The following is a 71,823-nucleotide window of genomic DNA, read 5'->3' as shown; positions in this document are numbered from 1 at the left end:
TAATTCCAATTTTAATCTGTTTGAAGCCCCTACTGCTTGCTGGAGGGACACTTTAGTTATGGCAGCAGATTTTTCCAATCCTGAAGAATTGCCCGCAGCATGCAAGTAGGCATTCATCAGTATCATTTTTTCAAGAGAATTCATAAGTTTTTTCAAAGAGTTTTTCCCCTATATATTCTTTTTTGTTTTAAGAGACATAATGATGAATTACCAAAAAGAGGTGCTGAAATTAGGGTTTTTTTTTTTTTTACCAACTGATTTCTGAAGCTCTGGATCTTCACCCCAATTACCTGAATGACATGGGTTGTGCAGAGGCCATCTTCATTCCATGCCATTACTATCAGGCATGCCCTGAACCCGAGTTGACAATAGGCACAGCCGCACATGCTGACAGTGGCTTTCTCACTGTGGTTCTACAAGACCAAATTGGTGGCCTTCAAGTCCTCTATGAAAATCGATGGATTGAAGTTGTCCCAACTCCCTGAGCTCTAGTCGTCAACATAGGAGATTTAGTTCAGGCAAGTCCATCTCATTATATTTGAACTAGTTTGGCTGAAAAATCAAAGGAAAAAGTTATTAATTTTAAGTTCTTTTGTCATAATTTTTAAAAATAACTATCTTTTGATATTAGTACAATATTTAAATTTAATTCAACTAAAAATTCAATTATTTAAAAAAAATTTGATGCTTATCTACTTAAAAATAATTAAATTTTAATGGCATCAATTATAATTTATCTAATTGGATATTATTAAATTAAAAATCTTATCATCTTTAAATAATATTTAAAATTGAGTTTTGAGTGCCACTCTAAATTTATAAAATTGGGCAATTGGGTTTTATAGAGTCCAAATCGAATGGTTCGTTTGGTTGAAGTTACTATCCCTTACAAAACCCATTAAAAGACATGAAAAGTTGGTTAGAACTCGAATTACAACAAAATTAGCTCATTTACTTGTTTCCTTAGCATAAGGGTGTGTAAAAACCCAGGTGGAACTGGAACCACCAGTAATCGGCTTCAAAATTACCTCATTTGGGGTTGTTAGGGACTGGAGTTTGAAGATGTCTTTGCTTATGCGTATGCTTGTGTGGTTTGAGAATATAAGCCCGCCTTTTTGTTGGATTTGCGAATGTCAGAAACCTATGTTTCATAACTAAATCGAATGTCAAACCTTATTATGAAATGAGAACTGTATATTTTATTTGTATATGTAATAGTACAAAGGAGTGTCTATTTTTGCAATACAACTAAACTATAAAAAAAGGAAAATCTATACAAATTACAATTACTAGTTGTGATTAAGGTCAACCACTTTAATTAGAGTGTCAATCACTAGCTATGATTAAGGGTCAACCATTATAGTAAAATCAATCACCATAGTTAAGATATTAATCACTATAATTTGGATGCTAATTTCTATGATTTAGAGTCAACCACCATTATAAAATCAATCATCATTATTAAAGTGTTAATCACTATGATTAATGTATCAATCACTACAATTGACGGTCAACCATTATAATAAGATTAATCACCATAATTAAGGTATCAATCACTATGATTAGGGTGTCAATTACTATCAATCATGCAATACTCAAGAATTCCGACAATTACGTTATTACCCCTCCCCCCTTTCAAACTCAATGTGATATAGTTAATATTAGTTTGAGTTTGGTGACTAATTCTTGCAAGCAATCAGGGAGATGAGATTTGTGAAGACATTTGTTGTTTGATTTGCCAAAGGTATTGAATTAAGATTGATAGTACCTTAAAAGACATGATGATGCACAACATGACAATCAAATTCTAAATATTTAGTGTGTTCATGAAAGATATCATTGTGAGAAATTTGAATAACGCTCCAATTATCACAATGAAGAATAGTGGTAGAACGGTGTTTGACACCTATATCTTCTAATAGCCAACAGAGCCAAAGTAATTCTGATGTAGCATCTGCAAGGGCATGATACTTTGATTTTGTACTAGAATAGGCTACCACAGTTTGTTTTTTACTTCGTTAAGAATTGAGAAAATCTCCCAAAAAGAAAGAATAACTAGTGGTGGATCAACGATCATTTGAATTACCTACCCAATCAACGTCTGAATACCTATACAACACAAAAGAAGAGTGAGCAAAAAAAATGGAGACCATGACAAAAAATTCCTTTGACATAATGAAGAATTCAGAGAACAGCCAAGAAGTGAGATGACCATGTTGTAGCCATAAATTGGCTAACTAAGTGAACTAAATATGCACTATCAAGGCAAGTCACTGTGTGATACACTAAACTACCAACAAGTTGTCGATACAATATAGGATCATCAAAAAGAGTGTCATCAATTGGAGCAAGTTTGACATTGAGCTCCAAAGAAGTAGATACAATTTTGCTATTAGTGATACTTTTTCGAGATAGAATATTTGAAGCATATTTGGCCTGTGAAAGATAATATCCATCAAAATTAGAAGATACGTCAAGTCCTAAGAAATAACTAAGGGAACCAAGGTCTTTCATCTCAAAGTATTAATTGAGATACTGTTGTACTTTGGAAATACAAGTTACACCATCTGCAGTGATAATCATGTCATCAACATATAATAAAAGAAGAACAATGCCTTGATTAGTATGACGAATGAACAAAGCTGAATCATAAGTACTATAGACAAAACCAAATTAGGCAATAGTGGAACTAAACTTTGCAAACCAAGCCCTTGTTGCTTTTTTCAATCCATATAAAGCTCGCTAAAGTCGACAAACCTTTCGAGGAGGATTGAAATAACTAGATAGAGGATGCATATAAATCTTTTCCTGTAGGTCTCCATTAAGAAATGCATTTTTCATATTCATTTGAAGAAGGCGCCAATGTTTAATAGTAGTAATGGCTAATATACTTCGGATAGAGGTCAAACAAGCCACAAGAATAAAAGCCTCTTCATATTCAATGCCATATTCTTGAGTATATCCTTTGACTACTAAGTGTGTCTTGTATCACTTGATAAACCCATTTGAATGAGTTTTAATTTTATAAATCCATTTACACCCAATTAGGGTTTTACTGGGGGAGATCAACCAAATCCTAAGTACAAGTTTTCTCTAAAAAATAAAGTTATTTTGTCATAGCTTGCTATAAAATAAGGTCAGTACTAGCTTTATTATGAGAGCGAGGTTCATTTAAAGTGGCAATACCAAAATAAGAATGATGGTGATTAAAGAAAATTAGAGTTTTTCTTACCCAATTAGAGTGACAAAGGGTTGAATCAAGTACAGTATCAATAACTGGAATAGTCTCTTCAGTAATAAATGTAGAAGTAGGAGTATTATTAAGCTCTTTAGAAACAGTTATATCAAAACTAGGAAATAGTTCAACAAATGAATCAATAAAGAATAAGAAAGGTGAAGTGTCAACCTAATGAAATTTTAACAAAGAGGAAAACAATATATATTCCCAAAAGGTGACATATCAAAAGATATATAATATATTAGAAATTGGATCCCAACAATAATAACCTTTGTGTTCTATGTAATAGCCAAGAAAACAACATAATTGAGTTCATGGCTCTAATTTTGTATGTTTATGAGGTTGTAATAAAACAAAACATGCACACCCAAAAGGTTTAAGAATAGAGTAATCTAGAGGCTTACCAAATAATCGCTCAAAAGGAGAAAAACTATTGAGGACATAAGTAGGAATAAGGTTAATTGCATAAACTGTAGTTAGAGTTGTTTCTCCCCAAAATTTTTCAAGACAGGAGGCAGAAAGAAGGATGGCATGAATAGAATAAAAAAGGTGACGATGTTTACGTTCAACCCTTTTGTTGATTTTTAATCATACTGGCAAAGTTAATATAGATTTGTGATATTTTAGACCTTTGTTTTAGGATATAAATCCAAGTAAAACACAAATAATCATCAATGAATAAAATAAAATATTGATAACCATTGATAGATGAAACAAGGGAAGAACCCTATATGTTAGAGTGAACAAACCTAAAAGGAACATCTAAAATAAAATTATTATTATTAAAAGACAAAGTTGGTTGTTTTGCAAGTTGACAATTTAAACAATTAAACTACTTATATTTTATAAATCCTAACAAACTACAAGATACTAAAGGTCGAAGTTTACCAATTGAAGCATGACCTAAGTGAAGATGCCATTGGTGTAGAGGAGAGATAGTTGTTGTAATAATAGACACAAGTTTTTGAGAAAGACAAAAAGAGTTAAGCTCAAATAATCTTGCCACTTTGTGACCTATCCTAATAGCTTGGCTTGTTTGTGGATCTTGTAACTAACAACTAGAAGAAGAGAAACTTATAGTGAGGCTTAATTCACATAATCTTGGATAAGATTCAAAGCTAGATTGGGAACAAACTATGTATCGGGTAAATCAATATTAGGAGCGGATGCATGCCTAATATGAGTGGTAGGCATTTTTGTTCCATTTGTAATGTGTATGGGTGGAAGAGAATAGATGGATCTCTTAGTTGTCATAATAAAAAGGTTAGAGGTCATATAATTGCAGCAAGCTGAGTCAAAAAGCCAAAAAGATTTACATGGAATGACAAAGCAAAGGAAGGAGAATTGGAAGGGACAACCTATTTGCGAAGAGTCTCAAAACCACTCATGGTGATAAAAGTAGATCCCTCAAAGGTAACATCAACAATTTTAGAAGATCTTGACTTAAAGAAATTTTTGGGTTCAGAAGATCCCTTTTTGATTTTGGTGACTGATTAGGATAATTTTCTAGAATATGTCCAATTTCATGACAATATTTGCATTCAGTGGTAGGACAACCAGAAAAAATGACCAGGTTGGTGACAATTCTTATAATATTTTGCTCTTGATTTTTGGTAAGATAGCTTGGAATGTGTAGTTGCAATGACAACATAATTTTGTGGAGATTTATCAAAGCCAAGACATGTCTCTTCAAAGATAATTTCCTAAACAGTAATATCTAGAGTTGGAAAAGGATGTCAATCCAATAGAGAAGCCTTAACTACCTCATATTTTAGGACGTAAAGCCATGAGAACCTGAATAAGCTGGAGATGATCCTTACTAATATTAGCTTAAGCCAATTGATTCCAAATAGGTTGTACTTGCACAAGAAATTCATTCATTGACTATCTTGGTTCTTATTTGAGATTATGCACAGTGGCCTACAATTGATAATAGTGAGCAAGTCTAGTAGCTCTGAATCAATTAGCTAAAAAATCTCAAATCTCTTTAGTAGTGTCAAAATTAGCAAATTGAATACGAATAGAAGGAATAGAAGTGTTACAAAACCATGTGATAATCTAGTGATTTTTGCTATCTCAATCATCAAGTCGTTTTGTAAACTTAATGTCATTTTTATCTCTCTCACATAGGTTTAATAATATTCCTAGTAATAACATGTTAGAGTTTCCACCCAATTAGAAAACTCATCACACTATGTACCCATAGGTTGTAATTTGCTCCAGTCAAAATAGTGATAATTGGCTTGGAAACATCAATTATCTCTATGTTATGGAAGATTTTGTAGAAACAAATATGATGGCTCGGCAGTCAAAATAATATGATGTTATGTAATTTGCTCCAGTCAAAATAGTGATAGCTGGCTCGGCTTGGCAGGGCAGATTTTTTTAAAAAATTTTTAAAAATTTTTTTATACAAAACGACGTCATTTTGATCCATATATATACACAAAACGATGTTGTTTTGATATGAAAAACGAGTTGAGCCGAACTCGAGCCGAGCCGAGTTCAGCTCGAGTAGAGCTCGAGCCGAACTCGAGCCGCCCCTAAATAAAGCGAGCCGAGCCCAAGCTGGCTGCGAGCTGAGCTCGGCTCGGCTCGAATCCAGCCTTACCTGCACACATAAAAGTAGAGTGAGTGAGAAAACATTCAGTAAGTATGAGACTCTACTGTAACTTTTACCTAATCCTTAAACTGCCATTGGTCTCGAACCATACTACCTATGTTATTCTAAGACGACATAAAACTTCCATTAGGATAATGGTAAGTCTTATCAATCATCTCTATGTTCATACTAAACTCTAGGGAATTTCTAAGTTACACATCTTAACTCTCAGGTCAAATTGTGTTATGCTCAATCATTAAAGAACTACTCTTTGGATTGCTATTTGATGTGATCATAACTCTGCTTGATAGAAGTAGCATCATCTGGATGTTATAACTAAAACTATGTATTAGAGTGATTGGATCAGATCGAATACAGAGATTTAACACCTTAGTCATGTGAACTATCTCTCAGTTCCATTACACTAACTATGTCTCAATTGGGTTCTCTTATGAGCAAGTACCCTACTGAGGTACACTATCTTATTACAGATAACGTCTTACTATAAATGGTGTAAAGAATGTGCACTCATGATACCCCCTTGTAACGATCCTATGATGTCTAGCATGTATGCATCTCAATTCTTAACTCAACTCGACTTACTCTCGCTTCCACTAAAGGCTTATCTTATGCCTTCTCATAAGACATGTTATTGCAAAGCGGAAGCTTTATGGGCCCTTTAAAGAATTGACATCAAACAAAAATCCACCAATATTATCGATCATATTTTTCAAGAGTGTTTAGTGAAAATTAAGTTTGTGTTTCAAGATTGACTAATTGAATTAAGTTTTTAAATGTTGTACATACAAATTACAACTTATTGTCGAAGGGTTGTTGATTAATTCCATGGACTTGTCACTTGTTGGAAGTACCCTTCCCAAACATGAAACAAGTGTGGGATTCAATTGCTACAACCTATTGTTGATAAAACAAACACTTTCCAGATGTATGATATGAACAAGAATAAAATTATGTATACATACTGCATAATTGAGTACAATGTACTATTGAATTAACAAAAAAAATTGACAAGGATGGGTAAGTATAGAAGAGCAAGTGTACAAAGATAGGTTGCATGGAAGAGCAAGTATTTTGGTAATTTGGCGACATGGCTTCTAAGTTGATGAAGGGATATAGGACACAATTTTCTGTATCTGCCAATAAATTTATATGAATTTGACATAACACTGAATAGGCCAAATGACTATTTCACCTTTGAGATGAAATTTTGTATTTTCACCTTTCAATTTTAAAAATATTAATTTTTCACCATTTTATCAAATTTTTTAATACAATTTATTAATTTATTTTATAAATTACTAAAAAAATTAAAAAAACACTTAAACTAAATAATAATTTGACTTAAATTTTTTTAAAATAATTTTTGTATCCTAATTTTATTATTTGCAATTAAAAAAATAAAAACTTTATAATTTAAATATAGAGAGGGATTTCAATGGGGTATAATTGTATATTTGGTGGAAAATTAAAATATTCAAAAATTTTATGTCTAGTGATTAAACTTTTTAGAGGGTTTTTTGAACTTTAAAAAAGTTAAAGGTGTTTTTAAATTTTTAAAACTTCAATATGTCGCTCTATTGTTCGAAAAATGATAATTATACCTTAAAAGAACTAACAAAAATACAATAAATTAGGAGTGTAAATATTGTATTGTAAACTATTTGGGTTATAGTTATACTTTAAAAAAATATGTGATGAATGTAATAATTTTTAAGTAAGATAAAAGGAAATATCCATTTGACTATAATAAGTTTATAAATATAATATTTATGTCCTTAAAATATTATTCATAACTCATTCTAGCAAGGGTGTTAATATAATAATTTAATGCTTGAAAATAAAATAACATTTTATTATAATTTTATAATAATATTTGAATAAAATAACATAAACACCATTTGATCTTATCGTTAAAATTAATTGTTGACATTGCAACATGAATAAAAAATCCGCTTTTCCAAACTTTAAGGGTGGCATCATCAAAAGTTGGGTGGGACATAGTCATTTGGCCTTCTGAAAAGTCAAACAAACCTTACAAGACTTGTCTCTATTAATAACATGCGATAAATACGGAACAATTTAAATTTCCTTTTAATTATTTATTCATTACTTGACTTTAGAAGATAACAAGATGTAACAATGTCAATATAAATCTCAGTGACGGTCCATAAACTTCACCATTATTAATTATCTTCATTCTCACCATCTTTGTTGTATGAATGAACCAGAATATGGACATGTCAAATGCCAGTAAACCATCAGATTATGAAAGAGCTGAAGAGCTTAAGAGTTTTGATGACACAAAAGCTGGAGTTAAAGGATTGGTAGACTCCGGGATTGTGAAAATTCCCAGGATATTCATTCGACCAGCGGATGAACTAGCCGAGGAGGAGTTGACCAGTCATCAACACAACTTTCAAGTACCAGTCGTAGATCTTGATGGCATCAAAGACGATAGGCTCCAGGATATTGTTGACGAGATCCGTGTTGCGTCCGAGACATGGGGATTTTTCCAAGTTGTGAATCATGGGATCCCCTTAACTGTGTTAGAAGAAATGCTTCATGGGGCACGAAGATTCCACGAACAAGACCTTGGGGTGAAGAAAGAGCTATATTCTCGTGATCCAAAGAGAGACGTCAGATTCTATAGCAATTCAGATCTTTTTCAATCTCCAACAGCTAATTGGAGGGATACTTTGGCTATTTCTACTTTAGCTTCCAAACAATTCAATCTAAGTGAAATACCAGAAGTTTGCAGGTATAGCTTCTATTTCCAAATGAATTTTAATACAACAAATTGTTAAGTACACTGTAATATTGTAAGGAAAGAATATAAAAATCATGTCCTTTCGCACCGATGTGGGACAACCAATAACCTTCCCTCATACATCAAGTCATCAGTTCAATAATTCTCATAAACACTCATCCTAAGAAGTGATGAGCTTTCGGTGGACATTCACGTCAACTGATCATTAGCATGCTCAAGGGGCAAGACTTTCCCTCACATTTAAACACTAATATTTACTCTCTTTCCCAACCAATGTGAGATAATCTAACAATCTCTCCCTCCACATCGAACCATTAGTTCGACACTTCTTACAAATAGTTATTAGAAAGAGCAACGGGTTATTTATTGAAGCTTCATATCAATTGGTGACTCCTATAAACTTTTGTATGATTGTTGTAATCAGCTCTGATACATTTGTTAACTACTATTGGGTCTCTCTCACCCCAAAAGCTAGCTCAGGGTGAAGTTTTTGCCCGTGTTTATACACTAACACCTATCCCTTTTCCTAACAGACGTGCCAACCCGCCAAGTTACAAGCTGTTAAGTTAATTTATTAATTGTTGTGCTTTTAGCCAGTAGATATAACAGATGTAAAATAAAAAATGGTATTGTTTTTCATTGAGCAAGTATGGTTGTTTTTCCTTTCAACAAGTATGAAATTGTTTTGCAGAGACAGTTCAATGGCATATATAAAAAGTGTTTCAAAGCTGGGAAACACCCTGTTTGAACTGTTATCGATGGCTTTAGCACTGAAACCTGAACATTTAAAAGAGATGGGATGCACTGAAGGATTTAGTATAGCTTGCCACTACTATGCATCGTGCCCCCAGCCAGATCTCACCTTGGGAGCCACCAAACACTCTGATCCTTCTTTCCTTACTATAATTTTGCAAGACCAAATCGGTGGTCTTCAAGTCTTCCATGAAAATCAGTGGGTTGATGTTGAACCCGTTGCTGGAGGCTTGGTGGTAAATATAGGGGACTTTCTCCAGGTTATATCGAACAACAAGTTTAAAAGTGTTGACCACAGAGTCGTCGCCAATGGATCTGTTCCAAGGATTTCTGCGGCATGCTTTTTCACTGGACATGCTACTGGAACCCCAAAGCTCTATGGACCAATTAAAGAGTTGACATCAGAAGAAAATCCACCTGTTTACAAGGACTTCCTTATTTCTGAATATTTGAGCTTATATTTTGCTAGGGCTGTTGGTGATAAGTCTGTGCTTCATCAGTTCAAGCTATGAAGACGAAGAATACTTGAATAAAGTTTGCAAATGTTGTACGAACTATTAGTAATAAGACCTTATCTGAATAAAGATTAATGTATTGAGCAGTGTTATTCTCTAGTGTTTCCAAATAGAGTTAAATATTTCAACAATTAGTGGCTTCTGCAGTTGAGAAAATTGCTTTAATTTCTTTCTGCAGCAGCCCTTTTGTTAACAACAGGAGTCCTGGGTAGTCTTTATCTTGGTACATTCCTCTTGATGCTTCCAAATGCAAATTAAGATTTGGTATCCTCCCTGCTACTATCTTCTATCAGAAAACATATTTAATTCTTTTTATCTTTTCACTAAGATACAGAAAAAAGAGTTTTGCCTGAGGCAATAGAGATGACAATATCGGCCAATCCTAAAGGGGAAAAAATTCTCCAATAGAGATAGAGAAAGGGACATGGATAGGGAGGCACATTAAAGAGATGAAAAAAATTTCTGCAATCAAAGACAAGAAAAAGACGAGGATACTATTATTTTATATTAATATATTTATTTAAAATGTTAATATATTTTTATAGTTTTAGATTATTTATATTTTTTAAATTTATTTTGGGTTTTTATTGTATATATTAAAGTAGTTAATATATAATATTTGTGACATTTGAGATAACTAGTTGATTTTAATTTCGGTTAATTTTGTTATTTAATATATTTATATTATTTTTAGAAAATATAAAAAGAAAATTTTCTTTTGTAGATACGGAGAGGAGACTTTTTCCTATGAACATGAAAAGAGAATTCTTTTTCGCATAAAGAAAATAAAAAATTTTTGTCATCCTTCTAACAGAGACAATCTGGAGATGGGCATTAGTATGCGCATGCCTGTTGCCATCCTTACGAGGCAATACATCTACATCTACTGGTTAGTTAATTATCTTCGCGTGGAAGCAACGGAGGTCCCCAGCCATGGCCTACACTGAAGGACTTACGCGCAATAAATTGCGCCTCTTCTTGTAGCTTTCCACGAGAAAACGTGCCAAAACCGTCACCATTACTCATAAGGGGTTAAGCTGTGTTTGTATTTAAAAAAGTACTTTTCACCGTTAACACCCATTTCTTAAAATTCATATTATTGAAATTTAAAAATCAGATTTTTTAAAAAATATATTAACATAAAATGTGAACATAAAAGGAATTAATTTGATAAACACTCATAAACAAAATTGAATAAAACACGATGACATAATTATCCGAAGATATTATATGAGAAGTGCGGTTGGGTTGTTAGAGTAATGTGTGTGGGAAACATATAGCAATAAAAAAAATTTTTAACCGATTCAGTTGTTTAAACCAAATATATGTTCATTATATTGTTATTACTTTTTTTTACATGGAAAAATTAAAAGGAGTGTTCTTACTTTCAATGATTAAATGAATATCAAATGTTATTAGATGAATGTTCGAGAGGATTCAAAAATGTTACTTGAGCTTTGATTTGATTGGATTGGACTGATAGGTAAATTGTATATCCTCTCTAGCTAGAATGGTTGTGAAAACGATGAGCTCCTCCGCCCCCTCCCCCCCTCTCTCATTTTGTAGCAGCGAAAATTGGCTCTACTAGTGTCATTAAGCAACTCTCCATTTGTAGAGTATAGAGTGAAGGGCATTGTTGGTAGGAATGACACATGTCTTACCAAAATTGTTTAGAAAAAATGTTATTATTATGCGTTTAATGTGATATAAATCATCGTATCATTATGATGATTATTTTTTTCCCGATAGATGTTTGAGCTTAATTGAAGAATTTTTACAATACATAACCAAGTCTTCATTGTAGTTGAGATAGATTTGCTTTGCTCGATACTCATTGATTCGAATCCGCTCATTTGTGTTTTGAGGAAAGTGGTTAGATGTTGAAAATGACACCATTCTCAAAGAGTAAACTTACTCGGACAATAATATGATGGAGGAGCAAATTCTTAAGTTCAACTTCGTTGATCCCAAAGGACAGGTGAAGTAAACAAACCCTTCATATGAAATCCCAGCCCAGATGTGAGAAGAAGTAGAAGCCAGATTAAGCGAGTAGTGCTAAATGACAAGGTTGGTTGGTCCAATTTAACCATGCTAGCTTATTTAAATCAGAATATTAATAATTATAAATTATTTATACTTTTATTTATTCATCTATTTCATAGTTAGTCATGGAATGATTGACTGGTCTTTTAAATTTAAACTACAATTTAGAAAATTCAATACATTTTTTTTTTATTTTTCATAATTGAATGAAAAAAGAAATGTCCTTCCTGGGTCAATAAGTCATCGAAATAGACATCCTCCACCTTTAACATTAAAAAATTAATGAACTACTAAACAAATAATACAAGCAAATAAATATGATAAGTTTGCATCGTTGAAAATTTTACCCACTCTAAATGAAGACAAACCCGCTTCAAGATTCCAATCTAATAATATTAAAGACCGAAAGACTATTTCCCACCCGAACATTGATGGAATGATTTTCTCATCCTTTAAGTTTAAAATATCTATTTGTTCACCGGAATCCACTTTTGTTGATGAAAACCGTGAATAGGAGAGGTTCCAACAGTCGATTGCAGTTCACCTTAGTTAGACATGTTTTATGTATTGTTTTAGGTCGAATTCTATGTCACTCAAGCCATGAGTTGTGTCATGCTAAGAATTGTCAAAGAGTAGGCTCCCATGACATGGCCATGTCCTGGGCACGCTCAATTCCTAGAAGTCGTGCCTCAGTGGGCTTTTAGTAGAGTGCTTTGAATTCGTTAACAGGTTAACTTGTCATATTATATATTAGTTTATTTTATTTTTTTATAGATTGTGTCAGCTTAACATGTGGATTGCACTCTAAGAGCCTCAATATAGTTTGCACAATCCACAAATCTAGTATAATCCAGTAGGTTGGGTCGTATTGCAGATTGATTTAACCCTTGGACATGTCTAACCTTAGTTTTCGGGCAAGTACAATTAGACCTAACAATTTGTATCATCAAATCATGTTTGTATTGTATCAATTCAAGTTCGTATTAGAGACCTTCAACTCTAACCCGATTCGAATTAAATACATATCGAAAATTTTTATTTTTACCTCAGCCATTTAATATTTGAGTTAACCCAGCCTGACCTAAATTGATAGAAAATTATCTATTATTTTTACTTTTTAAAGTGTTTTTACTATTTTAATTCATTCACCAAATTACCCTAATCTACTATTAATAAAACACATAATATAACATTTTATCTTTTTAACAAATGCTCTAAAAATTGTATACTAAGACATTTAAAATGCATCAATAATCTAACTAACTACTTAATGATAAAATAAAAATTTTAAATAAAAATAAAAAATAACATGAGTAATTATAATTATATAAAGATACAAATATATGTAATCTATAAAGATTTTAATTACTATTAATATTATCTTTTAATATTTCTATAATTTATTAATAAAACTATATGTGCACGTTTTTAGTATACAATTTAGGTACACAAATGATATGTCATCATATGATTGGAGGATTTTAGATTATAGACAAAGTAACACTCAATCACATGATGACACATTATTTGTATACTCAAATTATATATCAAAAGTGTATATACATAACATTGTTTATAATTTATCCTTAATGAACTCTATTAAAGTGACACTTCTCTAAAATATTTGAGTCAATTCATATCGTATAGGGTTATTTTCGTATAAACCTTAATATTATTTAATTTAATTTCAAGTCATCTCATATTGATCCAGAATAAATTTTGTGTTAGAAAAATTTAACTTTGACCTGATATTTTTCATATCGGGTTAACAGATAATGTTGAAAATGATCTAAGTCCAACCAGCTAGTTCATTCTAGATTTTAAATCATTGTCTGGATGAACAAATTCCAGTTACTATTAGGGGGAAGAAATGCCCGTAAAAGAAAGAAGAAAAACGGAATCTAGTTACTACTTGGGGAGGAAAAGAAATGCCAATGAGAAAAAGAAGACTAAGAAAAGGACAAATGACTTTTCTGTCTTTCCATATCACAATTTTTATTAACAAAAGTGGATGACGGATGAAAAAACGAATTTTCCGACCTGAAAGGCAGGAAAAGTTTCGTCGAAGTTTGGGTGGGCGGCCTAATAGAAAACAGCTTAGAAACACTTGTCAGAGAGGCGCGTGGAGTGGTTGTTGGTTTAACTGTAAAGTACGACATAAACTAGGAAGTAGTTAGATCATCTGCAGACAGTAAACGGCGTTAATGTTGTATTCAACAGTTTGGGGTAACTACTTTTATGAAACGTAGCTACCACTTTTTCAGATAGTTTAGTCATGTTCTTTCCTCTTCCCTCCTCGTCAATTTTCTAAACATTTATTTCTTGTTACCGATTCAACTTTCTAGTTCCAACAGCTGTTACAGATTTCTTGTTTTTCTTTTTTGGGAATTTGAAGGTAAAAGATGAAGGATTTTGCTGGGACACCGGGGACTTTGACTGGGCTATTTCTAAGGATTGCACAGTGTGTTTTTGCAGCTGGATCAATTGCTTCCATGGCTACCACTACCACTTTCGTCAATTTTACAGCTTTCTGGTATTTTCTTTTGACATTTCCCATGCTTTTTTTTTTTAATATGATAGAGTTTATGTTTCTTTTGATTATAGAAGTTATTGGAGATTCTAGCTTATTGTATTTTCTCATGAACCAGAGAGTATTTGCAATCAAACTAATATAAATAATAATTACTAAAGAAAAAGAAGCATAATTTATCCTTGTCCACCAAAAAACATGATTACTTTTAGTCTAAACAATATTATTTCAGTATCTTTTCATCTCTTATGTTACTAAGATTATTTTTCCTAAAAGAAACTTTAGGATTCTCACTCCAGAGAGAAATTTTATTAGAATTCTTATTACTAAAAAAAATCCTAGAACTACTTTTTATGGGTTAAGCTCAAATCACTTATGGGTATGGGGTGCTGCATCCTACACCCTTCATCCGGGGAGGGCGGGCCAGAACCTGTTCACTGACTAGACAGCAGGACTGCATGAGTCACCCCTTATAGAGGAAGTGCTCGCTAATTCTAACAATTTTATCCATAAAAAATGTGTTTCATTGATTGGTGGTGGCATTTATGGTTTCAAATTGGAAAGTATTAGTAAAGTAAATTGTCTGATCAGATTCCTTGCTGGCTTGTAATCAGATTCATATGTATTGTTAAGCCTGATAAATTATTCTTAAATGGTTAATTGTTGTCTTCATGATGCTTTAATAATTGCGTCAAAGTCATCATATTTTACTGAATAGTGAGCAGTAATCATTCAACTCTCTTCTTGTGCTACAGCTGTTTACTGTAATATTGGCAGTCTCTCAGTTGTAATAGAACCTTATCGTTTGTGTGGTTACAAAATCCATCTAAAATAAAATCACTAAATTGGTTGAGGCAAAAGCAGTGAATATTTTTCTAGATTATCTGGTTTCAAGTTATGTAATTTCCTTGACATTCCGAGGTTTCATCTCTGTCCAAGAAGGTCTCCACATTTACCTAGCCCTCTAATTGAATCATAATTTGTGGTGCTTGAGAGATTGACTGGTTGATGATTTAAGCATATTTCCTTGCAATTGATTTATGATGTGCAAAATAGAGGAAAGGATGTCCTGTTTAATACTTGACTTTCCTCTGATCATGGTATGAAGAAATTACTCGTTCTGCCGCTTTTATGTTTCTCTTTAGTTTGATACTCAGAAAAGTAAATAGGAAAATATGGGTTGCTTTTTCTGTGCTGTACAAGAGTAGACTGTCCTATTTAGTTGTTCTAATATATGGAGCAGTCTCAAAAGTGATTTTGATGTTGAGGCTGTGTGGCACATACATGCTGCGAATTTGAGTTGAATTTGTGATTCTGCTTCTCTATCTTCCACACTTGGAAACCTGTTGTGCTAGAATTTTTTGGGCACATACTGTTTCTATATGCATTATGTTATGTTCATAGCCGTGATCATGAACTACTGATGCAGAACTTCTCTACTGATATTAGCCTTCTAAAATACTATCAAAATTTAATGGCTCTCCTTGTTCTTCTTCCCAGGACTTTGATTATTTCTTTTTAACTGTCGTGTTGCCCTGCAACCTTAAACTTTTTTTTGTTATGGTCACCTACAGATGTCTATGCTAATCCTGTACTATTGATTTGCTTTGAAAATATTCTTACTTAGGATACCTGATTGCTAAAGATCTTGCTTTTCTGCAGCTACCTGATTGCTTCAATGGGTTTGCAAATTATCTGGAGCTTTGGGCTTGCCTTCATAGATGCATATGCCTTAATGCGAAATAAGGTCCTTCACAATCCTGTTTTGGTCAGCCTATTTGTATTAGGAGACTGGGTTAGTCCCTATTACCCTAAAATTGTTCTTAGCTATTTATGAAATCCAATATAGTTTTGTATTTATGATGGTTAAAAAGTTCCATGTGATTTGGAGTTGTAACAGGTGACAGCTACATTATCTCTTGCTGCTGCTTCTGCAGCAGGCGGCATCACAGTGCTATTTTTTCATGATTTGGGAAATTGCGATATTGCAGAGGAATGTCAAAAATATCAAATGTCAGTTGCCTTGGCCTTCCTCAGCTGGATTTCAATTGCAATATCATCTCTGATTATGCTTTGGCTATTAGCGGCAGGTTAGACCTCTCAACATACAGCTGGTCGAGATCTTGAATCTCTTTGAAACTCGTCAGTCTTACAGAAACTCTGATTTGTTCATTGTGTTAATAGAAAGAAAAAAAGAATATAGCAATACTACACTCAAAGTTATGGATTGCTTTCACTTTCTCATTCATGATATCCAATTTGTTTTGTTGTCTTCTTCTTGGTGGCTCCAAATGCGACATGAACTTTATCAAGTGAAAATGAGAGAAGCCTCCTTTCTGGGCAACTGGGTAGATAATTAGCAGATAAAGATTTGCTAACTGTGATCAAACATATCATATTGTAATCAGATTCAAAGTGTCGGAGCCCGATCTAAAATCATAATAATTTTACTTTCTGCAAAAATTCTTTTACTGACTCTAGTCCTGATTTCATTTATAACCATCTACAATCTATCACTTTATCTACTCACAGGAAAATTTACTGCCAAATTGGATTAAAGGACCAGGTATTTTATTAAATAAATGCTAGTTTGCTGCATATTTGCATTTCCTTGGTAGAAAGTTACTTGAGAAATTTAAAAAAGAAAATCAAATAACATGAGCTTCATTTTTGAGCTTGTCAATCAACTCATCAACAGAAGAAACAATGACCCCAGCCTTTCTCTTGGGAGGTTCAGTCACTTGAATAACCTCAAAATCAGACTTGATGTCCACATTCAGCTCCTGTGGAGTATATTTTGTAATGACTTTCGATTTTGCCTTCATTATGTTGGGAAGTGTTGCATACCTTGGTTGGTTTAGTCTCAAATCAGTCCTGCATAACAAGTCATTAATGTCAAAAATGCATTATGATAAAACGAACTCATTCAGACAAGTGCACTTTAAAAAGATAATTACTACAAATTCTAGCAGGCATTTTCAACGTTTCTTCCCCTCTTACGTAAGGATAAACATCAAGAACCTTATCAGTTGAACAAACTTCATAGGAAAGGAAAAAAGAATGTTATATCCATGAAAAACAGTTATGTTAAACCAACAATGAATCTCAAAATCAGCAAAGTAATGAAAAAATATAGAATTTTAATAAAAAACTGTCTAAAGTACTTCTAACAGATGTGCATGCAAAAAAAATATTATTGAACCTGCAATGATATTTGTCATTCAAATAATAGCCTCATTCAATAATTCAATGATAGTTTTATAGTCCATCTTACATTGTCCCAAAAAAAAAAAAAAGCTAAAAAGAATTTATGACAATAAGTTTACCATGCTTTAATTAGAATTCAATATTTTTCATATACTAGTCCTTGACACGCTTGAAAAAAGTTGCACTTCTCATCTAATCTTATTACCCAACTCAAAAACATCATGATGAAGGCTTGTAGACTGAACATCACAAACTACCATTTTCCTCTTTCTGGCCATTGAACTGCTTTTGAGAACTTTGAGTTAAAGCATTCAACCATAAGAATAACTAAAAGAACTGAAGGTGGTCTGTTTTTCTGAACTTGTGTTCTTCAGTAAACTGTTCTTGGTTATCTAAATAGGTTTGTTATTCAAAATGCTAATGCTATCAAGTATTAATTCTGAGTTTCCCTCCAGATTAAGTCATGTAGCAACAACATAACACATCAATACCAGATCCTCTGTAAAACTAGACTTCCTATAGATGATCCACACGCAAGCCACCTCCTCAAGGCCAAAACACATCATCGTACCAGGAAAAACCTCCCCAAAACTGAATTCTAATCATTCATGATTGTTTATCTTAACAAATACATTGGATAGAGGATCTGATTCCACAGAGATATTCATCCATTAGATAAGACAGATTTGTAGGCAAGCTAGCTACATATTCTTTCAACAGTTCCATATTGTCCAGCCAGTCTCTCTGCACAATGATTTGGGTTCTCTAACAATCCTCCTCATCTATAGAAAGACTCACACATATGAGTACAATACCAAGTGAAAGGTATGAGACTTCAATCCTACATTGGAAAGTATGGGTTTGTGGTGTAAGGTTTACATAATTTTGAACTTTCGAATCTCAATAGCTAGCGCTTGGGGTGTGGTTTTTCAAAGGTTCATATCAAAGTATTAATCATTTTTCTTAATAAGCAGCAAATAAAAACCCAGTTTCTATTTAAAAACTTTGCAAGTATGACTTTAGAAAGAATATACTACAACATGTGGGCAATACAACCAGTACCCAATTGACACTTTCAATATCGAATAGTTTACTAGGAAAAGGTTAAACCTATTATATTACCACAATGCTCTTGTCAAATATTAATATCACTTAAAATAATTATATTGCATACACTAATTTATTGATACACGCACTTCAACCAATGTTCTAAGATTTTAATAATTACTTGTTTAATTTATGCTCCCACATTATAAAAGAATTTCAAAATTATGCTCTGCGAAGGATTTCTTAAGCTAATATATACTAGTATAAATAATATATATATATATATATATATATATATATAAAATAGTCTTCAAATCAAACAGTAGGACATAATTAACATTAATAATGATATGAAAAAATCTTCTACTACCATATCATCTAGTATGAATCAAATACGAGAAATCTATTTAGAGGGTGACAACATAAAATGGACCTCTGAGAAGCACATCTGAAGCCTCAACATATAATTCCAATGAATATATAATTTAACAAGCCTTTGGTACAGCTGCCTTGTCAGTTCCCTCCAGAATAATTCTCTAGTCTCAGAAGACAGGGTTTAGAAACTTAACTATTCTAACATTTCCCTATCCTTGATAGGTTTCCAATGTTTCCAAAAACTGAATTCTAGTGAGTGTATATATGCAATTCTCATTCTTAAAACAATGGTTTTGAGAGGAAACTAAAAAGGAAGATTTTTGGAAACAGCATGCTCAAGGAATCTCAAATGTTTTGAATATTAGAAGTCACAAATTGCACAATACTTACGTGATTATTGCAGGTAAGTCTAACGATAGTGTCTCAAGACCACCATCTACTTCTCTATCTACAGTTGCTTCTTGTTTCTCCTTGTCCAAAACAACCTACTAAATAGCAGCAGTAAATCATAGGATAAAATATCTTAAGTATCAAATAAACATCAGTTAGAGAGAAAGCCTACTAAAGTTGACCTAACAAATGAAGAAACCAATAACCAATACAATCTCAAAAATCTTAAACTCAAATGTACATTCAAGTACTTCTTTAAGCATCTCAATCAATATTAACACAGCAGAAGGATTGAACACTGGTATAATCCTGTAGTTGCAGTTTGAACATGGCAATATTCTTTAATAACAATAAGGTAAATTTTCTAAACCAAGCATACATACTCATCAACCAACCAAAGGCAACAGCAGTACCGAACCAAAATTATATTCAAGAAATATACAACTGCTATTAAGTTCCAACAATGTTTAGGCTATCCTGAACGTATTAAATTTCTTTACCAAAAATAATAATAATAATAAATATAGTGTTTTGACAATTGGACCAACCTTAGAAGCAAAGGTAGCTTGTGGCCAGCTGAGCAACCCTGCAACCATTTGCCCCGTTTGATTGCAATCATCATCAATTGCCTACACAACAATCTGTATAATAAGAAAACCCATCTTACAAATGCATTTCTTTGATCAGCAAGATCCAAACCATAACAAATTTAAGGAAACACAAACCTGCTTTCCCAGAATAAGCAAACCGGGCTTCTCAACCTCTACAAGACTCTTCAAGATCTTGGCGACGGTCAATGGATACAGCACAGAGATGGTCTCAACATGAATCCCTCTATCAGCTCCCATAGCTAGACCCGTCCGCAGAGTATCCACGCACTGTGAGGGGCCCATACTGACCGCGACAACCTCGGAGGCTAACCCTGATTCCTTGATCCTGAGAGCTTCCTCCAACGCTATCTCGCAAAATGGGTTCATTGACATCTTGACGTTACTGGTCTCAACTCCGGTCTGCATTGCAAACCCAACCCAGATTAAAAAAATAAATTTTTGAATAAATTATCTAAGTTATTGAGAAATACCTTATCGGGTTTCACCCTAATCTTCACGGCGTAGTCGACAACTCGTTTTATAGCCACCATTATCTTCATTTTTGACGCTTAATTATGATATCCGGCTCTCTGCTTGCTTCTGTTAGACTCAGATGACAAACGAATGGAGTTTGGTTTTGGTAAGGGACTGGAACTGGAAGCTTGTTTTGGATTATTATTAGATAAATACAAAATTACGTATTTACCCTTATTCAAATGGTTAAACTACAAATATTGCCCAAATTGCAATTTCTTTAAAAAATAAATAAATGATTGGGTACTTTGGACTTTTCAACTTTCCAAAAACCTGACTTTCTCCTTTTTCTTTCTTTTCGTGAGTCATCGTCTCCTTCAGTACCACACGCTGCATTTCGAATCATTTACTAGCTATTGCGAACGACGTCGTCTGGTGAGTGGTGGTTCAAACCTTCGGCTTCCTTGTCCTCAAGGGAGAAATGGGGAAAGCGCCACCCCATCTCCTCCGCGAACTCCCAGGTTGCTGCTGGAGTGAAGCCCTGCTGTTGCAGCAAAACTTGAGCAGCTGCTGCATTCTGTCGCTTCACCATACGTCTGTTAAGAATAGCTTGTGGAACTTGATCAGTAATGGTAATCATCAGTGGCAAGGTGCTTGAAGCTTCAACAGCGTCGTTAACTGTTGAAGGAATTGCTTATCAGTAGTTCCAACAGAGGCCCAGCCATATGTTAGTTTGCCACTTCCATCTCCTGGGATGTGAGAGATCTTGGAGAGACTATTCATTTCTAACCTCAGCGCTGTCCTTGTAAATTGGCTAGAGATGCCAAGACATCAACATGCCTTGCAGTGGGGCATGGCCCGGGAGCTAGAGTAGGTGCTCACGCACCGTATACAAGGCTGGTTGGACCAACGGGTGGGCTAACATAAAAGATACAAGCAACGCACATTTTATACAGACCCTGTCATTCTGATGTGCAAAATTGTTTGGTTAATGGAAACTAAAAAAAGTAACCACACAAATTGTTCTTTGAACTGAACTTAATCATTTTTTAGATAAAGATTGTTAATAAGGCATTGCATGGTCAACAAAGGTGATTATGCAGATGACAGAGCTATTTCGACCAAGTTACATTGAATCCTCAATAAATTCATCACATATTGAACTTGATTTACTGCATCAACAGTGAGATATTAAAAAAAGTTTAATTAAAAAAATCTAATTGAATATATTAATAACCAGATTTTGAGACTAAAAAGGACCTAATGGATGAGCTAGCTAACATAATCTCATTTCTTGCTTTTTTTTTTGTGGGTTTCGTATCCCATAACACATGATAGACAAGTACTTAAAAAATTTACCCTGCAACTTAAATTACCAGAACTCTAAGGAATCTCCTAAGCATATGTAGCTGTTGAATGGGCAGGCTGCTCTTGTTGGTACTAGAAGATTCTTAGACAACTCATCGATGGCATTGATAAGAAGGATGAAGTAATTATATATTCAATCAAAAATTACCAAGGATCATGGTAAAATATGAAAATATTAAAAAGTTGTTGCTAGTTTCAAGCAATTAAACAAGATTGAAGTTCTTTATGAATCAAAGATTACTGCAAACTAAATTTGCGAATAGATGAAATAAAAATAAATACCTTAGAGAGAATTCTTCAACCATATCAATTTCAGAGCCTTTACCTAATTGTGATATTTGGGATGTGAGAGATCTTGCTCCTTCCATCTCCTGTCCCATAACTTGCACTCAGAAAAGGGGACAAAGAGATTTCTAAATGCTGTAGTGTTGGCACTTGAGAATGTAATTGGGCAGCGCCTTTAATTTAGTACAGCCATCCATTGACAAGAAATGAAGACAAGGCATGATTGTAACATCTTCATCTTTATAATTTGTAGTGTCAAAATGCCACTCTCTCCATCCCTTTAGCCAGGCAAAGCAAAGGAAATTCAATTTGGGAAAGGCGATAATCGATGACGATGATGATGCAACGCCATTTTCTATTCCCAAAAATTCATTACCCACTCTCTTCAAACGATCCATCCCCGTCAACATAAGTGATTCAAGGGACGGTAATTTTCCCAAAGGTGGCAAATACTCACATTCATAGAACCTATGAAGCTTCAACTCCCTTAATTTGGATAATGAGACCTTCCAATCAAAAGGCATACTTCTTCCTCTATAGTATATTATTTCTAGTTTCAATAAATTAGAAGGAACTTGTAAGGTTCCAAGAATCAGTTCATATGTTCTCTCTTCTTTTAGCCAACTAAATGTTAATCTCAGATCAAGTAGATTTTTCATACTCCCTAAACGTGCAAGTTTAAGTGCATTAATATCTCTCACATTTCCCAATTGTAACTCTAAAAACGGTTGATTCAGTTTCAAGTTCTTCAAACTGTCAAGACTAGTGCAAGCTTTGTTATGGTAACCATTATCGACAATAATAAATTTGTTTAATGTCCTTAGACAACTTAATCTTACTACCCCTTTTGGAATGTACCTTAATGATTTTGTGCTAGCAATTAACAGATGCCTCAAATTTACCTACTTTCCTATTCCTTGGGGTAGCTTTCTGAGATTCCAACAACCAGTGACATCCAAGGTTTGTAAATTGTATAAATCACACAATACCTCAGGCAATTCTTAATTAAAACTTTCTAACTTAAAGTGTCTCAAATGTATCAAATATTTTATTTCTTTTAAATTAGGTTTTTTCGCTGTTAAATTCAAAACTAATGATCTAAGACATGTCAACTTCTTAAACAATGATGTGTTTAATGTTAAAGCAGTCCAACCACCCTTAACAACAAGGCTACGCAGTTTAAGATTAATAATATATAGAGGAATTGAGGGCAATTTTATATTTACATTTCGAATACTTCTAGTACAAATCTCAAATTGAGGGATTGTAGGACTCTCAAATTCTATATAAGAATACTCATTCTTTGCAAGAGATTGAACACAATCATACACTATATCATGCATCTTGCATCGGAGAATACTATCATCATATTCACTTTTTTCAAAATCTTGAAAGAACAAACGTATTACCAATTTTTTAAAACACTCTTCACCACTTAATTCCATTTTTTCATATCCTAGATAACCTTGAGTCATCCATCATTTGATCAATGCGTCCTTCTCTATTATATAGTCTTTTGGAAATAAGGCACAGTGTGAAATGCATTTTTTAAGCTTAGAGGACAAATCATAATAGCTCAAGTGTATAGGGGGGAAGAGCTCAGCTTCTATCTCTTCTAATTCCCATAAATCACTATCTAGAACAAGTTGCCATTCTTCAACGTGTGCTTTTAAGCTCAAAAGACTTCCTAAAGTCTTTAGAGCAAGAGGCAAACCTTTGCACTTATCTATTATCTTTCTACCAATATCTATAAAATTTTCACACTCTTCCTTGATCTTTCCAAAGAAAGCAATTTGAGTAAATAACAATCATGATTATCAGATAACTTTCCTAAAGTGATAATGTTCATGGTTCCCATTATTTTTGCAGTGCTCTTTTTACGTGTAGTCACAATAATTCTACTACCTTTAGAACCACATTTAAGAGAATCCTTTAATTGTTCTCAATTGTTGGGAGTTCAGTACACACATCATCTAAGACAAGAAGAAATTTTTTCCCCTCTAAAAACTCACGTATTTTTTTAGTATAGTTTCTGATTCACCTAGGTTTGGTGCATTATCTGTGAGAGATTCAATAATTGTTTTGGCAATCTTGCTCTCATTAAAAGAAATAGACACACACACCCATATTTTATTATCGAAATGAGTGTTCACTTTATCATCATTAAAAGTTATTCGAGTAAGAGTTGTTTTACTAATTCCTCTCATTCCTACTGTAGAAACAATAGGAAGGACTGTAACTTCACAACTCTCATTCAATAATAATTTTCTCAAGGTATTCTTATAATCATTTCTTCCATGAACCTATAATAAATCAATAAAAGAAGTAGTAATTTTGTGTTCTGGTGGCCTAGTATTGCTCATGGTCAAGCTAAAATTGAAACTATTATTTTCTATGGCAATTACACCAAGCGTTTCATTCAGATTTTATATACTGAAAGCAATTTCATGATGCAAGGAAACTTTTTTGCAACAAAAGTAATCAGACAAGATGCATGAGCATACTTTTTCCAAAGCTTGGAAGCATTTTCAGCTTTCTTCATTTGGATTTTTCCACTTGTTGTGATCCACTTATCCAACACATCATCAATGTCATATAACACGTCTTTGAGCTTATCCAACCAATCTCGCACAACCCTCTCCTTCACCTATCTGGTCTCTGCATCTTCAATCACAGCTTGAATAGCGCGAAAATTGCTAATGAGATTTCTAACCTCATTATCAACACCCCCTAACAATTTTAGCTCTTGAGTTGTTAATGAAGCCATTGCCTCAGGATGGTGAAGACAAGGGCTTTAGCCATAGTTGTCGAAGATGCTAATTGTTTAAAGATATTGAAATTTGTGGTGTTTAATTTTGTTGTAACAATGCTACCTTCCCTTGAAAATTTATAGCCCAAAAAAAGAGAGCAAAGATTCTTTCACCAAATGACTATTACTCAATCAACAAGTTACTTTGATGCTAGTTAAGGAAGCAATTTTTTCTCCAAATAAAGCAATTATCATATTCTTCTCTTCCTTAGATCCAAGGATGCTTTGCTTTGATGCAAGTTAAGGCTAGTTAAGATACTTTAGTTTCTACAAGCAACACCACAATTTATGGTTTAAATATGTTTTTAAGTTAATCTATCTATGATTAATCCTATTCCCAATCTCATCTTAACAATTTTTTATATATAAAATAGAGAGACTGAACTCATTTATCCATTTAACATTTTACAAGCAAGTTGGGCATTATCCCCTATTTGTGGAATGAATAAATAGAGTCATGCCATTTGTATCCAGTTTTGAGTATTCAATTAAGTACATATGCCATATACAAATAATTTTATTGGAATAAATAAGAGTTTTATCTTTAATTGCTAATTTAGGTAATCGAATATGAATATACCCAACTCATTTACCCATTTAAAAGTAAAAGAAAATTCATGGTTTTTATATGCTTTGAATATAAATTGGAAAGAATACATATAAATTATTAAATTCATATTAGCATATTTAATGTAGATATTAAATTGACCAAATCATTACAATTTTATTAATTATTTCCTTTATAATTGTCTTTCTTCATTAATTTTCAAATATTCTGATGATAACCATATATTTCTTAATTACCTCCACCTCAACCATATTTTTTCTTTGCATGGGTAAATTAACATACTGATATATTTAGTGTGTTTAATTATGTCATAATAATGCTACTTTCAATTCAATATTCATAGCCCAAAATAAGAGACAAAGAATCTTTCATCACCATGTTGCTTTGATGCTAGTTAAGGTAGCAACTTTTTATCCAACTAAAACAATTCTCTTATTCTTTTCTTCCATAGATCCAAGGATACTTAAAGCCACAATTACCGGTTTAAGCATATTTTCATTTAACCTAGATTAGATTAATCCTAATTCAATTCATATAGGAAAATTTTTTTATATTTAAGTTAAAGAGACTAAAATGTTCCCGCCAAGGTTTATTTTATGGATACTTTCATATCTTTAAAAATTAATAAATCACTTACACCTCCAAAATTAAAAAGTATATATATATATATATATCAATTAAAAAAAATTATCATTTGAACGTTTGTTTTCAACTGGGAAAAATAAAAACTCTAACTAACGATACTCCATATGGTCTAAATAGTATTGCCCAACGTGGTATCTGCCAAATTGCTCCCAGGATGATGCGATCTATCAAGAATTACACCTGCAATGAAGCAATTGGGCCAAATCTGGCTTGAATTTCATCAATACATTGCAATTTAAGCTAAAATCACACTCGAAATGATGCAACTGAAGTCAAATCACAGTCAAAACTGATTTATATATTTCAATATTGGTTAATTATGGTACTAAAACAATATTAATAGAAAAAGAATGAATGATTAGACAAATATTTTCATATAGAAATAAGTTATGCTTTTTATAATCAATTAATTGAAATGTTGAAGAACGGCCTGGGTAAACTCCATGCTGGCATAGGTTGGGTAAAACCTAAGCTAACACAACCTATTATACCAATATTTTCAGATCTATATAGAACATCAATCTGATGAGAGTATGGGTTCGGATCAATCAGAGATCAAACTGATTTACTGTATAAATCAAATAAAAAATTATTATTTAAAACAATTTTGCATACTTAATCATTAAATATAAAATTCAAACTGCATTTAATCAAAATCTAAATTGGCTGGATGGCAGCCCAACAATTGCAATCTTTTTTTCAAAAATAAAAAATTTCATAAAGACAAATTAAATAAAAATCATACCGATATATAATCAAATACAAGCGTTGGCCTGGTGAAATAGCTTATGCCTTCCCAACTGTTGGGTCTTAAATTAGTTGTAAAATATTACAATAACATTAGCATGACATCATACTAACATTATCAAATAGTTTGGCTGCTTTGAACTAGCCAGTTGAATCACAAATTAAGACGATTTAGGTTGTTCAATTGTGGGTCAAAGTGATATAACTGCAAAAACAAAAATTGGTCTTTCCTAAATCAAGTAAGACCACGGATATTGGTTGGAACATGAACCATACTATCGTTTTTGCCATCTTGATTTCATAGTATTCTATATTCAATTTCTCGACATGTTGAGGTTCTTTTAAGACTTCAAGAACTTCATAGTATTGAATATTAGAAGTCTCAAATTGCACAATACTTACGTGATTACTGCAGGTAAGTCTAATGATAGTGTCTCAAGACCGCCATCTACTTCTCTATACACAGTTGCTTCCTGTTTCTCCTTGTCCAAAACAACCTACTAAATAGCAGCAGTAAATCATAGGAAAAAATTTCCGTAAGTATCACATAGACATCAGCTGGAGAGGAAGCATACTAAAGTTAACCTAATAATGAAGAAATCAATAACCAATACAATCTCAAAACATTTAAACTTAAATGTACATTCAGGCACTTCTTTAAGCATCTCAAGCAACTGTATATTAACATGACGCCAAAAGCGGCAAAAGGATTGAACACTAGTATAATACTGTAGTTTTGCAGGGGGTAAATTTTCATAACCTAGCATGCATACTCATCAATCAATCAAAGGCCTCAGTAGTATCTACCCAATATTATTTTCAAGAAATATACAACTGATATTAAGTTCCAACACTGTTTTAGGCCATCCTGAAAGTATTAATTTTCATTACAATATCTATATCAAAGTGTTTTGACAATTGGACAAACCTTAGAAGCAAAGGTAGCCTGTGGCCAGCTGAGCAACCCTGCAACCATTTGTCCTGTTTGATGGCAATCATCATCAATTGCCTACACAACAATCTGTATAGTAAGAAAACCCATCTTCCAAATGAATTTCTTTGATCATCAAGACCCAAACTATAACAAATTTAACGAAACACAAACCTGCTTTCCCAGAAAAAGCAAACCGAGCTTCTCAACCTCAACAAGAATCTTCAGGATCTTGGCGACGGTCAATGGATACAGCACAGAGGTGACCTCAACATGAATCCCTCTATCAGCTCCCATCGCTAGACCAGTCCGCAGAGTATCCACGCACTCTGAAGGCCCCATACTGACAGCGACAACCTCGGAGGCTAACCCTGATTCCTTGATCCTTAAAGCTTCTTCCAAAGCTATCTCGCAAAATGGGTTCATTGACATCTCGACGTTGTTGCTCTCAACTCCGGTGTGTATTGCAAACCCAACCCAAATTTAAAAAAAATAATAATAATAATAATTTTTGAATAAATTAATTAATTTATTGATAAACACCTGATCGGGTTTCACCCAGATCTTCACGTTCTAGTCAACAACTCATTTTATAGCCACCATTATCTTCATTTTAGAGGCTTGATTGTGATGTCTGGCTCCCTGTTTGCTTCTGTTAGATGACAATGAATCGAGTTTGGTTTTGTTTAGGGACTGGTTGAATTATTTTAGTAAAAGAGTAAGTTACCATTTCTTTTTAGGAAAATTATAAAAAATAGCCAAAATTAAGGGGGTCTAAGTGAAATTGCCCAAAATATTCAGGTTTAAGCAAAAAAGCCCAGGATTTGTGAAATGACGAAACTGCCCCCATATATAAACACAGCAAATTTCCTTACTCCCCACGGTCATTTTACTGTGCAAATTCAAAGAAAATTCAAAATTTCCCAATCTCCCACAGTCATCAAGATTTCCACCGATTTTCTTGCTTTCCGACAATTGGAAATGGGAAAGAAGATTAGTATATCTCTCGTAATCTTGTTTGAATCAAGTTATTGCTCATATTATTGAAATTTGATTGAGATTTTGCGGTTTGAAATTTTAGGGTTTCAATCTTGAACAATGCTTCAAATATTTTGATTCTTTGTTGTTTTGGTTGAATTGATTGAGGGGTTTTATGTTAAACCTTATGTAGATTTGTTTTATGTGGAAATCAGAGGCCGAAACAGCCAAATTTTGGCTGAAAATGATTGCCAAAGAGATTGGCAGTCCGACGTGGGAACAGTGTTTCCCACGTCAAGCAATTTCTTCCACGTTTAGCAAACATTGACCGTTTTTTAGGGGGGTAAATTAGCTTTTTTAAAATATTGGGGTGTTAGGGAGAGTCCTTAGCCCACACCAGGTTTTTTGAAATTTGTCACGTCGCCGTGGATTTGGCGAAATTACGAAACTGCCCCTATATATAAACACAACCAAATTTACTTATTTCCCACGTTAATCTTTGCGATTTTACTGTGCATTTATAAGAAAACTCAAAACATCCCACGCTACCACATTCATCCCATAGGTCGACCAGATTTTCGTCGATTTTCTTGCTTTCCGACAACCGCAAATGGCAAAGAAGGTTAGTATATCTCCCTTAATCTTATTTGAATCAAGTTATTGCTCATATTATTGAGATTTGACTGAGATTTTGCGGTTTGAAATTTTAGGGTTTCGATCTTGAACAATGCTTAAAATGTTTTGATTCTTTGTTGTTTTGGTTGAATTGATTAAGGGGTTTTATGTTAAACCTTATGTAAATTTGTTTTATGTGGAAATTGGAGGCCGAAACAACCAAATTTTGGTTGAAAATGGCTGCCGAAGAGATCGGTAGTCCGACGTGGGAACAGTGTTTCCCACATCAAGCAATTTCTCCCACGTTCAGCAAATATTGACCGTTTTTTAGGGGGGTAATTTACCTTTTTTAAAATATTGGGGAGCCGGGAAGATTCCTTAGAACACAGCGGGTTTTTCTGAAATTTGACATATAACGGTGGACCTATTTAAAATAGGAATTTTCATGAGGGGGCAAATTGAGAATTTTCTTATCTAGGGTTTCTGATCCTGTAGTTTTCGAATTTTATATCTGTTTTTTCTGTTCTGGGTTTCTCAACTTTTAGAATTCGAATTTCAGTTCTGTTTTTTAGAATTTCACCGTTTTACGATATATCAACTCGTATTTTTCAGGTTTTTGAAAATTTTTCGGTTGTTGCCATTCTAGAATATTTCAACTTTTAGAATTCGAATTTCAGTTTCGTTTTTTCGAATTTCACTATTTTACGATATATCGACTCATATTTTTCAGATTTTCGAAGACTTTTTTGATTGTTACCATTCTAGGGTTTTTCAACTTTTAGAATTCGAATTTCAGTTTCGAATTTTGGTCTGGTATTAAAATGAAAATTTTATTAACATTTTAGATATAAATTAGGGATATATACTAAGTTGGGATTAAAATAAAAAATACAAAACTTGAACTAAAAACACAATAAAAATTTTGGTCAAGTATGAAATTTATGTCACAGTGAAATACTAGAATGATTTTGTAATTATATTTTGCATTAAAATTTATAGATTGGGTAACCTATAACCGGTTAGACTTGGCAAATGGGTGGGTGAGTTAAGTGTGAGTCATGTAAAACGGTTGTGGGTCTTTGAATGAAAAATAACTTCTAAAATTCGTACCCAGCCTTACAGGTATGAATTGACCCATGAGCTACCTATTAGTATTAATTTTTCACAACTTCTTTTTTGTTTTTATTATTTTAATGTATTTATTTTGTAATTTTCTATATTTTTCTCTTCAAATATATAAGTATTCTGTAGAAGAAAGAAATTTTGTGTCAAATTACAGAAATGTTTTCTATAGATTTGACAAATTTTAGCAATGAACATGAATTGAATATTTATAATAAAATATTTAGTGCTTATATCCTTTAAATTTGTTTTTAATACAACAAATTATTTCATTTTAAGGTGAATTTGATTTCATTTTATGTCAAGATAAGAGAAAATATGTGAAATTTGTATTGAGTGTGTTGTAAATTTGATGTTGAAGAGAAAAAGAAAATGAGTTGGAAAAAAATCATGGGTGACCTATGGATACCATGGGCATACCTGGGTATTCTATATTCAATTGTGCTAAAATTTGAGGTGTTTTTAAGAATTCAAGAACTTCACATTTATTCATTCTATTACTAAATATACAAACTATGTAAATCAATGAGTTAGACAATTCTCAATATCAGATTAAGACATAGACCACTAGGCCTATGCCTAAGGCCCTAAACAAGAAGGGCCGAAAATATTTTGTTCAATATGTATATTTTTATCAAATAAATTATTGATTTCACGGATTTTTAACTTTCCTAAAATTTTAAACAACTTTGGTATATAATTTAACAGACCCATAATCAGATTATGCCTAAATTATGATGTAGAAATATGAATAATTATCATTGGTTTTTGAGAGTCAGAGACATTGGAACTTAGAATTGGTATAAAATTTCGAGAGATCAACTATTTGAAAGGACATATTTTCTATACTATATTACCTTTCTTTCCTGCTTTTGTTGTTGATATTTTCATGTAGAAATATTTCAATGGAATTAAAACAATATTACTAAAAAAGGTTTGAATGATTAGACAAATATTTTCATGTAGAAATAATTTATGCTTGTTTATAATTAATTAATTGAAAATTTAATTAACATTTTAAATATAAACTAGGGTTGGTGAAGTGCAGCTAAAGAATTCTAATTAATTAGGATGAAATTTATATTACAGTTAAATACTATGACGGTTTGGAATTGCATTTATAGAGTTTTTGATAAAAAACAAAAAACATATGTAAATTTTGTACTTTAGTTTTGTTGTGGTAATATCAAAAACTAAAAAACATATGTAAATTTCATATTTTAGTTTTATTGTGATAAGTTAGGTTTGAAATCAAAATATGAGTATGTGCTACAGCTATAACTTGAAATTCAAACTATTTACTATTAAATCAATTTAAAATATTATTATCTAAACAATTTTACTTATTTAATCATTAAATATAATATCCAAACTACATTTAATCAAAATCTAAACTGGCTTGGTGGCAGTCCCAATCAATCGGAATAAGAGAAAAGGATTTATTTAAGACTATTCGACATTTGGTAGGGCCCCAATTGTAGATCCTAAATTATGATATCAAGTTAGGGTCAGAAATTCTGATCAAATTATCCGAGTGGTTGTGCCTAATGTCTTTCTAAGGATCCTAAAGTCCTTTTTGAGTCCTGATGGAGGTTCAGATGTTGCCCAATGCAAGAAGTGCAGTGGATTGATAGTAGTGACCACAAAACATTTTGGATAACTCATGATAGGAACCCCCTTCTTTTTTTCCTTTTTGTGAGATTCTCTGAGAAAAGACTACAGATTGGAGAGTTTTCGCATATCCGCTTTCTCTTAGGCGGGGGAAAGACTAGTCTAGGCTTCCCTGCTATCCAGGAACAACCAAAATGGAGGTATCTGTGCCAAAGATACTGTCTAGTTCTAGGTTTTGGTGGAACCAATTGGCCTGATTCACCACCATCAGCAGTCTCATATACAGCTGGATCGATTACTAATAGTAAGAGGATTGGTGTACTTGATAGAGGGATTACTGGCAGGAAGGTATACTGGTTTAGAACCTGAATAATAACTTTCCTATTCCATAAGACTTACTGACTCTAGCTCTTTATGATATTGAACTTATTTCAAAAGACTAGAATATTGTAGAATCAATAATCAGGATTGGCACATTTCTCAGGGAAACTTCCTATTCTAACTCCAATATATATTCAAATACATGTGTTTGCCTGGTGGTGTGGCTTGCACCTTTCCAACCGTTGGGTCTCAATAAGTACCGAAAAAAATGACCCACTTTCCATTTAACAATTTCCAAAAGTATGGCCCAGGTAAGGATGTTCCAGGACATGTGGCCAATGCAACCAGTTCCCAAATGACACTTAAGATAAGAATTTCAAAATCATGCTCTGCAAAGGACTTATACTCTGTTTCTTAAACAAAAGTCTACTAGTATAGCTCAAAAAATAATTTAAAATGAACTTCAGTCTTCAATTCAAATGGCAATTAAGACATAATTCACATTAATAATGATGTGAAAAAGATCTTCTAGCATGAATCAAATCTGAGCTGTTTAGAGGGTGACAACATAAAATGAACCTCTGTGAAACATATCTGAAGCCTCAGCATATAATTCTAATTCACATATAATATAACAAGCCTTTGGTACAGCTGCCTTGTCACTCCTAAATATCCCTATTATATTCTAAAAAATCCCTAAATATTATAATTCCCTCCAGAACAATTTTCTAGTCTCAGAAGATTTGTTTTAGAAACTATTACATTCTAAAATATCCCTAAATAGATTTCCACTGTTTCCAAAAGCTGCTTTCTGGTGAGTGTATGTATACAATCCTCACTCTTAAAATGATGGTTTTGAGAGGAAATAATAAAGAAATATTAAAGGAAAACAGCATGCTCAAGGAATCTCCAATGTTTTGAATATCAGAACTCACAAATTGCACAATACTTACGTGGTTACTGCAGGTAAGTCTAACGATAGTGTCTCAAGACGACCATCTACTTCTCTATCCGTAGTGGCTTCTCGTCTCTCCTTGTCCAAAACAACCTACTAAATAGCAGCAATAAATCTTAGGAAAAAATTATCTTAAGTATAAAATAGACATCAGCTGAAGAAGAAGCATAGTAAAGTTAACCTAATAAAAGAAAAAATCAATAACCAATACAATCTCAAAACATTTAAACTTATATGGACTTTAAGCTGTTTCTTTAAGAATCTCAAGCAATTATTTATTAACAAAGCACCAAAAGCGGCAAAATGATGGAACACTAGTATAATACCGTAGTTGCAGTTTGAACATGGCAATATTCCATAAAAAAAAAGGGTAAATTTTATAAACTAAGCATACATACTCATCAATTAATCAAAGGCAACAGCAGTACCTACCCAAAATTATTTTCACGAAATATACAACTGCTATAAAATTCCAACACTGTTTTAGGCTATCCTGAATGTATCAGATTTATTCACATAAAAATAAAATAACAAAAGTTTTTCGAAAGTTGGACCAACCTTAGAAACAAAGGTAGGTTGTGGCCAGTTGAGCAACCCTGCAACCATTTGCCCCGTTTGATTGCAATCATCATCGACTGCCTACACAACAATCTGCATAATAAGGAAACCCATCTTACAAGGAAACCCATCTTACACATGAACTTCTTTGATCAGCTAGACCCAAACCATAACAAATTTAACGAAACACAAACCTCTTTTCCCAGCAAAAGCAAACCGGGCTTCTCAACCTCAACAAGACTCTTCAAGATATTGGCGAGAGTCAATGGATACAGCACAGAGGTAGCCTTCACATGAATCCCTCTATCAGCTCCCATAGCTAGACCCGTCCGCAGAGTATCCACGCACTGTGAGTGGCCCATACTGACAGCGACAACCTCCGAGACTAACCCTGATTCCTTGATCCTGAGAGCTTCCACCAATGCTATCTCGCAAAATGGGTTCATTGACATCTTGACCTTGTTGGTCTCAACTCCGGTCTGTAATGCAAACCCATCCCAGATTAAAAATAATAATAATAATTTTTAATGAATTATTTTAAGATATTGATAAATACCTTATTGGGTTTCACTCTGATCTTCACGGCGTAGTCGACAACTCATTTTATGGTCATCATGATCTTCATTTTTCTACTCTTGATTATGATGTCTGGCTCCCCTCTTGCTTTTGGTTTGGATGAGGACTGGAACTGGAAGTTTGTTTTGAATTATTATCAGGAAAAGGTTAAATTACGTTATTACCCTTCTTCAAATAGTTCAACTTCAAATCTTACTCTCTCTATATATTTCTTAATTTCTTGTTCCTGAAAATTAAGGTCTCACTCTTTGCATCTTTACATGATCTTGGATTTTGATGGAAGTTTGAAATACCTTGATTTAATGCAGTTTTTAATTTGTATATTGTGTGGAATGTAGATTGTAGTAAGTTTTCTTCAAAAGGTTTTTCCTTTAATTTTTTGTCCCAATGAAGATATTATACATTCAGACTAGAAAGAGTTTATAAGTTTGGAATCATATTTTGGGCACATCAATGTGTTTTATTTATTTATTTTTAATTCAATACAATATGTTGCATGAGCTTAGAAAAGCAGTGCTAAGAATACCAAATATGAAATAATATCGTTCAAACAAAAATTATCATCAAACATAATGTTAAAATAAATGAACACAAGAATTTACGTGGTTCGCCAATTTGGCTACGTCCACGGGTGGAGATGATTGGTTTCACTATGATAAAAAAAAGAGTTACAAATACTGTTACATCTTTTAGAACAAATTTATAATCACGAAAAACCAACCTCAAGCCACCATAAATCCTGAGAGGCTATTTATTTCTAACACAAGCCCCACCACACCATTCCCCTCCCCCTTTGTTATGAAACAAATAGCCTCCAGGCTAACATAAGTTTACCTCTCAGCAACATGCCAAGGCCTATGCTCCCTTTTGAGCATGTCACCAAAATATTCATACCAAGATGTCTTAGTTTCTCATCAGCATCAATATTCTTTCTTGTCTTCAGCTCTCATCAAACTTTTTGGAGAGAACATTGATATAATTATATTGACTAGTTAACTTTCAAGAACATCCTATGCATACCCTGTCATTCTGATGTACAAAATTGTTTGGTTAATTCAAAAATAAATAAATAATCACACAAATTGATCCACACATTTCTCCCAGCTAAACTTAATCATTCTCCAGATAAAGGTTTGTTAACAAGGTATTACCGATCAACAATGGTGATTTTACAAATGAATCAGCTATTTTGACTAAGTTACATTGAATCATCAAGAAATTCATTTCAACAGAGAGATTTATAAGTATTATTAAAAAATGTAATTGGATATATTGATAAGCAGATTTTAAGACCAAAACAGACCTAAGGGATATGTAGTTAAAAAAATTATCTTGCAAATTAAATTACCTGAACTCAAGGATCATATGTAGTTGTTGAAAGGGCAAGCTTCCCTTGTTGGTACTGGAAAATTCTTAGACAACTCATCAATGGCATTGATAATAAGGATGAAGTGATTATATATTCAGTCAAAAATTACTAAGAATCATTGTAAAAATTTGAAAATGTTAAAAAGTTGTTGCTAATTTCAAACAATTAAACAAGATGGAAGTTCTTTTTGAATCAAAGATTACTACTAACTAAATTTGAGAGGAAATCAAATAAAAATAAATACCTTAGAGAGAATTCTTCAACCTTTCTAATTACAGAGTCTTTAATCAATTGTGATCTTTGGGATGTGAGAGAATTTGCTCCTTCCATCTTCTGTCTTGTAACTTTCTCTTAGAATATCGCAGTCAGAGATTTCTAAATGTTGCAGTGTTGGCGTTCGAAGAATTTGATCGGGAATTGCCTTTAATTCAGGACAGTCTATCATTGACAAGAAATGAAGATAAGGCATGATCGTAATATCTTCATCTATACATTCTGATGTCTCAAAAATTGTACTATCTTCATCTGTATATTCTGATGTCTCAAAATGCCACTCTTTCCATTCCGTTAGATAGCCGAAACGAAGGACTTTCAATTTGGGAAAGGCAATGTTGATGTGACGCCATTTTCTATTCCCAAAAATTCATTACCCACTCTTACCACTTTATACATCGAACTTATCACAAGTGATTCAAGGGATGGTAATTTTCCCAAAGGTGGTAAATACTCACATGCTCCAAATTCATCAAGCTACAACTCCCTTAATTTGGATAATGATACCTTCCAATCAAAAGGCATACTTCTTCCTTTATAGTATGTTATTTTTAATTTCAATAAATTAGAAGGTAATTGTAAGGCTCCAAGAATCAGTTTAGATGTTCTCTCGTCTTCTAGCATATCAAACCTTAATACCAGATCAAGTAGATTTTTCATACTCTCTAAATATGCAAGTTTAAGCGCATTAATATCCCTCACATTTCCCAATTCTAACTCTAAAGACCTTTGATTCAGTTTCAAGTTCTTCAAACAATCAAGACTTGTACATGCTTTCTTATTGTAGCCATCACCGGCAATAATAAATTTGTTTAATGTCCTTAGACAACTCAATCTCTCTACTCCTTTTGGAATGTACTCTAAAGAGAAAGTCCTAAGAATTAACAAATGCCTCAAATTTACCAACTTTCCTATTCCTTGGGCTAGCTTTCTCAAATTCCAACAACCAGTGAGATCCAAGGTTCGTAAATTATATAAATCACATAATGCCTCAGACAATATTACTGTAGTAATACTATGCAACTCAAAGTGCCTCAAATGTATCAGATTTTTTATTCCTTCCAAATTAGCTTTCCCCCATCCTAAATTCAAAGCTAACGTTCTTAGACATGTCAACTTCTTAGATAATGATGTGTTTAATGTAAAATCATTCCTTTCAGTTTCAACAACAAGGCTACGTAGTTTAAGATTAAGAATATAGGGAGGAATTGAGGACAATTTTATCAATACATGTCGAATACTTTTCGTCGAAATCTCAAATTGAGGCATTGTAGGACTCTCAAATTCTATATAAGAACACTCATTCTTTGCAATAGATTGAATACAATCATGCACTATATCATGCATCTTGCATCGGATAATATTATTATCGTATTCACTTTTTTCAAAATCTTGAAAGAAAGAGCGCATTACCAATGTATTAAAATATTTTTCACCAACTAATTCCATTTCTTCATTTCCTAGATACCCTTGAGCCATCCATAGTTTGATTAATGCATCTTTTTCTATCACATAATCTTTTGGAAATAAGGCACAATATGAAAGGCATTTTTTTAGTATAGAAGACAAATCATAATAGCTCAAAAGCAAAGTGGGGAAGAGTTCTGCTTCTATCTTATCTATTCCCCATAAATTACTATCTAAAGCGCGTTGCCATTCTTCAACTTCTGATTTTAAGCTCAAGAGACTTCCTAAAGTCTTTAAAGCAAGAGGCAACCCTTTGCACTTATCTACTATCTTTCTACCAATATCTATAAATTTTTCGCACTTTTCCTTGGTCTTTCCAAAAAATGCAATTTGAGTAAACAACAACCATGATTCATTATCAGATAACTTTCCTAATGGGATCATATTTGTGGCTCCCATTATTTTTGCAGTACTCTCCTTACGTGTGGTCATGATAATTTTACTACCCTTAGAAGCACATTTAAGAGAATTCTTTAATTGTTTCCAATCATCGGGAGTTTCAGTCCACACATCATCTAGGACAAGAAGAAATTTTTTTCCTTCTAAGGATTGACGTATTTTTCTTAGCATAGTTTCTAATTCACTTACGTTTGGTGCAACATCAGTAAGAGATTCAAGAATTGCTTTTGCAATATTAGTCTCAACAAAAGGAACAGACACACAAACCCATATTTTCTTATCGAAATGGGTGTTCACTTTATCATCATTAAATGCTATTCGAGCTAGAGTTGTCTTACCAATCCCTCCCATTCCTACAATAGAAATAATATGAATGATTGGAGCTTGACTACTCTCAATCAATAATAAGTTTATCAAAGTATTCTTATAATCATCTCTTCCTTGAACCTCTAATAAATCAATAAAAGAGGTAGTAATTTTGTGTTCTAATTGAGTACTAGTGCTCACAGTTGGGCTAAAATTGAAACTGTTCTTTTCCATGGCAATGGTATCAAGTGTTTCCTTTAGATCTCTTATACTAAAAGCAATTTCATGACGTAAGGAAACTTTCTTGCAAAAAAAGCAATCAAACGAGATGCTCACCTTTTTCCAAAGCTTGGAAGCGTTTTCAACTTTCTTCATTTGGAATTTTTTGCTTGTTGTGATCCACTTATCCAACACATCATCAATGTCATACGACACCTCCTTGAGTTTATCCAACCAATGTCGCACAGCCAACTCCTTCACTTGTCTATACTCCGCATCTTCAATTACAGCTTGAATGGCCTGGAAATTGCTGATGAGTTTTTCAACTTCTTTATCAACACCCCAAAGTAGTTTTAGCTCTTGACTTGTTAGCAATGCCAATTGTGTCAAGATGGTGGAGACAACGGGTTCAGCCATAGTTGTCAAAGATGGTAATTGATTTAAGATATTGAAATTTTGGTGTGTTTAAGTTTGTTGTAACAATGCTACCTTGCCTTCAATAGTTATAGCCCAAAAAAAGAGAGCAAAGATTCTTTCACCAAATGACTATGACTCAATCAACATGTTGCTTTGATGCTAGTTAAGGAATCATTTTTTATCCAAATAAAGCAATCCTCTTATTCTTGGCTTCCTTGTTTCTAAGAATGCTTAGCTTTGATGCTAGTTAAGGTACTTTAGTCTCTACAAGCAATGTAACAATTTCAGGTTTAAGTCTTTTTTCATTTAATCTATGTGTGTTTAATCCTATTCCCAATCTCATCTTAACAATTTTAAAAATGAGAGAAAGAACTCATTTACCTGTTTAAAATTTAAAAAATAATAATTTATATATGCTTTGGATATTAAATTAAAAGAACAAATATAAATGGTTAAATTCATGTCAACATATTTAATGTAGATATATATCTATATATGTTTATGGTAAGTTTGTAAGATCTTTGAATAAATTATTAATACTCACTACAATGATAAATACAAAATATAATATAATCAAGGAAACTAATTAGGTTTAATGAAAAGATATGGTATTAAATTGACCAAATCATTATTATTTTTTAATTATTACCTTTATAATTGTCTTTCTTAATTAATTTTCAAATATTCTGATTATAACAAAACAATTCTCTTATTCTTTTCTTACATCCAAGGATGCTTAACTTTTCTATTAGAAATGCCACAATTACTAGTTTAAGCATACTTCTGTTTAATCTATGTTTTATGCAACTTTATGGGAAATTTATTCAATTGACCATATCTCATGCACCAAACCAAAATTGATCACATTTTTTTGGAGTTGAACAAAAATGACCAAAATACCCGATTAAATGCCAAAATTATCTTTCATATATTCTATATAAATTCTATCCCTATATAAGAAAAATAATAATTATACATATCTATTTTAAATACATAAATTAATATATATTTAATATATGACATTACGTGAAGATAAAATAATATTCAATCATATGATAATATACATAAGTATATACTTATTTGTATATTAAAAATGAGTAAATATAGTATTACTGTAAGAAAAAATGTATTCCAATGTACAATCTCACTCAATATCTAACATTTTAATTTTGATATGAAGGAAAAAAGCATATGATATTGAGATATTTATACGAATATTAACTCAAAATTTTTTTTATTTGTTGAGTATGCAACAATTTATGGTGTGTTAAATACTAGTTTAGAATTGTCTTATTCTTTTCTTCCTTATATCCAAGGATGCCTAACTTTTCTATTAGAAATGCCACAATTACAAGTTTTAGCATATATCATGACAATTTTTATATTTAAATTAGAAATACTTGAATTGTTTCCCACCCTAGGTTTGTCTTAACAATACCTTTATATCTTTAAAAATTAATAAATCACTTATACCATTAAAATACAAACAAAAAAAGGGAAAAAACACAATTTAAAAATTTATAACTTAAACCCCAACACTATCCCAAATGATCTTAATAGTGCTTTCAAGTGTAGTCTCCACTAAATTGTACCCGGGATAATGTGATCTAATAAGAATAACAACTAGTATGGATTAATTTGGTCAAATTTGACTTAAATTAGTGTGATTCAAGTTAAATCACATCGTGTGATTCATCAAATTCACACTCCAGACAATGCAATTCAAGCCAAATTGAACTCACAACTGGTATATACTTTGATATTAGTTTATTATGATATTACTAGAAAACATATGAATGATTAGACAAATATTTTCATGAAGAAATAATTTGTGCTTGTTTATAATTAATTTTTTGAAAATTTTATTAACATTTTAACTATAAATTAGGGATACATGGTAGGTTGGGATTAAAAAAAAAATACAAAACTTGAAGCAAAAACACAGTAAAATTTTTGGGGATGTGCAGCTATAGAAGTCCAATTAATTAGTATCAAATTTATGTTACATGAAATATTAGAACAATTTGTAATTGCATTATGCAATAAAATTTGTAGATTAGGTATACCTCTTAGACATGGCAAACGGGTTGGTGAGTTAGATGCAGGTTGTGTAAATTGGGTGTGTCAATTTAAATTAATAATAATTTCTAAAACTCATATATGACTTTATAGGTACGGGTTAATTTGTTGTTATCTGTTAATATTAATTTTTTATTATGTCTCTTTTATTTTTATTATTTTAATATACTTATTTTGTAATTTTTAATATTCCTCTTTTCAAATACATAAGTATTTTGTGAAGGAAAGAAAATTTAGCTTAAATTATAAAAATGTTTTCTACAGTTTTGAAGAATTTTAGCAATAAACACGGATTTAATATTTATAACAAAGCGTTTAGTATTCATATTCTTTATATTTGTTTTTAACACAATAAATTGTTAACTTTATGGTGGATCTGAGTTCATTTCATGTTAAGAGAAGATAAAATATGTGAAATTTGTGTTGAGTGTGTTGTAAATTTGATGTTAAAGAAGAAAAATAAAATGAGTTAGAAAAAATCACGGGTGACCCGTGAGTAACCATGAGCATATCTAACTAGTCAGCAAACATCTATTATTTGTGAGAACAAGTCCAAACAAGTACAAAACCAACAATCTAAAACTTATACTTATTTTTAGGCAGGGTACTGTTGGTAATCTGCTTGTTTTGCCAGTCTACAACACATAACAACTAACCCAACAAAACCCATTTTAAAATGTTGACGAATGTAGTTGGGCAAAACCTAACATAACACAACCTATATCCATGTTTTAAAATCTGGATTAAACGTTGATTTGATGAAAAGGTAGGGTTAGATCAATAAACAATTAGACTAATTTGCTGTTTGAATTAATACTAAAAATAATATTTACTAACGTAATCATTAAAAATAAAATCTAACCCACAATTAATCAAAATCTAATTTAGATTGGTGGCAATATCAACAATTACAATTTTTTTAAAAATAAAAAATCCATAAAAACAAATTAAATAAAATTTATATCAATATATAATCAAATAAGTGCTGGCTTGGTGGTGTAGCTTGAGCCTTTGCAACTATTGGGTCTTAAATAGTTGTGAAATTGTATGATGACATTACCGCAATATTATACTTACATCATTGTATAATTTGACCACTTTGACTAGCGAGTTAATCTAACCCCATAAACAAAATTTGGTCTTGTTTAAATCAAATAAGGTCATAACTATTAGTAGGACTAGTTAAACCAACCAATATGATCGGAGTTTTAGACCATGGCCTGTACCCTCATTTTTGCCATCCGGGTCTCATAGTATTTTGTATTCAAATTCTCTAAAATTTGAGGTGCTTCTAAGACTTAAACTTCATATTTATTCATTCTATTACTAAATATACCAAACTATGTAAAACAATGAGTCAAACAATTCTCTGTATCAAGTTTAGACATAAGCCATTAGGCCTATGTAAGGCCCTAAGAAAAAAGGGGCCCAAAAATATTTTGTTCAATATGTATGTTTTTATTTAATAAATTATTGATTTGATGGATTTTTAACTTTCATAAAATTTTAAACAACTTCAATATATTATTTAAGCTAATAAATAAGTCATTTTAATTAAGAACTCCTTTAATAATTACAATTTGTCCATTAAATTTTAGAAAATATAAACATACACATAACCAGATTTTGTTTATATATACACATTTTTTGTATACAATTCGGTACACAAATAATATGTTATTGTGTGATTAAATGGTATTTTATCCTTAATTCAAAATCATCTAATCATATCATAACACATCATTTGTATACATAAATTATGTATCAAATGTGTATACAAATAATTTTATTGATGCCTAAATTATGATGTAAAAATTAGAGTACTTATCATTGGTTTTTGGCATTAAGAGATGTTGGAACTTAGAGACTGTCTGCCAAAATGATGGAATTAGAATAAAATTTCCAGGTAGACATGGTAGTGGCCTTTGTGGGGCTAGGCTAGCCTTAGTGCGGCCCACCAAGCCTATAGGTCATATCGAGCCCAAAACTCACACAGTAGCAGACCTTCATATCAAATCAACCCAAAAAAATTACTAAGCCCACATCAAAACCTCATATATAGAGGGTCATGTTATGTCTGACCTTTATTGGGCTAGCCTGCAATCCTTTACTATGTCGACCCATTAATTTTAGTAAAAAATAATTTTTTAACAATATTTTCTAATAAAACAAAACATATTAAGAAATTGACTTGTGATTAGATAAAGACAAACTTATTAATAATAAGTGAGTTGAGTTATTATGAGCAATCTCACCAATATGGTTCCAAAACTTGAGTTCAATTAAAACTTACACTTTGTTTAACTTTTATTTATAGTGAATGAAAAAAGTTAATGATTGTATTATTTTATATGTGAGATTTAATGATTGTATTTTTTTATATGTGGCATACTTTTGTATTTTATTTATTTATTTATTTTTAAATTTGGACACAGTTCCATGGCGAGGCAAGCTAAAATGAAGGGGCCTAGATCGTGCCTCAAGTTGACCCGACCCTTTGACATCTCTATTTCTAGGGATTAACTATTTGAAAGGAGCAAAAAGACAAATTACCACCTAAAGTTTAGTTCATTCTCAAACTCCGACCCACAAAGTTTTAAAAGCTCAAATATTCACTTATCATCTAACTTATGTTAAAATTCTTTATTAAGGCTAAGAATAAAAATATCATTTAATCAGTAATATTAAAAAATATATAAAAGTTCATATTATTTCCCTTTTTGGTTAGGAAAATTAATAATTTTTTCTCAAAATCAAGTTTTAAAAGTTACATTTTCCCTTCTAAGGTTTCAAAATCGTCATTCCATTCTTTAGCAACTGGCTCTGGCAAAGCCATCTTCTCTCTCCACCACCAACGGTGGATGATAACACATCTCTTTATCCCCTTAACAACAAAGGCTCTCTCTCTGATGAAGATGAATCCTCTTCACCTAAACAATTTGTCGTTGTCCAGACAATTCGTCTTCATTTGGATGACGAATCTCTTGTCATCCAAATGAAGGATGGATGAGCTTTCCTTCTTCGTTGAATGATGATGATGACCCAAAGATGACAAAGACCAAGAAGAGAAGACAATCAAAGACGGATTGCGTTAGTCATGGGAAAAGAAGGCAATCAGACGAAGATGAAAGATCTTTGGAAAATGTTAACCCTAGGGGAAATGTAACTTTTCAAAATTTAATTATGGGGGAAAATTGCTAGTTTTTTAAACTAAAGAGAGAAAATGATTTAAACTTTTATATTTTTTAATATTATTGATTGAATAACTTTTTTACATTTAATCCTAACAAAGAATCTTAGCAGAAGTTGGATGATTGATGGTATTTAAATTTTTAAAATTTTGCCAATGAGAGTTATGGAATAGACTAAACCTTGGGTAGGAATAAGGCTTTAGGCCTTTGAAAGAACATAATTTCTATATTATATTACCTTTCTTGCTTTTATTTTTATTGAAATTTGAAACCTTAAAGAAGTTATCCTTGTTTGTCATGAAAAAAGTAGTCGAATAGCGTATCTTATCTTATATCAAAAATCCAATTTTTTGTATCATGTATCATGTATCATGTATTGTATCATATTGTAGAAATATCTTTTAAAAATAATATAATAAAATATTAATAAAATAACAAAAAAATTCTATTTAACATGTCATAATTTTGAAAAATAACACAAAAACTCATGAAAATTTAAAATTTCTTGTTTACACCCTTATTATATATTCATTTTCTCTAAAAAGATGTGTCAATTCGTATCAATAATATGTATTGTATCGTATTGTTATATCGTATTAATTTGATATGTCTTAAGATGCATATTGTTTTTCACTTGTATTATATCATAGAATAAGTATTATATATTATAAGATAGTGAGAACCATAGTCATAAGGTTTTGAATCATGAAACAGTGCAGTTAACAACTTATCTCTTGTTGAAGCATCTCGAGAGGTGCAGTAGGACCATTTAGGATCTGAAAACAAAAGGGGTTGACTCTAGGAAATTAGTAAGTATAGTAACACTAACACTAACATTTTTTACTTGGGGCTTGGTGAGGATGCCAAAGTGAAGTGCATTATTAGAGATGGCCATTGGATTTGGCCTAGAGCTAACTCTTGGGAGCTCATTCAAGTGAGAAACATATCTGAGATTCCTAAAGGGGGTGAAGAATTAATAAATTGGCGCATACCTTTCTCTCTGAGTATAAAATTGGGACCTTATCAGATCAAAAAGCCTTGCAATCCTTGGTATAAAATTGTTGGATCAAGAATCTCATTCTGAGACATGCCCTGATCCTTTGGTTCCCTATAAAAAGAAAACTCCAAACTAAGGACAAGGCCATTAATTATGGAATCAATGATAATACCACCTATTATTTTTGCAAGAGGCCTGAGGAAAATATTCCCCACCTTCTCTTTGCTTGTTATATAACTAGGAGCGTTTGGAGGGAGGTGTTGAATTGTAGTATGGAGTATAATGTTATGCCTTGGAATGACTATATAAACTTGGTAATTACTAGTTGGGGGTTAGGAGTCTTAAGCGCTCTATGGCAAAACTCAATCTGGAAGCTACTGTGTACTACTTACGGATGGAGAGAAACAAAAGAGTATCTCTAATGAAACTAGGGATAGAGGTAGCATTTTGAAAATGATAAAGAATAATGTTAGGGAGAGAGCCTGCAGCTTCAAGAAAATCACCTATGCGAGAGGAGATGATACCATCATTCGAAAGTGGGGTCTTCTTAGTAGATTATTCGACAAGAGGGAGTGATGTTGAGGAGAGATTGTTGGGGCTGCCTAATGTGGTGTTTTCTCTAACTGTTTTTATTTTTTTGCAGATTTTCCTAGAACCTCCAAAACTTGGTTGGACTTGAATTATTTTGCATGTTCACCGTCAACAGAACCTTGTTTTTGGAAATGCACAAGAGGTATTCTTGTCAGGCCCAATGTTGCAGCTTCTCCTCCTTACTGAAGAAATGTCCTTTGCTGTTTCAGAATTTTGACAGCAACACAGCTCTGCATTGCCTTATTTTGTCCAGCTTTTGGTTCCAGGTTTTCTGCTCCAGAATAGATTGTGGATCCTCTGCCGGCTTGTTTCCCTGATTTGTCCTGTCTTTCTAGAACCAATCTCTGCAAGTGGCCTGATGTGCTTGTCCTGGGATCAAGTTTGCTGCAAGGTCCTTTTCCTAATTTTCTCTGCTTCTGTGTCCCGAATTCCTGCCCAGATTTTCTGTCCTGGTCTCCTGCTTGTTCTGGTCAAGCGCAGCAGCTCAACTTTTCTGCTTCCTGGTTTTCACTGCAACAGAATCCTGCATTCCTACTGCTGCAATCTGCACCAGATTTTTTCTTTTCCAGTGCTCCAGTCTGCATGGCAAGCTTCCCGGAATTAGTCTTCTGCTTTTGCAGCCTCTCTCAAGATCTTTTTGTTCCCAGGTTCTGCCCATAAAAGTGTTGTTCTGCAGCTGGTCTCTTGTCTGCATTTTGGCCAATTCCAGAACCAGGAGCTGCTGTTCCCATTGCCTCTGCTGTATCCTGCCCCTTTTGCTGCTTTGCATCCAGACTCCTTTCTTTGTTTTGAGGGCTGATGTTGAGGGCTATAAGTTTCATAAACCAGGTTTTCGCACTGCGGCGCTCGGGAGCTTTGTTTTCAATATGTTACTCAGTTTAATCAATCCCTTTGGTTGGCTTCTCATATTGAAGATTTATCCTTGCGGAGTCTGGTTGGAGCTCGGTTTTCTTTCCTCTATTCTGCCACTTTTGCGTTTGTTTTGGGTTTTTTGTGCAGTGGTGGTTTTTGCTACTGCCCACAGGCCTTTTCTGCACTTCCCAGTTTTCTTCTGCTTCTGGATCCTGGTTGGGTGCTGCTGCAGACAAATCCAGGAGCTGCTCCTTCCCATGAATCCTCTCTACATCTTGACAGCTTTTGTCTTCAAATTCTCCAGATCTCCCAGGAATTTTGCAGGGTTGAAATTCTGCATTATCCTGTCTGCTGCAATTGTTTAGATTTCAACTATGTCTTCTGCTTGGATGTCCTCCTGCCCAGCTGCTCTCTCCAGTGTCCTCTGCAGATATCCAGATGCACTCTGCTTCAAATGCTCTCTCATGTGGAACCATCTCCGAGCTGTATTCCCGGTGGTTTGCTTGCTGCCCAGTTTTCTGGACAACAAATTCGAGAAGCCTGGATAATTGTTGTTTTTGCTTTCCGCTCACCTGGGTTGTCCATTGCCTTTCTCTTGCATGTAATCTCCTGCAGCGTTCAGCCTCTCGATCCTGGTTTAAGCGCACTTTGGTTTCTGGTGCAAATCTTTTAAATTTCAGATTGGTTACTCAGCAAGAACTGAATTAGGACAAAAGGCTGCTGCTCCCCGTTAAGAATTTAGTTAAAACTAATGGTGAAACTGCCAGAGTCATTTCAGATTTAATGATGCACTATGGTTGGTTTTTGTTGAGCCTAGTTGAGAATATTTTATGTATAACAAGTAAAATTTGGTGCCTTCTCTTAACTCCTTTCTTTGCAGGAACTTTTTCCAGAGAGCGTGACTTTTTCTTTCTGGTTACTTCGGCTTGATCGTTAACCCAAGGAGCAATTGGTTTTATTTTCCTTTGTTTTGGCCTGCATGCGTTTTCTGTACAGTATTTTGCTACGGTTGCCGGGTGGGCAGTGGTTAGCCTAGGTTGTTAAGCAGTGTCACTTAGGCTCCCTTTTTGTTTTTCTCCTTTAATACATACTTAACCAAAAAAGGAAAAACATTCTACTTGGTTAATAGTTTATTAGTAAGAAGAGTTACTTAATAATTATATGAATATAGTTTATTATAGAATATAATTTGATTGCTAACAGGCTGGAAATAGTGTAGTTTAGCTTCATAGAACAATGACCATTACCAACCATCACCAAACATAACTTATCTACCGAACTCAGTATTATTAATTTGGCATTAGAAGTTGGTGCAACTATGATTGCTGAAATTGAAAAGGACCCCCCTTTGCTCCCAAAATCAATGGAATTAGAGACCTACAATGAGACAATGATTAGATTCAATCAGAGAAAACGAAGAATTCAATCCTTTTTATACATAAAGAAAATAGAAGTTCTTGTTTCTGCAATGATGTTCACAATCATGGCTGCAAGTCATTGAGAATACACTTGACCAGCCTCTAAACAATTCAAATTAAAACAGAAAAAAAAAATTATAAAATTTTCAATTGAATTAAACTGTATCACCAATTCTATTTCTTCCTAACACAGCAAAAATCTGTATGTTAAATGGCTTCATGACTCCAAATTAACTGGTAGAACTGCATTTTTGGATCCCCTGCCATGACCAAAAGTGAAAAAGGATCTTCTAACTCTGTTACTGCAACCTTCAATGGGGCTAACTTCACTGACTTTCCTGTTTTGTAGCAAAGCTTCTTGAATTGCTGAATAGAATTTGGGATCAGTTGATGAATCCATTGAAAATGATCTTCTAATGGGCTCTATTGCAAACTGCTCATCTTTGTCTCTGATATCAATACATTCATCTCCCATACTGCTCACCTTCTTATGAACAATACATTCATCTCCTGAAGCCAATCTTTCTTGTATTGCAAGCAATGTCTGATCCACAGAATGATGATTAGTGAGTTCAATCACAACGTAATCCTCATCATTGCTTACCACATGTTCAGTGGAGGGATTTGGATCTTGTGGCGTGGAGCTGGGTGCTATAATTCGTTCAAAGGGAAATCTTGTTGCGGATGAAATACTTGTTCTGCAAAGTGGGCAATTTGCATTATTTTGAAGCCAAACGTCAATGCAATCAATGTGAAAAACATGGCTACAATTCGGTATTATCCTTAGTTTCTCATCTTCATGAAACTCGTTCAAACAAACTGCACATTCAGAAAAGTTTTGTTCTCCAAATTCCTTTTCGTTGACTCCTTGACCGAATTGAAATACGGGTATTGACCTTATAACAGACTCGTCTAGTCCTCGAGCTTCCATGGCTGGAGAGTACGCCATTACAAGGTCTTCAGGTCCTCCTCCTGGTGACAAAGAGGATCGCCTTAAGAGATCAATACGGTGCCAACTGAGGCAGCGTCTGATAACAAAGATATGGTAACTCACCAGCAAGAAAGCTGTGGCTAAAATCCCCATAATGGCAATGGCTATGATGGGAAAATTTGTACCTGAGGAATGTAAATGGGTGCCAAAGATCGAGCTACTTGGAGTTGTTATAGGAGAAGGAGCTTGTGCTTCATGGATCATGTAGTTTTTGCTTACAAGATCCATTGGATTTATTAGATCTTGAATACTCAAAAATTGCACAACAAATATTGATCATTAACAAGAAAAAGCTTAGCAATAAAGAAGGAGAGGAGAGATGAAGAAGGAAATGAACAGAGAGAGAATAGAGAAGAATAAGAGACAAAACCCAGAAAGACTTAAATGAGGGAGACAAGAAGAGAGCTTGAAAATGGAGAGAAAATGTTGTTGAGTGGATTATTTAATGTATATACGTAGTTGGTGCAAATTTTTTTCTCAGTTTCCCACTTAAATGTTGAAATTGTAAGTGTCTTGATACGTATGGATTATTTATTTATTACTATAAGAAAGCAATGGGGAAATTTATAGAATGGACGGCTATCTACCATGAATGATTGGAGCTTAAAGACTTAGGAATCATGCTGGTAGGGAACCAAAACTAATCATCTTCTTGATTTGAAGTTTGAACTAATTTCTATCCTAAGTCCTAACTACTATCAATAAAACTGTATACATATTTTTGAATAAACAACTAATTATATTGATAGCGTATTATAATATGATTAAATAAATTTGAATTAAAAATAAAATAATACATAATTATAAGATGATACGTTATCTGTTAATCGACTTAAAAGTTCAATGTGACTTATTTTACATAATTCACTGTTTTATTTGTACTATGAATAAATCTACAAAAAATTTAAGCAGGTAAATTATTATCAACATGCAACTTGTTTAAAATAATAAAATTTGAAATATTGGGTTTCTTTTATTAATTTTAATGTTGGAGGCAATTTTTTAAATAAAAAACAACGGGGAAGGAAGGTCGCTGAAGACGCTTAAAATACTATGTATATGTATTATAATATATAATATATCTTTTCCTTTTGTGAAAAAAATAAAATTATTTTTAATATGAATAAAAAAGGATTGATTGCTTTTGGTCCAACATAACTAGGGGTGGATTCGGGTGGGGCTGTGCGTAAATACCCTTTGGCTTGAGTTCTGTTCACATAAAAAATAGTTCGATTCGAATTTAACTCGAGTTCATCACACCAAAATTAAATCCAATTCAAGTTCAGTTCGGATGAAAAATAGCTCAATTCAATTCAATTCAATTCGAGTTTCAAATTCATAGCTCGATTCGGTTTGAATTAATAATTTGAATTAATAACTCGATTCTATGATTCAAATTTGTGGCTCGAGTTCATGGTTCATTAATAAAACGGCGTTGTTTTACTTAAATAATATTCACAATTTTTTATTCAAGTCACGAATTTAAATTGCCAATTTGAACTATTAAATTTGAGCTGATTCAAGTCATGAATTCAAACTGAATCAATCCACCAATTCGAACTACTGATTTAAGCTATGAATTTGAATTAGATTTGAACCGAACCAAGTTGAACATCCTTTGGTTCGAGTTCAGTTTGAATTAACAAACGAGCTAAATTTTTTTACTCAAGTTCGATTCGAATTTTAATAAAATAAATTTAAATCAAGTTAAATCGTACTAAATCAACTTTTGAGATAGACCCAGTTTGGCCTAAATATAACAATCCGAATTAGATAAGATTTCTAGTTAAAAAAAAAAATCTCTAAAAACAAGGAACAATATGATTTACATTTGTATATTCCCATCATATCATTCTCATTGCTTATATAATTGATGTATTATAAACACGTTAGCCAATGAGTAGACAGCTTGCATAGTTTTGAAGCTTAATTTTGCAATGGGATTCAAATTAAAAAAATAATAATAACAAAGCTTGACTTTCCATGCACTCGTCCCTTCCCACTGGTCATCAATCAGAAAGCAAAAAGTCTCCATGACACATGCATCCCACCGTCTATTTGAGTTTGTATTCACATATATTAATTATATAAAAACTTGCACATTTTCATCAAGTCAACCCATGTTTTAATTCCTATTAGATTTAGGTTTAAATTAAATTTATTCGAACTTAAAAGTAAACTTAGTTTACGTAAATTCAAATCTAAGAATTAAATATTTTTTAACTCAAATTCTGTAGAGATATTCAACTGATTAAGTTTACAAATTTAAAATTTTTTTTATATAAATCAATTAAAACGATATTGTTTTTATTAATAAGTATCAAAATGATATTATTTTAATCATTTTTTGTTTGATTACAATACTGAACCAAACTCAATGTTCAGTTTAGACTTAATTTTTTTCAAACAAGTCAAACTCCAATAATTTTGAGACAAATTCAACAAGTTTAAGGGTGGCTGTATTTAAATCCAGTCTTAACTCTTGTAATAAATGGGTTAGAACGTTGAATACTTGTAAGTCTTAAATTGAAATGAACATATTCCGTGGCCTGTTCTGGGGCCTTAAGGATTAAAGAGGAATGCATGAAGATGGTAGATAATATTGTCAAAGCGATGGGACCCTATCTGATGGCAAAGGAAGTCATGTCCAACACTTACATAGAGCACATTAAAATAAATTAAATTAGACCCCAGCACAAAAATACATACAGAATCTTCATTGTTCAAAAAGCACTAATCTCCCTGTTCCCTAAGTCAAAGGTTGAGCCCTTTGTTGAAGAAAGAAAGAAGAATTTCCCTCTGCTTTTCTGCCATTGTTTTCAACTTCTTCGTTCACATCACCTCTCAGCTTTCTATCTTTTTTTTTTTTTTTTTTTGCGTTTTTCTTTTATAAATTTAAATATAAGATTAAATCTGAGTGTGTTTGATGATTGATCAAACTTGTTACCTTGGGATTGGATACAGTTTTATGAAAATAATACAAACAAGATGTTATTAATTTTCCAAAAAATTTAAAAAAGTTTAATTAATCTTTCTTACATTTTAGAAATTATGGTTCGCCTTGTAAAAGTATGAACAGATTTTCGTATGGCTTTTTTCTTTATATTCTTTTCAAAATTAATTAAAAAAAACCATGTCTAACATGATCATCCAGTTGTTAGAGTGAATTTGATGTTTACAGAAATATAGAAAATGAATGAACGAAAAAGGGAATTAAATAAGGAATTCGAGGTGGCACATGGTAGGAGGCAGAAACTGTTGTAGTTGAATTAGCTTTGGAAGAGATCAGAATATTTTAGAAAAGAAACTGAGTTTGTACCTGTTTGAATTAATAAATTTAGGCATTGGTCAGTTGACTGTGTTTATTTCTATTAAAATTTGACCGTGAAAATGTATTGGGAAGATGCATAAATGTAGGTTTAGTTAATTAATCACTTTTTTAAAGAATTACCCACACATGGGAATGATAACTCAGTTTATGAAATCAAGTTTTTTGTCCATCTCTCTCTAAGTGAGGAGAAGATTCCCGTAAAAATAGAAATAGAGATGACTGAAATCCTTATAATTTGAAACATAAATAAATATAACTTTGACTCATCTTCTTCTTAATCCGAAATATATATGATTTGTCCCCTCTCTGATTTGTTCTGTCTCTTACATATTAAATTATTTTTAAAAATTTTGAATTATTATAAATATGTCTTAACAGATAATAAATATTTTATCAATTTTCTAAATGGAGATAGTGAAGAAAAAGTGTGAGAAATTTTCTTCACAAGAAAGGAAAAGAGAAATGGGAGAGAAATTTTTTCTACAAAAATAGAATGAGGATTTTTCATCATCCTTGCATCAAAGAGAAGGCAAAAAAGGAAAACAAAAATCTATTGGAAGGAGTTTACGTATTAAAATTTTAAGATATTTGACCCCTCTTGTCTTGATGTCATCTTTACTCACACATTGCTAAGGTCACATAGACATGTGAGCTTAAGAGTTTACATGGAGCATTTTAAGATATTGGAGATAAGGACGACGAAACATCATACTTTGTCTCTTTTTGTCAATCTAGATAATATTTCGTCATCCAAATCTAGATGATGAAGGATCGTCCTTCGTCAGAGAAGACGTTCTCCTTTTCTTGATCGCCAGCCTATTCCCTAAGTTACCAAAGATGAAACCTGGAAAGAAAGTGAATTTTTTAAAATTTAATCATGAGAGATAAATGTGAGTTTTCTAAACTAAGAAGAGAAATGATATAAAATTTTTAGATTTTAGAGTTTATAGATAAAATAACGATTTTACATTTGTCTTTAACTAAAAATTTGGATGACAGTTAACCTATGGATGGGTATTTAGGTTTCTCATATACTATGTAGATATGATTTCGAATTTCGATTAAAACTTGAGTGGAAAATTGTCCTTTTCCCTTAATTACACTGCAAAAAAATATCAAAGCTTAGTCTTTTGTTTCAACATAATATTCATCATAAGATACTTTCTAAAGCAATATATCTTCTGAGTATTATACCGCAAGTCATTTCTTTCTCATTATTTGACTCTTTATAAAGTTAAACAGTGGACATTTAACTTTATGATTATTGAGGAGGTTTGTGATTTAAATGTGTTATGAAGATGTCTTTCATCAAGGACAAAAATTCTCTATTTGAATTATAATGAGATGTGTTAAAATTGTGTATTAGCTCAAAAGTTCAAAATTAGCTTGGGAAAAACACTCAACTTACTAGCAATTAATGTTACAACACTTAAAAAGCTATAAGATGTAAAGCTCACAAAAGGATATGACCCATCTCCATTAACACAATTTCTTTTGAAATTCTTCTCTTAACTCATCCTATTATCAATATGGGATTCTTATATTTGCCTTCCACTTACTTTCTTCTCCTGGATTAATTCCATTTAAGTTCTTTTATTATTATTTCAAAATTGAAAAGATTAGTAAGTATTCTTATGTTCAACTGAAAAATCGTCATTGGAAAGAAATTTGAAAGGAATAAGGATAGATCTAAAGTACATTTGAAACAAATTCTAAAAAAGTTAATAAACTAAATTTAAACAAAAAATTTTATGCTCGAATAAACAAGTTCAAAACCTGAATCACAAAAAAAAAAAAAAATTAAGAGGCTTGATTAACAGACCTACTTTTGACTTTTAGCCTTACCTTGTCAGCATTGGGCTGATTGTACAGGAAGAGAACAAACAAAGAACAGCCACTTATGAATTGGGCCATTCTGAAAAAAGCCTTCTCAAACCCTTATGCTATTATATTGTTGTAAGAAAAACCTATTCAAGTCAGAAGAATAATTTCCATGAAGATGAAAATGTTTTTGGAACTGACTGAGCCAAGTGAAGATTAAGAAGAAGAAATATATTTTAATTTCAATCAAAATCCAATCTTAATGTTTGCCTCCACACCTATGCAACTTGCTGACTTTACAAAGAAAAGGAAAAAAGATAATCCAATAATGTATTATGGGGTTGAAATTGACACGAGAACTAAAGGAATCGCCATCCTAATCTTCATCCTGATCCACAAGATGGGAACCATCCGCTTCTGAATCACAAACTTCAGGTAAAGTGATTGAATTGTTATCCAACTGATATCAATCATTTGTCGTTGTGAGTTTTGTTTCACTTTATTTTCTTTTTTAAAGAAAACTTTATTTGAATTAAGTCATTCTTTAAAAACTAAATTGATCACACTAATAAAGTGAAACTTCGAATTTAAATTTAATTTTGAAATATTGTCAAAGAGGGTTTAGATCTTTGTTCTCATGCTTGGAACCCTAATTTTTTTGTCACTTAAACTACACTTTGAGAGCTTGTTTCACTCTCATTAATGGTAATAGAAATTCAGTCTTCTGTAAATAGGACGATTCCTGTTACCATGACTGCATGCTTTTGCGCTTTTGTCAAGCATTGAGGTCCTGAGGTCTGCCTGTATGGAAGAAAATAGCAGACGGACCTAAGTCATGCCTGCTGACACCTTAAGTAATGTTTTTATGATATCATGTCTCCGTCACTACGTCAAATAATAAATTTAGAAACTATTCTCTTCTTTCTATTTGTAACTTGTGCACTTTATAAAATCGGCTTTATTGCTTCTCTATATTCAAATGGAACTATAACTTTTAATTGCTTTTATTATAGGTCTTTGGAGCAAGTCAAGAAAGAATGAAGAAGAAGAATAATATAAAGAGGTAGAACTCGCCTATATTTATGAAAAGGGAAAATACTTAACCCCCACTTCCTTCAGGTGGGAGCTAAAGAAGAAAACTAAATGTAGCTAGAATCCTAATGTTGACTTTTTTTAAATATCTGCTGCTCAAGTAAAAATGATAATCAAATTCATCAATGGAAGGAAGTAGGCTTTGGACGTGAAAATCAACTAATGCAAGGAAGAAGTGATTTTATAGAAAATTATTTATATCGAATTGGATCTTCTAATAATTAAAAAGCATGAGAAATATTTTATAATCTGAAAAAAAAAAAAATTTTACCCAGATCGGAAAATTCTATAAAATAAAATAGACAGATAATTTTGGTTATTGAAATGGCGTTTAATGTTTGTCGATTCTCTAAAATCAACTGTCCTAGGAAGTATAGTGTTTATGTGAGTCATCCCAAGTGATTCTGTATAATACTTTGGTATCCCTTTTCGGAAATTAAATTGACTTTTTTTTTACTATTAATGGTTATATATGCATAAAGATAAAATTACATGATGTAAAAGTAAAAAAATTCCAAACGTTGGATAATAATAATTATGTATAAAGTGAGTAAATGATTATCCAATGATAATTTAGGAATTAACGTGACGTGATAGATAACAATAGCCCAGTATATCTTATAGATCCTCTCTATTCATAATCTTAATCAACACAAAAATAATATCACTTTACCCATTAAAAATTATCATTCAAAAATGTTATAAAAGAGAAAAATCGATAATTGTATCCGGTAAAAATCGATAATTGCATCCGGTAAAATTCAAGAGTTCCGTTGATTCAAAAAGCAAAGCACAATATGTATTTCTATAATCCTAAAAGATTTTAATTCAAATTCTATGATTTGTGCATTATCCTAAGATTTATTTTCATGTAAATTAATCTTAAATGTCATACGTGAGCTTAAGCGTATTAGCTTATAGAATACGAAATTTTGAAAATGTAATTAAATTTTTGTTGAAATTAGGGTTTGATTTAATTTTGATTTTAGTGTTTTTTCTTGATAAATTAAACCTCTTGATAAATTAAACCTCGTAATTACGGTTCAAAAATTCCTAATTTTGGTGTTTTAAGATTAAAATTCAGTCTACACAATAATTTTCAAAGTTGATCGAGCCTTTAGTTGTCGTAGTCTATGACTTTTCCCATTCAACTATGATTTTGCTACATGAATTTAGGCAGTAACATCTCCTCGGTTGCTACTAGTATGAGTCGTGTGATCACTCCCATTTTATCAGCCACAACCATCATGTAGGTTTACAATTCTTTCATGATTTACTATAAATCCAAACGGTGACATCAGTAGAGTAGCTGCCGACATGAGGTGTCTGGTGACTCCCTTCATTCCCTCCTCGCCTGAGGCCAATCAAACAAAAGAAAAATGGGGAAATGATGTCGTCGAATCTGTGATTAGGATTTGAAGATTGCTGGTCAAAATCTAGTATTAAGAAAATATGACACAAGATATTCTTATAACCATAGAAGATTTTGGTTTAGTATTTTATAATCTATGTGATAATTCTTGAAATTTATTTTGTTCATAAAAAGTAATCTTAAATGTAAATTCTTTTATTCCAACTTTGTTTTTTTAATTTATATTTTTAATATTATTTCTCCCTTACTTTATAATTGCGGCTATGTTACCTTCCCAAATCGAAACAACCATAAGTTGACCTAATATAATCAAGCATGAGTAGATGAATGAAAAGTCAATTGTCATGTGTATATAAATGTTCATTCAAATTGCCAGCTCGATGGCATTTATACATCATCATGATAAAATTTGTTGCAGAAAAACATTATGCCTATGTTATGGATCACATTTTAGAGTAAAGGTTGCATGCTTACACATTTTTACACGCAGAAAGACAACTCGATTATGGGTTTTTTCCATTAATGCTAACTGGTTTTTATTAAATAAACGTTTTAATAAGATTAAAAATGGAGATCATTCCATTTTCTAAACTAGAAGAGTCTGTTGAACTACCAACAGACAGATACCATTAATAGATCTAATGTGATCAGAATTTAGCGCCGCTATTTATATGTACTGTTTTAATTCATGATTTTAATTATTTACACATGCATGTGACTTAATCGTATATATATATATGTATCCTTTGTTTTAAGAGATAAAGAAGATTAACTAAAGTCAATCGATTTGTTACGTGGGCAAATAATTGACAGAGTTGACACCATATCAACTCCGCTCTTCTGAAAAGTCTAAACGTGCCAGAAAAAAAAATCGTTTGTTGGCAATAGAAAATATTGCATTTCATATGGAAGGGTATGCACAAAAGAGTATTTACATACAAATATCAAAATATATACAAGGTACGAATGTCAATTAATTGTTGAAATTATGTTTCGATTAATTGCTAGAATTATGATTTGATCGATTGAGGTTATACTATTATCGCTCATCTTTTATTTTTTTTAATTTCTTATTATATTTTATATAAATTTCAACATAAATTAGACAAAGTTTCCATTTTATAATATTGTCCGTAATAATTAAATATTTAAACCTAGATTCAATGTTTGAAATAATTTCTACGCGGTAATATTATGAGTATTTTGACAGATACGAGCATCAGCTTTGATAAAGCACGGTTATTGATGAGTCATCCAGTAAGTTGGTTGGTTTTTCATCATATTCAGCTAGCTAATCATCTACTGGAAACAGAAGTTAAGATATATAGACCTCAATCATATAGAATTTGAAATTTCACTGCTTAAAGTCAAGAAACAAGCACATAAATCAAATTTTGGGACCCCTAGATCATTAACAAATTAGGGTTTTTTAGCATTTTTTTATCAGCAAGAAAGTTAGACTGCCAAATTGAGAAATCTAATCAGATACCTGCGTGGAGCATCACCAAATACATTCATCTTGTGCTCTCAGTTTTTGGTTATTGATTTATATATTAAGATGCTTAATTTCCCTATAACCCAAGTTACGTCCCCCCTTACACTATGTACAGGCCTTAAATTGGCAAAATATTCTGGTTCTTACTTACAGTAAAACCCGAATCAAATCTATTTTATCAAAGCCAAAAAGAAGCTGACAAATCCAATAACCTAAGCATGGAATCAATAGACTTCAATTTGAATTTGACCATTTTCTATATTATATGTTACGTAATGGGTTGTGGTTTCTTATAAAAATAAAAATAAAACTTTATGCTTATGTTTATATTGCTGCCTGTACACTTCATTAAGAGGAAATAATTAAACAAAAGAACACCAACTAGAGAAGAAAGATTGCCTTTTAGGATTATTTTTATATTAAATATTCAAATAAATTATAAAAATTTATTTATATAACCAAATATAATAATATTTGATTGAGAAATTTTGAAGTAAAAAAAAATAATCACATCACTTAATCGTAAATTATTATTTTAGTTTATATAAATAAACTTTCGTAATTTATTCGTACATGTAATTTTTTATTCACAAAGCCTCCAGCGGGTAAATGTAGCAAGAGAGTTAATAACTTCATAAATTATTGGCTCTTGTATTGTCTCTTTTGCCTTAATTAAATAAAAAATTTGTCGTAAAAGTGACATAATAGAAGACTACTTCTAAACTCAAAAGCCATCGTCCATTTTGACTTTGCCAGATACATTGGACTCGAACAAACTTCAGTCATTATAGAAACTTCTTATAAGCACGTGAGAACACTTGTCGCCCACGATTCTGCCACGTGGACCAATCCTGGATCGACGTGTTGGACTTTTCCATACATATAATTGCTATTTCCAAATACACGAGCCATGCAACAGAGAGACAAATTAACATGGATCCGGAGGAGTCTAGAGGAAAGGCTGAGGAGAGTGGTGGAGAGGTGAAATACAGAGGCGTCAGGCGGAGGCCATGGGGGAAGTTTGCCGCGGAGATACGAGACTCTAACCGCCACAGCCAGCGCAGATGGCTTGGAACTTTTAACACGGCTGAGGAAGCGGCTCGAGCTTATGATAGAGCTGCTTATGCTATGAGGGGTCATTTAGCCATTCTTAATTTTCCTCATGAGTACCCTATGACAGCCACTGGATCCAGTTCTACTCAATCTTCAACTTCATCTTCGTCTTCAACAGGTTCTTCTTCATCATCGTCAATGCGGGAACATAATGTGCCGGAGAGAGGAACAACTGAGCAAGGAAAGCAGGTTTTCGAGTTTGAATACTTTGATGATAAGTTGCTGGAGGAACTTCTAGAGCAGGGAGAGAAAAATAACAAGAAATGATGACCATCTCTGGGCCATGGAGATGGCGGCCTTGCTAGCTGAAGTTCATTTTTCCAATTTTGATTGTGTATAAAAGTTGCAGTGAAAGCTGGGTGGGTCGCATTATCTCATGGAGACCTTATTTTTACTTCATATTAATGCTGCGTAGCTCTCGCCACAGCTAGAAATGGAGATTGAATAAAGTGCTTTATAATGCACATATATAATATTCAAGAGACAGGGGAGGGCTAACCCCAGTTGTGTAGCCCAACAAATGAATCAGACATTTATAAATAACTGCACTTTTTTTTTTTGGGGGGGGATAAGTTAAACAACTGAACTTGATGATTGGCTGGCTAAACGACATTGAGAAGAAGCTCTAGACTTTTCCAGTAGTTTGTCATTACTTGTGGTTCGGGGCAATACAGTTTCAAGTAAATATTTTAACTTTTAACAAGCTTTGAGCCACCAATTGTCTTTGTCTGGTACTTTAGAGGCAACTGACTCTGGCTCTGGCTCTGCCTCCTGGTTCTAAGGAATATGCTATGAAACTGTCAAATCAAGATTCTTCAGAATCACGGCAAAGCTGGTTAGATGAATAGCAAATTGATGGCTCTGTTTTGGAATATTTCGAGAATGGTTATGGGCATTTTTGACAATGATTCATCCTACCTGTCTTTCATTACTGTCTGATCTGACTGATTTTTCATTTGATTTGATTCATTTGAAGCTTAAGCCAACGGCTAAAATACTGAAAGAAAACCAGCTTCGGCTATTAGCCTGATGACAGAGGTAGTTTGATTTAAGGAAGCAGGTGGCGGCAGCTGCTTCAGGCGGTTGTCAGGCTTACAAAAATTAAGGACAGAAATAATAGATTAGAAAAATAGAGTAAAACAGGAAGATCTGAGGGGAAGAAGTGCTTGTCTAACCTAATGACTTTGTGTTCAGATATTAAATCCAAAATTTTATCAGTTCAATATAATTAATTTGATTTTAATAAAACAATTCATTCAAATAAGATTTCTCTCTGAAAAAAAAAAATAACCAAGTTAATAGAAATTAATAATTAAATTTATAAAAAAAACCCTAAATAAATATTAATTTATATAAATAATTAATGTAACAATAGAAAAATTGTGCCACGTTAATTTGTATATGTATTAACTCATTTTTTAGTTCAAGGCATATTTCCCTCGTCATCACACATGTATTATTCCATTTGTTGGGGGGCATAATTTGAGAAAAATGGCTAGGCTGAGCTAAATGAGATCAATTGGGTAAACTTACAAAGAATTGTAAAGGTTGAAGTAGTTTTAAGTATGGAGAAATGAGGTTTAGACGTGTGACCAGAAAAGTCCAACTAAAAAGAGATTAGGGCTTAAAAAACATGTTTATAAGCAAAGTGTGTATATATGACAAATTATTTTTTGAAGTTTTCCTTCAATGTCTAAGGAGGCATATCGTCGTAAAATTAATGTAATACAATCTCTCATTCATGTGTAGGTTATCACAAACACGTATTATTTAGAAAATTACTATAATTATAAAAAAAAAAAAGTTTATTATTATGTTTATTTTATTAAAATATCTCTAGTATAATTATTTTAAAATATTTTATGATACTTGTTATATTAATTGAAAATAAAAATATTTTTGTCTAAAAAATTAATAAGCAAAGATAGAATTATAATAAAATCATGATTATTTTATTAATCTCTTAATTGATAAGGTGAAAATAGAAATCATATTATCTCTTATCTATCATATTGTCACTAGTAATAAAGATTATCGAAATTTTTTATTATTTTAAAAAACAAACAAAATAATTTCAATAATAAGAGGTGGGTTAGCAATTTTTATAATTAATAAGAAAGAAAAGGAAAATTCAGAATATCTTTTATTTTATAGAAAGGAAAATTTCCCATTTTCTCAATAATGACAAATTTGTTTATTGTCACTATTCTTTTTTGAAAACTTTGACACAAACTGTCTGATAAGTTTGTTTCATCTACCCTAATTAATAAACGAGTTTTTTCAAGAAAATAATTTTAATATTTGTATATGTATACAAGTATGAAAAATGTTTTGCCATACTGTTGAATTCTTTGCTATAGTATTTTACTATATACTATTTTCATTTATAAATTCAACTAGGATTAGAGAGTGTAAAAAAAATTATTCAAAACTAAATTGAACTATAAAAAATAATAGTTTGGTTTGGATAAAAAAATTTTAAAAAAAAATTATAATTTAGCTTTCGATGTAAGTTATTTTAAACTGAATCAAATCATTAAAATAATTATTTAGTTTACACTTTTCCACTATTTATAAAATATTCCATTTTTATTTCTAATAAAAAGTATAAGCATATTTGAAATTCATATATCTATCAAAGAATTTATTGATATTACAGCTCGAAATACACTTTCCTTTTGCAAAATCTTCAATCATAGATATTCGAGCCCATCATAATTTTTATTCGTCTCTCATTAAAATAGTTAGATTGCTTACCATGGTGGTTTTTTAAATGTTCCAATAATATGAAAGAAAATTAATTATAATAATAAGATGCTATTTTAGAAAAAAGTTACTTAATGATTTTTTTTTTTTTCATGATTTAAAATCTCATTGTTCATTATCGTCATCTTCCTTTCTAACATGTCGTTGTCTAAATAAAATGTAATTTATAACCATCCACTTCATATATCATATTTTTATAAATTTTACTTATGTTCAAAATCATTTTCAATTAATGTTGAATTGTGTAGTCTTATATATACAAATTTATGCATGAATGATAATATGTTATTATATAATTAAATATTATTTTTAAATTTAATAATATTTTGATTTTTCAAATATTATAGTTTATGGACCGTATCTATGTTTTTTTATACATCCAAACTTAATTAAATCATAAATTTTCAAATCGGTTTGGTTTAAAACTCAAAATAATCTGATTACTGTGCCTAATCACTTGTTTAGTTTGGCTTGAATTTTTATTTTAACCCTATCAAATCACATTGTATATACCTCAAATCAAATTAGAAATATATAACTTTACAGTCCCATTCGTTATATAGAACTAAAATGGCATATTTTATATATATATTTATTTATATCGATACATCCTGCTATTATATTATTACAAGTATTATTGACACAATTTCATATTGTGATATTCATTAAGCCGTCGTTTATTTCATTTAAACTTTTTTGCATGGTTAACCATTATGTGTTCTCACAAAAGTTATTATCAAATTATATTGAATTTATCAAAGAAATTAAGGACACATGGATGATATCAAAGAAATTAAGTACACATTGTTGCTTAGATGATATGATTAAAACATTTTAGCTCATGTTGTCCATGTTTGATAATAATAATAAAAATGATATGATGATGTACGATCGCATTTAAATATCATGTACCTTATTTCAGATGATGTGATTACCGTGTTATTAAGCGTACTATAAAGATAAATAATATTACTACGTACAAAAAGTTAAAGATTAAATATCGCATTTCATATATGACAATTGATCTACCAATGTAATTTTTTTTTTAACAACTAATAAGGTATTATTAAATTACCCTTAAATGATGGCTTGATGGATTAAAAAAAGAGATTTTATATATAAATAACACAATTCAAGTTTTTTTTTATGGTATTTTAATATTAAATTTTTTATTAATATAATTTAATGATTGTAAGGTTAATTATTGAATCTAAGATTTAACCTTTCTAATGTAATTAGTTCTGCTTTGAAGGAATAGTTTAATTTAGATAAATTTTTTTGTTTAAAAAAAGATATTATTAAATTAACACATAATTAAGTTACAAATTTAATTTTGCTTTGAAGGAATAGTTCAATTTAGATAAAGTTTTTTTGTTAAAAAAAAGATATTGTTAAATTAACACATAGACTAAGTTACAAATTTAACTTCTCTACCATATAAATTGTTAAAAAAATTATGACTTTCGACTTATTGTTTTAAACAAGCATCTATTACATGTTATTAAAAGTGGATCAAATCGATTGGCTCGACCGATTCAATCAAACTTGTCCATGGAACTGTCCAATTACATATAAAAATGAGTTTAGTTGTGTTATGTATATGCATTTATAAAGAAACGAAAAGAAAAGTGCTGGTGGTGGATAGCATTAAAATATTATGGCTAGCTAATTGGTTGAGAGTTAGATAGTTGTTATTGAAAGGGTGTTTGGTTTGGGTAATATTTTATTACCAAAATTGAAAGATTATTTTAATATTATTTAGAAAATTATTAGATATAAATAGTTATTATATTTGATAAAATGATTACTATATTTGATAAAATTTGATAGGTATAAATAATTATTGTGTTTGGTCTGAGATAATAAAATAATATTAATATATTATTTTACTTAAATATCTTTGGGTATAATCATTCTTAAATATTGTTTATATTACTTATTATATTTAGGGTTGAATTCGAATCGAGTCAAACTCGAGTTTTTAACTATTTCGTTATCAAAACGACATCGTTTTAATACATATTGATCAAAATGACGTCGTTTTGTATCAAAATTTTTAATTGAAAAATTTGACGAGTAGGTCAAGCTCGATCGAGCCTATATAGGGCTAGCTCATTTCAGGCTCGTTCAAGCTGAGCTCAAGCTCAGCTCAAATGTGTTCGACTAGAATCCAACCCTAATTATATTAATTAAAAATGGGGTTATTTTTGTTATAAAAAATTATAAATAAGAATATAATTATAATAAAAATTAAAATATCTTAGTAATGTTTTAATATCTAAGATAAAAATGATAATTAGATTACCATTTGCATTACCTATTATATCACCATTAGTAATAGAAGATTGTTATAATATTTTATTGTTAATAAACTAAACAACATCATATAAATAATAAAAGATAGATTGCCAAGATAATCTTTATTTACTAAAAACTAAATAACCTTTGAAGGTAAACAAATGTTAATGAGAGAGAAGAGTTGTTTTTTAAAGTAAACAAATATTAATTAAAGAGAGAAGAGTTGAATTGAATTGATTTTGGTGGGGTAAAATAAGTGAATTACCTATACAAGTATTTCTAATAGGAGAAATTACATCAAATATTTTTTGTTTAAATATATGTTTAAAAAATCTGATAATATTTAGAAAACACATAATAATTTGGTAACTAATTAAACTGATTGAACCATGAACTAATAAGATATCCTATTTAATTACTGATCCAATTTTAAAAATATTGATCTATTATACTCATCTTAATGCCCATTTGTTGTGCTTCCTTTTTGCAATTTGCAGCGGAATACTAGGAGAGGAGATTTGAAAGATAATACTTTGATGCCATTATAATCAAGAATCCTCTTCTTTTACACCTTTTTCATAAAGAGTTACTGGACATGCAATCTTGAAAGTATATGTGGGAATAGTTACAATTTCTATATTAGGGTAAACATATATTCAAACCAAATCAATGAAAATTCCAATCTTTATTCTTATCAAAGGATTTATCCAAATGAGCATTTTGGACAGTTATCAGCTTAATTAAACTAAATTATTAGATATAAGAACATGGTTTTACCTCTAAGCAGGAAGGTTGATTTAATCATCAATTTTGTGATATGCCTGAATTCCCATGATTCCCTTTGATTTTCTTCCGACGAAAAGAGCTGAAACGCAATTTGAAAGCAGTTTAAGCCCTCGTTGATTACTTCTCTCAAACCTCAGTCTTCCATTTTCGCTTCAGAAAGGCCATGCCAGAATTCCCTGCTGATGCGTTCAGATTACTACACAACTTTGTTCCATTTTGTGCAACAACCACACACATTCTGTATCACATGGTTTAATCAAGAGTTTTACTTTCTGCTTCAAAGTTACAAATGTCATCTTTAATGGGAAATTTAGTTGTACGTTCATGTTCTTATATATCTTGATGTATATATAACATGGAATTAGATAACACAGAATACAAGAATTTGATTGTATTAAACACATAGAAACCTAGCTACTCGATGGGCGCATCGTTTTGATGCTTTTATTCAACTGATATATGTATACCTTTAGAGCATATTTTTAGAGCACTTTATATGAAATTGAAAGCTTTTATTATAAAAATGCCAACAAACTCACCTTAGGTTACTCTTTAGAGCATTATATTTCTTAATTCACCTCTCCCATTATACATTGTTTAGTTAAGTACTTTGTGTTGAGGAATTACAAGAAACTCCAGTATTTAAGCAAATGTATCAATACCAAGCCAGCAAAATTCAATCTCTATTTCGCTTCTTCTTTTCTTCTTCTGACTCAAGCATCTCCTCCAACACCTTATCGTCCAAATACTCGAACTCAAAAACTGGTTTTTGTTGTCCAATTGAAGAAGTTCCCCTCTCAAAACCCTCACTAGGTCGAAAACTAGAGGATGAAGAAGCAGAAGATGATGATGATGATGGAAATATAACAGATGATAAAGGACGAAGAGGACCAAAACCCATTACTTGAGAATAATAATCATTAGGGAAGTTGAGAATAGCAAGATGACCTCTGAGATTAAACGCTGCACGATCATAAGCACGAGCAGCCTCCTCAGCCGTGTCGAATGTCCCCAGCCACAACCGTGCACCTTGCCTCGAAGGGTCTCTAATCTCTGCAGCAAACTTTCCCCAAGGCCTTCTTCGAACTCCTCGATATCGAACTTCTTTATTTCTTCTCTCTTCTTTGCCTTTGTCCCCTAGGTGCTCCATAGACAAATTTTAAGCTTAACCTAGCTTAGGGTTTTTTTTCCATTTTATAGTTATAGTTTCAAACTTGGTTGCTTTAGCAATTCTAATCGATGAAAAGTTTAGTCAGATCTGACGGTGGATATTACTTCTTCAATGAAGGTTCTTAGTAGCAGTATAAGATTTGGATTGTTCGACCTTTCCTATGACATAATTGATCAAAAACGACGAATGGATATCTTTTTCTTGATAAGAATTTTCTTTTTTTCAATATTCATGATAAGAATTCTTTTTTCTGGTTCGGATTCTTTTTAATTTTGGTACAAATGGGAGAATAAAATGGATTTTGTTGCTTAGTATTTTTTGTCAACAGTTACATGATTTGGTCTCAGAGATAGTCAAGTAAAGGAGCATCCATGGATACCCAAATCATCTGGGGGCCATGGAAGAATTCCTTTGCTGGAAAATCAATTCAATGGGAATCTCACTATTATTTTCTATGGATTTGAAAAACAAACATTATTATTGAGAAAATTATGCAATGAAGATAACTAGAATGCTGTGCAATAAAATCTTAACATAGCATTATTTGGTCGTTAATAGGAAAGATATTAATTGTTTTAAGTTTTAATTGACTATAAATTTTTAGGTTACCAATAAGATACTTATTTTGATCTTTTATCATATTTATTATTTCAAAAAAAAAAAAAAAAAGAGCCCTTAAAACATATTCGACAATGAACATTAAAAAACATATAAAAATGTTAAATCTTTTTGAAAAAAATGTCTAAAATAATTGAAAATTACACTTTGGCGAAGTCTACTTATTTTTCAAAACTAAAGTATAGCATTTTGATGATAATCAGCCTACCAACGTGTTAGCGAATTGGCACATGGTTTGAAGAGTCCAAATGTCCAATTAATGTGAAAATAAATTTTGCAATCTTCCATGCATGCCAATAATGGAGGCTCAATTTGTTCTTATGTTAAAACCCCAAAGTGCGTTTTAATGTTCGAGGGAAAATACAATAGATTGGATAAAAGCCCTCTTTTTGTTTTTTTAGTAATATTGCAGGTTTTTATTTGAAGTTAACAAATAAATATATATTTACGTGTGTTAATACGTAATTGATATTATTTTATTTTTAATTTAAAATTATTTAATTATATGATGATACACATCAAATATATATTTATATGCGCACTCAAAACGAATATACACAATTTTATTAATTTTTTTAACATTTGATTTATGAAAAAATGCAAACTATTTTCATTTTATGATTTTTCACAAAAAATAACAAATAAAAGAATATATTATATTATCCACAAATCACAATAAAATTATTAGAGAAATCAAGTGGTTGTATTTGTGAAATCTTGCATCTGATTTTTATTCTTTGAAGGGAAAAATTATAACGAGAATACCATAAGGAATATAATCCCTTATTGAGAAATGAAGTTTATCAATAAAAATTATTAATTGAAACTATTTCCCGCAAGGTGTGTTAATCTTGAATTAATCTTCTTAATTACATAATATTTTAATTTAAAATCATTCAATTAATCTAAAACAAATCAATTTTGTATGAAAATTCTTGTATGAATTCTTACCATTAAGATGAGATGAATTACTATTTACCATATATTGTTTTAGGTTAAAATATCACATTTTAAGAGATTTAGTAATATTTTAACAATAAAAAAGAATTATGTAATTATATAATATTTACTACATTATTTAAAATTTAAAATGAATTTGAGTTAAACTAAACGTATGATAGGTTTGAGATTAGCTCAAACTCATAATACCAAGTTTGAATTCAAGCGTATAATATTATTGGTAGGCTATTGACGAGATTATCAAAATAATAAATAATGCTACTATAAAGATAAATAAATTGAACTCAAAGTAAATTATTAAATTAAAACTCTAACTCAAATTCAGTCTATATGAGTTGTGCCTAAAATCACCCCTACTTGTAATGAGAAATTTAGGATGAATTGATATTAGTAATTTAGTTGATACTGAGTTCATAAAATAAAATGGCCTTCCTATGCAAAGATTAGTATAAGGGGATTAGGTAGATTCGGGCAGGAAAAAAAAGCTGATGATGAAATTGAAAGGATGCTTTTTGACCAAGGTCAAACACTTTTTTGCTTCTAGACCACTTTTGGAACCTCCCTTTGACCTCAACCCAGCAACATTTTCAAAAGGTGATGAACACCTCTAATTATTTAATCACAATTCCAAGGTCCTAGCTTGTTCAAAGTTGGGCCGGTTTTTACTTTTATTTGCAGTTGTCATCCAAAAGATTCAGGATTTTGCCAGCCCAGCCCAGTATGCCATTATATCTGTTTGGAAATAATGATATTTCCAAATCAATATTCATTATCTTTTGTGCAATGTTACGAGCAAGGTTTTAAAAACCGGACCGAACCGGCCGGTCGAACCGGTTGATCCATGAACCGGTACTGTAGCCGAGTCCTATTGAAAACAAACCGTTTTAGCATTAAAATCGGATTGGACCGCGGTTGAACCGCCGGTTCCTCCTAAACCGCGGTCCAACCGATCTATGCAGAAACCGGTTCAAGGCTGCATATAAGGCACTGTTCTTCTTTTTTCCTCTTCCTTGCAGCGCACGCAGACGCAGCCCTCAGTTGTTGTAGCCGACGACTTCCTTTGACGAATTTCCTGTTCCTTACCGACGACGGTTTAAATACGGCTGCCGACGACGACGCTGCCGACGAGGGGTGTTGGTTTGCAGGCTCACAAGGCAGCAGTTTCACGGCTATTTTTGCAAGTTTCACGGCGACTTCTCAGCCTCAGACGGTGGCTGACGACGGCGAGTTTCCGTTGCTGTTGTGACCGGCGACTTCTCAAGCAACGACGGGAAGCTGGTGTTTTGTAAGGCCTTGTAAACTCTTTGGTGGATAAACTGCTTAAGGCTGTAAAAGTTTTAAAAGTTTTAAATTAAACTCTGTAATTTTGATGGCTGTAAACTCAGTAATTTTGATGAATAAAATTATTAACTTATAAGTACACAGTTTTCATCCGCCTGCAATTTATACTCGTAATATAAAAGTGTAATTAAAAATCTGGTGACTATGCCAAAATTATATTGATTGGTGTTGTGTAATTTTATTATGCATCTGTATTGAATGTATTTTATTCGTAATATAGTTAGTTTTTAAGAATTTGAAAGTTGAATATTAGTCTTCTGTGATATATATATTTTGTTAATTGTGAAAACTGAAAAGTATGCACAATATAAAATTTATTCTGTAAAGCATATGTAATTACTAATTAAACATAATTTTTTTAGGTTTTTATATTAAACCGGTCCAAACGGTCCAATCGACCGGTTCATACGGTTCAACCGGTCCGACCGAAACCAATACTTAAAACGGTTTTTATTCCAGTCCGGTTTTGAAAACCTTGGTTACGAGCATAGTTTTAAAAACTGGATCAGATTAAACGGATATAATCATTAGTTGGATCGGATCATCTTTTGTACCGAGTTAATATCTCATTCAGTTATAAAAACATTAGTGATGTGCATTTAGTTTAAAATTTCAAATTAAGTATGATTACGTACACCGTTTTAATATTTAATTTAATATTCAAAACTTGGGAATTGTTATCTTTTTACCCTAAATCTGTAAACCAAAACCACTACCGCTGTGCCCAGAATTATTTAAATATGATGCACTTACTTGGGGCAGCCAATCCACCAAATTCCATTAATTATCATTGTGAATGATACCAATTCCAATTAGATCTTCGTTTTAACTTAATTTATTGATTAGAGCCCTAGAGTAGGTTAATAATTATCACTCCAATGTCAATTCCACTATCATTTTAACTGTTAAAAGCAGATTTATAATGTAAATTGAGAAGGGGGTTTAAGACTGAAGGCCAAATGCCCATTGTAGATTAACTTAAAGACATGATAAGATTTGTTTGACTTTCATTTCAAATGTACAAGTTCATGTACCCATTACATCAAATCAACAGTTCATCTACTTTTAGTTTGTTCTTTATATATTTCCATATTTGATTCAATTTCTTTCAGAATTTCATTTTATTTTCTTTTCATATATAAACACATTTTGATAAAAAGGGAAGTTAGTAAAATTGGTAAAATATTAAATTTTATAAAAAAAAAAAATCTGAATTTGAATTTTTTGTCTTATTTTTAAAACCCTTTAAGTAATTTCTTATCCTAAGAAAAATAACCATTTTTTTATATATATAAAATAATCATATATTTCAGTTAAATTTTGATACCTAATTTCTATGATTGATTTGTTTTTGGTCTTCTTTGAAAACAATTTCAACACATGCTAAAATTATAAAACAACCAAAAAAAAAAAAATTCTGGTGAAGTAAGAATTTTCTAAATTAATTTTTTAATAGAAAATTCATAATATAAATTAAAATTTTAATTTAAAAATATTATTAGAAAAAAATTTAAACTCATACCCTATCTATTCTATGATCACTCAAACTAGCTTGGGAAGCTCTCTAAATTAATTTTGAAGAAAGAGGAAGAGAGGAAAGGAAGATCCATTGGGCGGCTTGAAATGCGGGGGAGTAAGTCTGGTTTGGTGGAAAGGGCAGGGGAGGAAGGAGGTGGGTCCTTGTCTCATTATCCCAAGCTACATCTGACCCCAATCTACTTAAAAACAGACCATGTTCCATGAATCTCATTCTGCATGCATCATCCTAATCAATCATTTCCAAATTACAGTAAAAAACCACTCAACTCGACCAACTGTACTCCAATTTTGTTTGGGTAAGCCTAAATTAAGAGTTTTAATCGGGTAATTAATTAAAATAAGCAAAATTTTAAGCGTTTATACGTTTTTAGGCCACCCTAGAAAAGTTTTACCAAAATAAGCAAACCGTATTTTTTTTACCCTTTTTACCCTTATGTTGAAAAACCAAGTAAAAATATTTTTTCTTAGAATGTGCGTCGGTTTATGGCGGTTACGATGGTGGCTAGGGATTTTACACTGAAACCCTAAATATGTCGAATTATGTATATGGAAGTTTTTGAATGTTTCGAACGCTTAAAATGATGTAGTTTCAATGTTAATGGATGTCTGGAAGTGTAGCCGTTGAGAGACAAAAGCACGCAAATTTACAGTGTTACGCAAACTGCGCAAATTTACAGTGCTGCGCAAATTGCGCAAATCGCGCAAATACTGTTTACACCGCGCAAACCTGTTCACATCGCGCAAACATTGTTTACATCGCGCAAAAGTAGATATCATAGTCTGTGAACAGTATTTTTTGCGCGATTTTGCAAGCAGTTTGCGCGATGTGAAGAGTATTTGCGTGGTTTGCGCAGTTTGCGTGACACTGTTTACAGTTTGCGTGACACTGTTCACAGTTTGCGTGACACTG

At 31.9% G+C, this 71,823-nt stretch overlaps 8 protein-coding genes, 1 long non-coding RNA gene and 2 pseudogenes across 10 annotated transcripts; 4 read left to right on the top strand and 7 right to left on the bottom strand.

Moving 5' to 3' along the window:
- Positions 1-542, top strand: part of LOC123211612 — a 1,319-nt pseudogene extending 777 nt beyond the window's left edge.
- Positions 543-8,002: 7,460 nt separating this feature from the next.
- LOC123212245 (1-aminocyclopropane-1-carboxylate oxidase homolog 1-like) lies at positions 8,003-9,986 on the top strand. The gene is made up of 2 exons (XM_044631330.1): positions 8,003-8,619; positions 9,320-9,986. Exons 1-2 carry the CDS (start codon positions 8,081-8,083, stop codon positions 9,891-9,893), a joined length of 1,113 nt encoding a protein of 370 aa, XP_044487265.1. The 5' UTR covers positions 8,003-8,080; the 3' UTR covers positions 9,894-9,986.
- A 3,847-nt stretch (positions 9,987-13,833) lies between these two features.
- LOC123209977 (CASP-like protein 5B3) lies at positions 13,834-16,722 on the top strand. Of its 2 annotated transcripts, XM_044628091.1 has the most exons (4): positions 13,834-14,165; positions 14,335-14,472; positions 16,132-16,264; positions 16,370-16,722. In XM_044628091.1, exons 2-4 carry the CDS (start codon positions 14,342-14,344, stop codon positions 16,562-16,564), a joined length of 459 nt encoding a protein of 152 aa, XP_044484026.1. In that variant the 5' UTR covers positions 13,834-14,165; positions 14,335-14,341; the 3' UTR covers positions 16,565-16,722. The 2 variants fall into 2 exon arrangements, with proteins under 2 accessions (XP_044484026.1, XP_044484027.1); XM_044628092.1 differs by lacking the exon at positions 13,834-14,165 and having other exon boundaries at positions 14,199-14,472.
- Positions 16,723-17,018: 296 nt separating this feature from the next.
- Positions 17,019-20,742, bottom strand: LOC123209976 (electron transfer flavoprotein subunit beta, mitochondrial). The gene is made up of 5 exons (XM_044628090.1): positions 20,570-20,742; positions 20,214-20,498; positions 20,037-20,117; positions 19,489-19,583; positions 17,019-17,343 (listed from the first exon to the last, which is right to left on the bottom strand). The coding sequence occupies exons 1-5, from the start codon at positions 20,636-20,638 to the stop codon at positions 17,118-17,120; spliced, it is 756 nt and encodes a 251-aa protein (XP_044484025.1). The 5' UTR covers positions 20,639-20,742; the 3' UTR covers positions 17,019-17,117.
- A 6,259-nt stretch (positions 20,743-27,001) lies between these two features.
- On the bottom strand, positions 27,002-28,337 carry LOC123212548 (electron transfer flavoprotein subunit beta, mitochondrial-like). The gene is made up of 3 exons (XM_044631725.1): positions 28,080-28,337; positions 27,903-27,983; positions 27,002-27,471 (listed from the first exon to the last, which is right to left on the bottom strand). The coding sequence occupies exons 1-3, from the start codon at positions 28,335-28,337 to the stop codon at positions 27,373-27,375; spliced, it is 438 nt and encodes a 145-aa protein (XP_044487660.1). The 3' UTR covers positions 27,002-27,372.
- Positions 27,002-34,705, bottom strand: LOC123212547 (annotated as a pseudogene).
- Positions 34,706-35,238: 533 nt separating this feature from the next.
- Positions 35,239-36,081, bottom strand: LOC123212508. The gene is made up of 2 exons (XR_006501556.1): positions 35,990-36,081; positions 35,239-35,670 (listed from the first exon to the last, which is right to left on the bottom strand). It is a non-coding gene; the product is annotated as an uncharacterized LOC123212508 (long non-coding RNA).
- A 212-nt stretch (positions 36,082-36,293) lies between these two features.
- Positions 36,294-39,091, bottom strand: LOC123211611 (putative disease resistance protein RGA3). The gene is made up of 2 exons (XM_044630407.1): positions 36,915-39,091; positions 36,294-36,639 (listed from the first exon to the last, which is right to left on the bottom strand). The coding sequence occupies exons 1-2, from the start codon at positions 39,089-39,091 to the stop codon at positions 36,294-36,296; spliced, it is 2,523 nt and encodes an 840-aa protein (XP_044486342.1).
- A 9,177-nt stretch (positions 39,092-48,268) lies between these two features.
- Positions 48,269-49,603, bottom strand: LOC123212518 (RING-H2 finger protein ATL16-like). The gene has a single exon (XM_044631681.1). It carries the CDS (start codon positions 49,436-49,438, stop codon positions 48,437-48,439), a length of 1,002 nt encoding a protein of 333 aa, XP_044487616.1. The 5' UTR covers positions 49,439-49,603; the 3' UTR covers positions 48,269-48,436.
- A 9,632-nt stretch (positions 49,604-59,235) lies between these two features.
- Positions 59,236-59,968, top strand: LOC123212292 (ethylene-responsive transcription factor ERF096-like). Its single transcript, XM_044631382.1, has one exon. It carries the CDS (start codon positions 59,255-59,257, stop codon positions 59,699-59,701), a length of 447 nt encoding a protein of 148 aa, XP_044487317.1. The 5' UTR covers positions 59,236-59,254; the 3' UTR covers positions 59,702-59,968.
- Positions 59,969-65,782: 5,814 nt separating this feature from the next.
- LOC123212290 (ethylene-responsive transcription factor ERF098-like) lies at positions 65,783-66,440 on the bottom strand. Its single transcript, XM_044631381.1, has one exon. The coding sequence runs from the start codon at positions 66,432-66,434 to the stop codon at positions 65,961-65,963; it is 474 nt and encodes a 157-aa protein (XP_044487316.1). The 5' UTR covers positions 66,435-66,440; the 3' UTR covers positions 65,783-65,960.
- Positions 66,441-71,823: the final 5,383 nt, after the last annotated feature.

This window comes from Mangifera indica, chromosome 3 (assembly GCF_011075055.1).
Source record: "Mangifera indica cultivar Alphonso chromosome 3, CATAS_Mindica_2.1, whole genome shotgun sequence".
Taxonomy (NCBI): domain Eukaryota; kingdom Viridiplantae; phylum Streptophyta; class Magnoliopsida; order Sapindales; family Anacardiaceae; genus Mangifera; species Mangifera indica.
This window is presented reverse-complemented; position numbering and strand designations above follow the sequence as displayed.

Excerpts from the sequence above, each read along its gene's own strand:
- LOC123212245 (XM_044631330.1), top strand. The coding sequence starts at position 8,081 with ATGAACCAGAATATGGACATGTCAAATGCCAGTAAACCATCAGATTAT. Across the intron at positions 8,620-9,319 it reads GAAATACCAGAAGTTTGCAG|AGACAGTTCAATGGCATATA; the intron begins GTATAGCTTCTA and ends ATTGTTTTGCAG.
- LOC123209977 (XM_044628091.1), top strand. The coding sequence starts at position 14,342 with ATGAAGGATTTTGCTGGGACACCGGGGACTTTGACTGGGCTATTTCTA. Across the intron at positions 14,473-16,131 it reads GTCAATTTTACAGCTTTCTG|CTACCTGATTGCTTCAATGG; the intron begins GTATTTTCTTTT and ends GCTTTTCTGCAG. Across the intron at positions 16,265-16,369 it reads TATTTGTATTAGGAGACTGG|GTGACAGCTACATTATCTCT; the intron begins GTTAGTCCCTAT and ends GAGTTGTAACAG.
- LOC123209976 (XM_044628090.1), bottom strand. The coding sequence starts at position 20,638 with ATGAAGATAATGGTGGCTATAAAACGAGTTGTCGACTACGCCGTGAAG. Across the intron at positions 20,118-20,213 it reads TGCTTATTCTGGGAAAGCAG|GCAATTGATGATGATTGCAA; the intron begins GTTTGTGTTTCC and ends ATTGTTGTGTAG. Across the intron at positions 19,584-20,036 it reads AAGCTACCTTTGCTTCTAAG|GTTGTTTTGGACAAGGAGAA; the intron begins GTTGGTCCAATT and ends GCTATTTAGTAG.
- LOC123212548 (XM_044631725.1), bottom strand. The coding sequence starts at position 28,337 with ATGTCAATGAACCCATTTTGCGAGATAGCTTTGGAAGAAGCTTTAAGG. Across the intron at positions 27,984-28,079 it reads TGCTTTTTCTGGGAAAGCAG|GCAATTGATGATGATTGCCA; the intron begins GTTTGTGTTTCG and ends ATTGTTGTGTAG. Across the intron at positions 27,472-27,902 it reads AGGCTACCTTTGCTTCTAAG|GTTGTTTTGGACAAGGAGAA; the intron begins GTTTGTCCAATT and ends GCTATTTAGTAG.
- LOC123211611 (XM_044630407.1), bottom strand. The coding sequence starts at position 39,091 with ATGGCTGAACCCGTTGTCTCCACCATCTTGACACAATTGGCATTGCTA. Across the intron at positions 36,640-36,914 it reads CTACTTGATCTGGTATTAAG|AAAATGGCGTCACATCAACA; the intron begins GTTTGATATGCT and ends TTTTGGGAATAG.
- LOC123212518 (XM_044631681.1), bottom strand. The coding sequence starts at position 49,438 with ATGGATCTTGTAAGCAAAAACTACATGATCCATGAAGCACAAGCTCCT.
- LOC123212292 (XM_044631382.1), top strand. The coding sequence starts at position 59,255 with ATGGATCCGGAGGAGTCTAGAGGAAAGGCTGAGGAGAGTGGTGGAGAG.
- LOC123212290 (XM_044631381.1), bottom strand. The coding sequence starts at position 66,434 with ATGGAGCACCTAGGGGACAAAGGCAAAGAAGAGAGAAGAAATAAAGAA.